This window comes from Coptis chinensis, chromosome 5, assembly GCF_015680905.1.
Source record: "Coptis chinensis isolate HL-2020 chromosome 5, ASM1568090v1, whole genome shotgun sequence".
Classification (NCBI taxonomy): domain Eukaryota; kingdom Viridiplantae; phylum Streptophyta; class Magnoliopsida; order Ranunculales; family Ranunculaceae; genus Coptis; species Coptis chinensis.
In genome coordinates, this window is record NC_141460.1 from 27,147,003 (window position 1) to 27,219,091 (window position 72,089).

General features: G+C 37.9%; 1 protein-coding gene and 1 non-coding gene across 2 annotated transcripts; one reads left to right on the forward strand and one right to left on the reverse strand.

Moving 5' to 3' along the window:
* Window positions 1-13,287: 13,287 nt before the first annotated feature.
* On the reverse strand, window positions 13,288-13,393 carry LOC147497220 (small nucleolar RNA R71). The gene has a single exon (XR_015197247.1). It is a non-coding gene; the product is annotated as a small nucleolar RNA R71 (small nucleolar RNA).
* Window positions 13,394-29,933: 16,540 nt separating this feature from the next.
* LOC147497221 (uncharacterized) lies at window positions 29,934-30,416 on the forward strand. The gene has a single exon (XM_086562808.1). It carries the CDS (start codon window positions 29,934-29,936, stop codon window positions 30,414-30,416), a length of 483 nt encoding a protein of 160 aa, XP_086418934.1.
* Window positions 30,417-72,089: the final 41,673 nt, after the last annotated feature.

The following is a 72,089-nucleotide window of genomic DNA, read 5'->3' on the forward strand; positions in this document are numbered from 1 at the left end:
TACTATTTCACACACATCACGACACAATGCCCGACGAAGAAGAGAGAGGCCTCTCTCCGACTTCTACAAAGCCTTGAGCGATAGCCCCAAATCTTGCATCGTTCTAGCAGACCAGTGAATGGGGGATTTCCAAATCCTCCAAATATTTTTAATTTGTTACCCGCTTTTCATGGATTAGACCATGAAAAACCTTATCGCATTACGCGTGGGATTGAACAAGTCCTAACAATATTCCACCATCCTACGGTTGGTACGGAACAAATTAAATTAAGGGTATTCCCTTTCACCTTGGCGATAAAGGCGTCTTGGTTAACGCCCAAAGCTTAATTCTCAGGACTCGTGGGCTAAACTTGTTCACCGTTTATGGAACATTTTTACCTACCCCTAAAGACGGATGAGATGCTTTCCAAGATTCATTTCTTTCGACAAAATCCTCATGAATCATTTTCAGAGGCTTGGAATCGTTTCACCGATCTCCATATAGAGTGTCCACATCATAATTTAGCGAAAGACACGTTAGTTCGTGCCTTTTTCAAAGGACTTCTACACCACCATAAAGAAGTCCTAGACATAATGAATGGGTGTAGTTTCTTAAGTAAAGGAGCCTCAGAGGCATATAAATTTTTGGAAGATTAGACTAAGCGTAATAATAATTGGGGGGGTAGTGACGATTACTCCCGCTCTGCTAGTTCTTCTTCAACAGTTAAGGCTACCAGTATGTTTGAGGTTAAATCAGATCCTGAGCTTAAAACTCTAATTGAATCCCTCACAAAAAAGGTAGAGGCCATTTCTATACAACAAAAGCCAATCCCCGTCATGAATGTAAATTCAAATCCATGTAGTTTATGTTGGAGCCCTGAGCATCCCGACTCACACTGTCCTATTGCCTATGAATAGGCTTGTTCCATTAATAGTGAACCTAACGCCCCTTGGAGACAAAATCCCAACTTCGGTTGGAGAAATAACCAAAACGTCACACCTCAAGGGGTACAATAACCAATATGTTAGGCCCTCGACAACTTTAACCAAGCCCCACTACGACAAGGATGTGGTCGGGGAATTTTAATAATTATAACAACCAAGTGCAACCTCGACAAGGTCAAGCACAAGGTCAAAGTAGTTATAATAATTATAATGCTAGTAGAGGTATCGTTAGGTAAATAATAACTACCAAAATCCACCCATAAATAATTCCGCGGAAATAGTTCCAAATCACCACCCGTGGACTACTACACCCACACAACCGGATCGCCTTTGACACCTTCATACAAGTGAGCCAAAAAAATTTCCAAACCATGGCTCAATCTAACCAACAGCTTCTACAATCAGTTAATAATTTAACCAAACAGTTGGCTCAAGATAAAGCCCAACCCAAAGGTGTGTTGCCAGGTCACGAAATACCTAATCCTAAAATAACAAATACAGCCTTTGAGGTAATCGATAATACTAGTAGTGAATATGAAAATGTAGGTGAGCTAAAGGCCATCACCACTCTCCGTTCTGGCAGAGTGGTTGATAACAAAATAACTATGTCTATAGTTACCCCACCAGTAGCCCCTACACCTGCTATATTACTAGATACCGAAATAGAAACTGAAGAGCCTACCACTGTAGAGGTACCAGTTATAACAAAACCTAAGAAACAGGAAGCCACGGTTAAACACCCAGGTAATACCATTGCTAAATATAGACAGAAACCACTGTTTCCACAAAAATTAGCCATGTTAACTAGGGATACAAATTACGAGGAGATTAGGGATGTTTTTAAGAATCTAACTATAAACCTTCCCTTCCTCGAAGCTATAAAAAGCTACCACACCATGCTAAGTTTCTTAAGTAATTGTGTACTACTAGGCGTAAGACCAATATACCAAAAGACGCTTTTAACGTAACAATTCCCAACTCTATCCCGAACATAATGGAATTGTTAAGTACAAGGACCCGGTCGCCCCATCAGATAATGCACCTTAGGAGATTCCTATACAACGACAGCGTTATTAGACTTGGGGGCTAGTGTAAACTTACTTCCGTTTTATTTGTATAGACAAATAGGTCTAGACGAGATGCAACCCACTAGAATGACGCTTGCAATTAGCTTATCGGTCTATTAAGTATCCTAAGGGTGTCGCCGAAAATGTTCCGTAAAAATTCAGGATTTTTACTATCCGGTTGATTTTGTCATCCTCGATCTGAGAAGTCGTTAATGACTCGTCCGATCATCTTAGGGCGACCTTTTCGCAACCGCCAATGCGCTCATTAATTGCCGCGATGGTTCAATGTCCATGTCTTTTGGCCATCTTGTTGTTGAAGTCAATGTTTTTAAAACAAAGACACAGTTACCCGATTTGTCTATGGATGGAGAGGTTAGCATGATCGAGAGCGTTGCTCGAGATTATTTCAACAACACGTTCCCTGATAATCATATGCCCAAATTTCTTTCCTTTGGAAGTTCAGACTCCAACATTTCCATCCCTACACTAGTCGATACACATATTACGGATGAGGATGAGATAGATGACTTTCTCAAAGATGTAGAGGACTATCATAGTAACGAGGATATGACCAATTTAGATGAGCAATTCGATGAGTTTCTTCGAGAAGGTGATGAATCACCCTATCAAGAACTACTTTGCACAACATCCACCTCGATTCCCCTCCTTCCACCCTTTCAAAGGAATCTCGAGTTTGCACTCGATCCTTTTGTTTATCCAGTGCTACATAATTTTTTAAATCCACCTAGTAAACAACTACTTCAGAAGGACAAACCATTTGACACCTTTATTTTCAGAATTGAGACAGTCCCTACACACACAATGAATGAGTTTTGTGCTAAAACCACATCCTCATTGTTTACAGGCTGTCTTTCTACAACTTATCCATATCCACCATATTCTCCACAACCATTCACTTTTCTACACTTATTTACTAGAACACCCACTCATTCAAAAATGAAAAATAAGGTGCATGATAGGTTACATAATAGGGTTATCCGACTTAAACTTTCATTTCACTAGGTTGAGTCATAGGAAATCTTGGTGCTTGATTGTGTTTGGATATGTTTTCTGTGATATTTATTTATGGAATGATCAACAATTATTTCGGTTGTTGATATATGATAAACCGTGATGTTCATACATACGCCTAGATAAAGTCTTGAGTATCTGACTATAAACGACTCAACTTTTATGGTTGGTGCATTTCCTTTCATTTCCATATATTGGTGAGTGCACCATTAAGGTAACCGGGCCCTCCCTATGGAGTGTGTGGCTATAAGTACCGGATCCTAAGTCCACGCTTTAAACATAATTCACGTTTTCCACTCTTGCATGTTTTCTCGGATTTTTGAGTCATGTTTCTCTATGGGGTGAATTATGTCTTTATTGTTTATTGTTTTTCCTTTTAAAATTAAATATATATATATATATATATTAAAGAATAAGCATAGTAACCTAGGAAGTCTCGAATCGACTTTAAAAGACCTATCATAAAACAAATTTTCTAAGCTTCGTTGTAAAAAATTTGTTTGGGGGGGGCGCGTTAGTGTTTCGCATTTCTAAATATTTATGTCCCATTAGAGTTGCTTAGGCCGTTTTATTGTATTACGATTTGGGTTGACATAATCCATGAATTTAGAGTTCAATTGTTCGCATAACGTAAGTCATGCACGCACTTTGAGGCATTTTCTACTATCTTATATGTCATCCACAGTCAGAATAGAGTGTTTTATGGATCATTGGATTGGAAATTCTCTCCTGATCATTTCCATATCTCATTCGCAAAAATCGGACCGGTAACGAAGCGGCAATTTTGATTTGAAGTTTCGCGAAAAATCTGAAAAAAAATCACAAATTTCGATTTTGGGCTTGGGCCCAACCCGCATATCGACGGTAGCGACCCCTTTACCCTTAATAGCAAACGCGATCTTCTTCCTCCATTCCGCCATTAACGCCCAAAAGCTTGAAACAAATAAAATAAAATAAAATAAAATTAAAAAGAAAAACAATTAACCCACGCCCACAATCCAACTCTAACTCCAAATCTTCTCTTAAACCATACCCACACCACCACCACCATCGTTTTTGATCAGTGAGTCGTTCCTCATTACTCCTACACCTTCTACAAACACCAAATCATATTCAAACTTCCAATGGCTCAACAACGCCGAATTTTATCGGAGCAAGCTTTTACTGCCGACCACTTCGCGCCGTTTTACGGTGACGAGATGATCAGTCGAGACTGGAGTAGCTTGTGGTACTCGACTGAAGCCTATTACCACGAGGACTTAGTCCGACAGTTCTACGATACGAGGGAGTTGGAAAGGACGAGCATTTTTGTAGTTGTGGGGACGAAGAGGCGGAAGGAAGTGACGACTGGGTTGTTGGCTGAGATTCTAGGCATTCCGCCTAGAATCCATCTGGATGTCACCCTGCAGGATTTTACTGAGCATGATTAGGGGAGTAGGGAGGTCTGTTGCCGCTCTCCCTGTGTTGATAACAAAGATCATGCTGAAGTTGAAAGCAGCTCAGGCGACTGATCGGACATACATCACCCTCCACCGTAACCCTCGCATCTATAAGGAGTGTGTCCAACGGGTTTGGAGATTGGCTGAGGATAGAGAAGAAGAAGAAGAGGATGGTGGAGCTGAGAATGAAGAGGAGGCTGGGTGAAATCAGGATGCCTCGTAGGATGAGGAGGACTTGACGTGTTTTGACGCGGATGCCTTGGAGAGGTGCTGGTCAGATACAGAACGCATGGCTGTGATCCATCGTGGCATCGCGCTAAGCCAACACTATCTGTGAAGACCTCCGGACTCGACGATGCAACGATGCATCATAACTTCGAGCTCCGTGCACCGAGAGAGGGCGAGAGGTGGGAACAGATGAGGCCGAGCTAAAGCTCGGCCAGCCTCTGGAAGAGATGCTGACACGATTCCCACCTCACGGGGACTCTCCTTCTGAGGATAAACCCTCGAGACACGAGTGCCGTCGCCGAAAGACAAATGGTAATGGTCCATCAGGAGCTCAGGAGCAGTCTCCGGACCATGTGCCCTCTGCTACCAGTTCCGGAGTAGCTAGGGATAGTATAGTTTGATGTTTTATGTTTTATTTGTAGTTTCATTACTGTCATTTATTTTTATGTAAGTTTCTTTCTGTAAGTTGAATTTTGTAGTGAAATGTACTCCGCATGAATTATTGTTAATATAATGGGTTATTTTCATTATGAGTGGTTGTTTAATATTGACCCCACCTTCCCAACTTGTTTGGGGGTGGTTTTATCTATTCCAAAGATGATTTTTATATAACCCTCGTGTTAGAATTTATTGGAGTCAAGGTGAAAATATGGCTGTTTAGGCATATATATGAATAAGTATCATGGTAGGATGAAATCTAGATTAAATAGGTACATTCTATCATAAAATCAACCTAAAAGATCTTTGGGTTTGAATTAGAATCAAGGAAATGAGTTGTTTCCGTTTTCGGTTTGGAAATTTTAGGATTTTTGAAACCGCCGAATTAGTTTTGGTAACTTCCCGATCCATTTTAGCAACTTTAAACCTATATAAACTTGATACAATCTATCCTCACAACTCACACTACACCTAAACTCCATCACTCACCTTTCACTCCCGCGATTCCCTCGTTTTCGCTCATTTTCCGAAGTTTCGCAACTCCGAAGATTCTTATGCTTCTACAGAGCGCACTTTCGGCCTCAGATATTTTTTCTGAGTTTTTGTCGAGCCGCCACAGCTCTATCCTATCGAAAGCTCTCGCCGACTTCCGGGACCAGAAATTTCCATTTTTCGTGCGTAGTATCCGGATCATTCGCAGCTATTTCAAAGCGTAATTTTGAGATGACATCTCCAACATTGATACCGGAACAGTCTTTCGAAGATTTGTTCCAAAGCACTACTTATGGTGCTTGGTTTTGCGAAACGCGATCACATTAGTTGGCTGGGAGCCGCTTATGGTAAGACCGGATGCACTTTATTCTCCAACACTAGCATCTTATTTTTACGATAACTGCATTTTCTTTGAAAGACCAGATGGAGAACAAGTGTTCTCCATCAACATTGATAATGAACCAATTAAAATTACCAGGTTCTTGCTAGCATTTGTTCTTGGACTTGCTATGCCCGCTGAAATACAAGACCCATGGTGCTATTGGGTCGATAATATGTATGTCTACACTTACGAGTTTTTGCATGAGTCGTATGGCGTGGGCATTTTCCGTATTGAGGACCAAGGGGAATATAACGTCGCCTTTGGTAGCCTGTCCATGAACATAGGAACTGTTATGTTTTGGATCATGCTAAACATTTTAGGGGAATGGCGTTTTTCTTCTGTGAATGATGCCACTTGTAGGGTCTTCCTTTCTTTAGCCACGGGACGTATGTGTCATGACCTTCCCCGAACCTTGATGTCTAGTTTAGCTCGATCCCATAGCATGAGGCATAAGTACCTTCTTATGCCCGTTCTAGTTTCTCGTATTATGCTATGTTTCTTTCCTGTTTTTTGTACACGCTTCACGGATTGGATTACGGTCGACACTGTACGACCCACCAAAAGTATTATTCGATCTTTTTGTGCAATGACTTGGCAAGGGTGGAGGATACAACCTCATCTGGTTGCACCCTACACCCCGTCAGACCAAGTGGCTCTTAATAGGTTAGCAATAATAGATGATAAATGGCGGGAAGCCTGACAAATTATCATGGCATGGCAGGACGCGAAGGAACCTCACTTCTTTATGGAAGAAGAGAATGAGGAAGATGACGAGTAATGCGGGGGATAAGGTAAGTTTCATTCTAGTTAATGTCTGCTTATGTCTCAAGCAATTTCATTCTTGTTAACCCCATAATGGGTAGAACTCGTATAGAGTTGTGTCAGTTTTTATTTCCTATATTAGTACGTTCTAACCTTATTTTACAGATGTTCCCGATTTCACGCTACCTTCAATGGTATTTTTCTCGCCCTCTTTATTTAAATGCTTTGAGGACAAAGCATGCTTCTTGTTTGGGGGCATAGAAACACGTGTAATTAAGGCATCTGTTAGGATATAGATAGAGTTAATATGCATTTGTTTTCTAGTTAAAATTTTAAAAATTCAAAAATATAAATAAATAAGTTCATGTTATACACTTAGGAATAGTGGTATTGTTTTCCTTCTCTATGCTCTTAACAATCAAGAAGTCTCAATGTAGCTTTTGCATTAGAATAATTGTTAGAAACTTAGGTTAATATGTAGGTAATAATATTTGCATCTATCTATAAATATATTACATGAGTATCTATGATTGTTAGCGATGTTTTTAAATCTAGGCTAGAGTACTTATTCTACAAATCCTGTGAGAATATAGCCTAAAAGCCTTATATGAAAGCTTAAACATTTGAGAAATGACACAAGGGAGAAGTAAAATCCGGATAGAGAAATCACACGTCCACTTGCTTGATCACTATGCCATATCCTAAGCGAGAATTTAGGCCCTTTTTGGATCGATATAGCTAAAAATTCAAACCTATGAATTATTTCCCGCTAGTCGCCCCTCTAAGCCTTTCTTTAGCCTTTCATAAACCACAATCCCTTTACCCTGTTACAAAAACAAAAAAAAAATAAAAAAAAATAAATCAACCTACCCAATTTAGAATAAGTCTGAGAATAGAATGAGGAAGAAAGAAGAAGAGAAAAACCTGTGTAAACAAAAGTTAGTTAATTGCTTCAGAAAATAAAGAAAAGAAGTTTCCATCCAAGGAAAGAAAAATAAAAATAGAAATAAAATAAAAACTCCAATAAAAGGGAGTCAAAAGCCAAAGAAAAAAAGAAAAAAAGAGAAAAGAAAAAGAAAAATATGGCTAAGGATGGAAACAAAGTGTAGAAGCAAAAGTAAATAACAAGGTTTTCTCTAGTTACATAATATGAAGACTCTATTATCTCAGACTTGTCCTTTTTGAATATCCATTTCCTTCCTTCTTAAACCATCTCCTAATCCCCGCAACACCTAATAAAGACCTCTAGCTCAATTAGGAATATGCTAGTGTAATAGTAATTGGCAGATGTGTTTGATCGACTCCGGCTTCCTTGTTGTCATTGAGATTGTAAGGTAAAGTGTGCCCATTTTGGCACTAGACTAGTAGTAGCTTAAACTTGAGTGGAAAAATCAGAGTGTTGTATCTTGACTATTATTGTGAGAACCTACTTAAGGACGCTATTCCGAGTTTCAGAAACGGACCTGCTAGATATTTCATAGTATTACTCATTGTATATATGTTTATTATAGATGATTGATTATTATGCATATATTAGTTTAGGTTTTTGACTTGGTTATTCTTGTTCATAGCTAGTGAGATGTATAGATAGTTTGGAGCATGAATAAGGAAACAATAGTTTTATTTCTTAGTCGTTGTAGTATAGATGAAGTTTGTGAGTACCTTCACTGAAAAACTCTCACGAGGCTATAACTCGGCCCACTAGGGAATTCCTAGTGGTTTAAGGCCTTGTTGCATATGGTCAATGCAATCGCACTTTCAGTAGCTTGAGAGTAGTTAGGACTCCATTTTTGGTCACTTATTCTAATTTCTCATCTTTGCTTGAGGACAAGCAAAATGCTGTTTGGGGTGGTTTGATAAGAGCCCAAAACTGTAGTTTTAACCCCTCAGAATGACATACCTTTAGACCAATTATGTGACTAATAATTAAGAGTTAACACTGATTACGTGTTTTTATGCATTTCAGGCTTCAAAGTCCATTATGTGTAGAAATGTGCCACTTTAGCGAGATAAAGAGGCAGAGTTTGGTTACTAAGGAGTTCCATGATTAAAGGCCAAGTTTCTAGAAGACAAAGCCTTTCCAAAAGCCTGGTCAAAAGCTGAAATGTCGACGCGGGCAGAAACAGCACACAAAGTCAGCAGAACTTCCGAAGGCCATATCTTTGGACTCAGACCTCAAAATGGGGCCTACCTCATGTCAAAATGACCGGCTCGGAAAGAGCTTTCCAATGGTCTAAGCCTTGATCCAATCAGAGGAGCAAAAGTGGACAAAAAGTCTGTTGAAGACAACTGCAGCTGAAGAGGCCTTTTTGGACTGAAAGAATTGGGTTTTGGGCCAAAACATGGCTCCAAGCCCATGCACGATTTTTGGATCTGAATGTATAAAAACAAAAGCTTAGCTCTTTGTTAATGGTAGATCTTTTAGTAAAGAATAGTAGATTTTTAGGTTAGAAAATAAAGGTAGCTTAGAATAGAAAGCAGCCATTAAAATAGCTTTTAGATCTAGTTTTTCATGTAGATTAATTAAGTTTAGTTCTATTTCAATTATTGTATTAGATTAAACCTTTGAATCTTGTTCTTCATTTTGATTAAGTCAATAAAGTAGTATTTCTATCAACTTCAATTTTTGTCATTTCCATTTTTAGATCCAATTTCAATTCCTGTCCTTATTGCATTTTAGTCATTAAATTAGATTTCATTATTGTTTAATTAAGTAAATTTCAATTCTTTATATCATGTTTAGTTTAAATTTATTCGGAAATGATTGCGTAATGATTCTCGGCTAAACCTCCATTAGAGGGGGTTGAGAAGCCTTGATGAAAGCTTGATTCCGATTAACATAGATTCGGCCGTAATTTCCTTTCCACTCTAGAAACGCGTTTAGTTCACCATGAGAATGGGTTTAATCGTTCACATGCTAGTTATTAATTGGTAGAAATGCCATGTGTAATTAAGGATTAGGAAGAACTAATTGTTCTGCGAAGCAGTTCAATTCGGATTACGACGATTTGTAGTTAATGGGATTAAGTCGAGTTAAGGTGGAATCAATTCCCCTCTAACTCCTTATCATCGAATCAACGTAGCATTCCCTTAGTTATTCCCATCGTCGACTAGTTGCATTTCGTGGGTAGTTGCATCGTAGTCTAGTTGCCTTTTTCGTAAATCTCTCATTAGACTTTAAGTTAGATTACTTATACGTGAGAACACAGCATGCGGAAGGACTAGGAGTGGAACGAATCACTCTACTCCACTATATCTCATAGACTTGAGAGTAGAATCTTTGATAAAACATAGACCCAAAAGTTTAAGTTTAGTTTTACTTGCGTTTAGAGTTCATCGCTTTATTTCGTAGGTAAGACTATTCATTTTTACTATTATCAGTCATTATAGTTTAAATGAAGTTTGTGACTACCTTCTCTGGAAAACTCTCATGAGGATATAACTTGTCCACTAGGGAATTCCTAGTAGTTTAAGGACTTATCGCATATGGTCAATGCAATCGCACTCCGCGAAACAAGAATAGTTAAGACCACATTTTTGGTCACTTATTTGTTTTTATTTCTCATCTTTGCTTGAAGACAAGCAAAATACTCTTTGGGGGTGGTGTGATAAGCACCTAAAGTGTACCCCTTAATAGTACTCTATTTAGGCCAATTATGTTTATAATAAATAAGAGTTAGTACTGTTTATGTGTTTTTGTGCATTTCAGGACTTGAAGTTGATTAGGTGACTAAAAGCACCACTTTTGCATGGAAAACGAGTCAAGATGATTGCCAAGGAAGTTCTACATTAAAAGCCCAAGAATCATAGAGAAAACCCTTTTTCAAGCCCAATCAAAGTTGGGAAATCAAAGTTAATCTGGGTAGAAAATGGACAGAAAAGTTAACAGAACTTTAATAGGCTGTATCATTAGACTCGGGCCTCGGAATTGGGCCTACTTTATGTTAAAACGACCGGCTCAGAATAATATTTCCAATGGAGTCTGCTTTGTCCCAATCAAAGCTATAAAAGTGGACAAAAAAGGTACGAAAGTAATATCTAGTAGTTGTGGCCCTTTTAGACTTAACCTAATGGACTTTGTGCTCACTTTAGAGGCCCAAAGTCCCCTTTTTTGGCCCATGCATGAAACTGTAACCTTAACCCTCTCATATATAAAATGGGTTAAGGCTAAACACTTTAACTCCTTCCTTCCCTTATCTATCAAACCCTTAGTTTAATTTAGGTTCATGTTTATTTAGTTTAAAATTAGGTTTAGCAATTGTAGCCACCATTAATTCCCAATCAATCAAAATCTTTAGTTTAATTTCAATTATTGTATTTTCATTTATGTGTCATTATTATTGCTTTAGTATAATGTTTCTTATGACACTAGGCTTAACCTCCATTAGAGAAGGTTTATGAAGCCATGTGAGGATGAGTAGCTAGTAGTTTTTATTGTTTTGCATAAAAGAACTTCAAGTTCTTCGTTATGAGTAATTAGAGATAGAGCTCATAATGGAGAACTAGAGTATAGAGCTGATAAGAGCCCAAAACTGTAGTTTTAACCCCTTAGCAGTCATACTTTTAGACCAATTATGTGAGTAATAAGTAAGAGTTAATACTGATTACGTGTTTTTATGTATTCCAGGCTTCAAAGTCAATTATGTGCAAGAATGTGCCACTTTGATGAGATAAAGGAGCAATGGTTGGTTACTAAGGTGTTCGGTGATTAAAGGCCAAGATTCAAGAAGACAAAGCCTTTGTAAAGCCTGGTCAAAAGATGAAAAGTCAAAGTCCACGCAAAATTGTAAATGATGACAAAGTCAACAGAACTTCCGAAGACCATATCTTTAGACTCAGACCTCGGAATTGGGCCTACCTTATGTCAAAACGACCGGCTCGGAAAGGGCTTTCCAATGGTCTAAGCCTTGACCCAATCAGAGGAGCAGAAATGGACGAAAAGTCTGTTGAAGCGAACTGCAGCTGAAGAGGCCTTTTTGGACTGAAAGAATTGGGTTTTGGGCCTGATTCTCTGGCCCAAAACATGGCTCCAAGCCCATGCACGATTTTTGGATCTGGTTGTATAAAAACAAAAGCTTAGCTCTTTGTTAATGGTAGCTAGTTAGACCTAAATTAATATATAGAATTCTAGATCTAGTTTTATTAATTAATTAAGTGTTAGTTCCATTTCAATTCCTGTTTTAGATTAAATCTTTGAATCATTGTTCTTGATTGATTAGATAAATAAAATAGTTAGTTTGTCAATTTTGAATTTGGTCATTTCCATTCTAGATCTAATTTCAATTCTTGTTCTTATTTCATTCCAGCCATTAAATTAGATTCATTATTGTTTAATTAAGTAAATCTCAATTTCTTACATTATGTTTAGTTTAGATTCAATGGGAAATGTTAGTTTGATGAATCAAGGCTAAAACCTCCATTAGAGGGGTTGAAGAAGCCTTGATGAAAACTTAGTGGTTAGTATAGAATTGGTTGTAGAATCTATTCCACTCTAGAAGGTCATGTTTCGCCATGAGAATGGGTGGACGACCTCACATGCTAGTTAGTATCCGATAGGAATGCCATGAACACTAGGGATTAGAACTCGAAATTCTCGCCATAAGAACGTGAGAATTGAGATACAACATTCTACGCTAGGTCGTTAAGTTGGATTCGAGGTGGATTCAATTCCCTCTAATTTCTTTATCTAGATTCAAACAATCGTATTTCCGTAGCTTTTCGTAGATTAACTTTAGTTTATATTTTATCTTGTTATTTATTATATCTCGTTATTTAAATTAACGCGTCTTGTTAGCATAACATTTCGTAAAGCTCTCATTAGACTTAAGACTGATTTCTTAGACTTAGAAAACAATCCATGCTAGGGAACTAGGAGTGGAACGAACTTCCTACTCCACTTAGTGCAATTCGCATCGAGAGTAGAAGCTTTGATAAACAAAGGATCAAAAGTCCAGTTTTAGTTTACTTACGGATTGAATTCATCGTTCATTTCGTAGGTAAACTATTCATTTTACAGTTATCAAGAGCCACCACCAAAGAGATTTGTGGTAGAGCTACACTCTCATGCTAGTGAAATATTGATCCGAGAAGACTTGGTCTTCACTAAGGACCAATACAAGCGATCCAATACTAATTAATAGTCAATCGAATCGCGTGGCAGATTAAACCCCTTCTAATACCTTTATTTATTCTCTAAATTCACTGTTTTGACTTCATATTTACTGTTTTGACTTTCATTAGTGAAGCATACTTCTAATCTAGACTCACATCCAAGTAGTGTACAATTAGAGTTTGGAGAACACGACTACTTCCCATTATCTCACATGATTTAGAGAGTATTTATCTACTATTTTTTCCACCATAATTTACTGTTCACAATCTCATATATATATGCACTATTCATCAATCCATTTTTAATTATTCATTATCAACTTCTTTCACAGAAGGCCGACTCTTTCGATACATGGGAAAATTTTGTGTTCTCCTTCACGAAGAAGTACTTTTTCGTCGAAGAAAATAGAAGAGATAAGAAGCAAGATACAGTTCTTCAGACAGAGACTGAGTGAGACATTTTCTGAAGCATGGGATAGATTCTCCGACCTACTCAATTCATGTCCTCACCATAAACTAGAAAAATCCACTCTTGTCCAATGTTTCTTCAAAGGACTTCTCCCATAACACAAAGTAACCCTCGACATCATGAGTAATGGTAATTTTTTGGATAAAGGTGCAACTGAAGCCTTAACCTTTCTTGAGAACCAAGCTGAAAAGAGTATCCATTTGGGCGACATAAACAATTCCATAATAGCCTAACCCAGTATATCGGTATTTTTTATGTGAAATCAGATCCAAAAATCAAAACTTTAATCGAAACCATCACAAGAAAGATAGATACCATTACAACCAGACAAAAATACCAAACCCTTTATCCTGTTATTAATGTAAATACCTCACCATACAATTTCAATCTAAGCTTGAATCATATAGATGCTAGTTGTCCCTTGATCACAAACCTATCATCACTTCAGCCAGAAGAAGTATGTGCTTTCAATGTACCAAATGCACCATGGAGACAACATCCAAACTTTGCATGGACCAACATTCTGTAATACTAAACACCACTAGGTTTCAACAAACTGACAAATACATTCAGACAAGGACAAGGACAAGGTACCTATAACAATTAGAGCATTAGTTCCATCCCTATTTAACCAGAACTATCAAAACCCACCTATCAACAACCAAAGAGACCTAGTTCCCATTACACCATAAACTAGTGTCCAAACAGATTAGCCTACCAAAATAATGCTATCTGTCATGCAATAGCAAACCCAAATCCTAGCATCCATGCAACAATCTTTAAACTTGTTAGCCCAAGATAAAACCAAGAAAGGTGTGTTCCCAGGTCAAGATATTCTTAATCCTAAACCAAGAAACACAGCCTTTGAAGCAACAAGTGACTTGAACGAAGCTAGAGCGCTAAAAACTCTTTCTTAATCATCCCATCTATGAGGATTGACTCCTCTTTTCTGATGTATTCCTTTCCCATTCCATTCCATCTTTTGCTTTTAAAGGGATACATCAGTAAGGTAACTAGACCTCTCTACTTGGAGGGTGTGGTTGTAAGTGTCGGAGCCTTAGTCCATAATATATCTCACATATTCTTTGTAAAACACTTTTTACTCATCGTTGGAGTAAGTGTGAACCTATGGAGCGAGTATACAATTTTCTTTTCTTTGTTTTACACTTCTTTTTCAAAAATGTTGTTTTCTTTGTGCTGTTAATGATAGATTCTCGATACATCAATAGTTAAGTGATTTTTCAAAAACGGACAATGGATTTTACATAGACCAACCCCTAGAACGACACAATCTAGGGGTGGTTTAATATCAGCTTTGCTTACTAAGGGTTGCTTATATCACCGAGCTATTCGCCCGGATTAGGACATTCCATGTCTTACACAGTAAATCCCCAAACTCGCTTAGCTGAAGCTATGTCTGTCTAGATTGGATTTGCCATAGAGCCGACACAAAAGTTGCCTAAGATTATCTGTTATGATTTATTTTCAAGTAGTAACATCCAGAATCATAGCTTTTGAGTACGAGTTTCTTAAAACCTCTCTCCATAGTTTTTAAAACCAGAGGATATAAAAATGAAAATTATACTCTCGAAATAAGAAAAATGATACTGGATTAACGTATAATTTTATCTTCTTGGCAAAACCTCTATATGGATAAAGATATATTTTGAATGAGAAAGCAACTAAAAACAAAAGATGAGGCATCTCCAAACAAGAATTAAATAAATAGAGTAACCCAAAGTGATACTATTCTCTGTTTAATTCTATCTTTTTGTCTCCACCTCTCTATTTTTTCTTGAGAATTTGACGTTAAAAGACTCAAAAATTTCCTTTCTAAAAAGTCTTTCCCCTCTCGTTTGAATCTTTTTCCCTTCTAAATCTTTCTCGTTTCTGAAAAACTTTTCAAAATTATCTTCTGTAGCAAAAAAAAACAGTCCACCTAGAAAGACTAGACGGATAAGTTTCAATGATCATGTGCAAGCACTTCCTAGAGAACTGCAGCTCAAGATATGGACACATCAAAAATAATTTCTGGTTTAGGTAATAGTTTATAAGCACGTAAGAGGCGAGCTATGAGAGAAATATGGTGTCAGCATCAAAAACTTTCAAGTCTTGGGGATCTTACTTAAAATGACCCACCTTTTTAAAATTTTTGTCAAAGTTATTCAAAACCCAAAAAAAATTAATTAAAAGTTTATTTCTGTTATCTGTACATATTTCTCTACAGTTCCTGTACAGTTCTTTCCATCATCTATTTTTCATCCACTGTTGGATATGAGTGTACCCTATTCCGTTATGTTACATTTTCGATGCTGATCATTTTGGTATCTCACAGGTCAAGATTGGACGGGTAACGAAGCACGGATCGGCTCTTGAAGTTAGCATGGCACTGAGGACAAGATCGGAATTTCCAGATTTTATTTGTGCTTGGGCCAAATTTAAAATTCATTAAATAGGCACGTGCCATCAAACTATTTAACCCACACGACCGCCCACATCCTTTCTTCTTCCTCATGAAAATCCCCAACCTTAGCCACCTACACCAGCTTGCGATAGCCCCTATCCAACTCGCGACCATGACCTCACCCATACACACCTCCACCATTTTTTTTACAACCTGCTCCATTTTCAACCCCCATTTCAACTTAAAACCCCAATTTTATAAATCTCTACTCTAAATGGCTTGAGTTCTTAAAATCATGCCGGAGCAAAATTGTCAAGACTTCTTCTATTCCGATCGGTTTGAAGTGCACTTCAGAGCGGAGATTAGAAGAAGAAGATGGGAACCCTTGGTTTTGTTGGAAGGTGCAGCTTATTCTCCCTCTCTTACTCTTTCATTTTATAACTGCATGCTTAGAGGGGAGGATGACCGCATCATGGTTGTCAAGGATGGCCGCTCACTGGAGCTTACCAAGGAGGTGGTGAGTGGAGTTCTGGGGATTCCTCTGAAGGCTTATGTTCAGATGGAACAGTCCCTAGATAGAAAGATCATCGATGTGATGATGGTAGAGACACTTTTTAAGGGGGTTAAAAACCCTAAGTCTCATCAAGGCTTTCAGATTTCGCTACGAAAAGAACCAAATTAGCAAGATATCAAAGATGGGACCTGCAACCTGCTAGGCTCGGCTAAGCCTTTGGATATAAGTAAGGTGATGCTTCATCTTTAATGGATTCTTCAAAAGCAGAAGAACAACTTTTGCATCGTCTCCTTTATCTTTGAGCAACTCTACAAATCGAAGAAGTCAACCGCCCCTACGCCAGTGCTGGTCACCAAGATCATGCAGCACTAGGGGTACGAAGCACAGACACCCTAGTAGAGGTCAAGGACATTACCATAGGTCCTATCTATGCCCACTGCGTCCAGAAGTTATGGCTTCCACCTAAAGCCAAAGTTGCTGAGCAAGCACGCCGACTGAGAAGTGGATTACTTTACTGAAGATGTCACTTGACAGTTCACTCAGCCTATGGATGGAATTCACTTCCTCCATGGAAGCCAGAGGATTCTGTATATGTATCTCCACCAGCTCAGGGAAACTCAAGGGAACATGATAGAGGACAATCAGAGAGGAGCAGCGGTCCTTCCAGCAGGAGCAGTGCTGTTTTCAACACAGTGTTACTAGAACACTGCAAAGCATCAGAGACGCGCTCCCACATAGTGATAGACATGCCAGGTCCCGATGTCAGCAAGGAGAAGGATCTTCTAGACATCGAGATGAGTCACCCATGGATTTTGACTAGGTTTCCTAGTGTCTGTATGGTTACATATATTTAATTTTCTCTTTTTCTTTCTTACGTGTATGATGTATTATAAGTTTAATTATAGGCTTAATATTATCTGCTTGTTTTATTTTGCTTTTCTTGTGGAATTTGGTATATGAGTAGAAGGTAAAACAGATACATCATGCCAAATTTTACCATTTTCTTTCATGAATTTCATATATGTTTTAAAAGATACAAAAACCTAAAAAGATTTTATAGTAGAATAAATATCCCTAGTATAATAAACCATGTATTTCTCATTCTATATCGAACAACCCACGCCCCAAACTTATTTGGGGGTGGAGTATTTTCATCATGAAGAACATAATACAAGTGTATCGCCGTTTTTGCTCATGTTTCCATGGTAATCTCTTTCCTTATCTCTTCAAACCTTGAGGACAAGCATAGTTCTATTTGGGGGTGCTATAGTAACATTTTGCAAAACTAGGCATTTTCTATATAGTATAAATAATAGCAATAGAGTAAGGACTTGTTCTTCATACAATAGTTTCTGCATCTTTTCATGACTGGCATGCATCAACATTTGTTTGTATATAACAGTGAGTTTCCAAAGCCAAGGTTAGAACAATTAAATTCCATATCTTATGACAATCTAGCCAAAAGTCTCATCTTAATGATTATTGAGTGATGACATAAAGGATGTCTGGATAGAAAGACCACACGTCCACTTGCTTGATCACCATGTCATATCCTATAAGAGAATTTAGGCCCTTTTTGGATCGATATAGCCAAATAAACGTTACAAACCCAAAAAGATAGTTTTCCTCTAGTTGCCCCTCTTGAGCCTTCACCCTTTCTAAAAAGCTTTTTATTTTTCACCAAAAATTCCTAACCCATTACAACACATAATAAAAAGCTTACCCAACTGACAAGTTGATAACTGGATGGATATCAGAAAAAGAGAAGAGAAGACCTTGTACAAAAACAGAACAATTATTTGGTCAAAAAGAAAGGAAAAAGAAGAAAAGAGAGACCCATCAAAAACTAAAACTCCAAAAAAATCAAAGGAGAAAAAAATATCGAATCTCCCAAAAGTTCAAAATCAAAAGGAGACAATATCAAAAACGAAAAGAAACAAAAGCAAAGTTAGAACTCCCAAAAGTCAAAATCATATGGAGTCACAAAGCAGAAGGGCTAAAAGAATGTATCACAATTCGGAAGCAAAAGAACAAAACAAGGTTCTTCTCTGGTTACAAGTATCTTAAAGACCCAGTTTCTCGACTTATTAGATTTTGTTTTTCCCTTCCTTTCTGTTTCTAAACCATCACCCTAGCTCTGTAACTCCTAATAAAATACGTCTAGCTCAATTAGGAATAGGATGGTGTGATAGTAAGTGGCAAGCATGATCAATCGACCCCGGTTTCTTTGGACGTCATTTGAGTATGCGAGGAATATAAGTGCCCGTTGCACTTGAGAGAACCCACCTTAAGGAAGCTCTCCAAAAGCCTCGGAAACAACTCTGCTTTTGAATTTCATTGCTCATATTTTGCGTATTTATCTTTAGATGATTAAATTACTGTATATATTTTACTCTAAGTTCAAAGGGGCTTATCTTCATTCACTGCTAATGAGATATACGAACTTCTGAGAATAAATAAGGAAACAAGAGCCTTTGTACTAAATAGAAGAAGTTTGTGAATACCTTCACTAGAAAACTCTCACAAGGATTAAAGCTTGTCCAATAGGGAATTCCTAGTGATTTAAGGCCTTATTGCATATGGTCAATGCAATTGCACTCTGCAAAACAAGATTAGTATAACTTATAATAAATCACTCATTTGTGATCTTACTTTTTTCTCTCATCCTTACTTGAGGTCATGCAAGATGCTATTTGGGGGTGGTGATCATCTCCCAAATGTGTGTTTTATTACCCGTATATTGCTGCATTATAGCCCTTCTTATGCTTAACGAAAAGACAACTCATAGCTTTTATTGCCTTTTTCAGGTTAAGGAGTATTTTAGACCACTTAACATAAAAGCTACGTCTTAGCACCAAAAAGAGCCTTAATCACACTTATTATGAAGACCAAAAGATGATATGGAAAAGTGCTGAAAAGTCAAAGATAATGGGCAAAGTCAATGGTCAAAGTCAAAGGTTAAGGTCAAAGTTCAAAGCCCTCAACTCATAAAACCAGAGATGGAGGCCCTTATCTCAAAATATGGCACTCTCCCAAAACCTACCTTGGTCAAGAAGAAACCAAAAAGCAAAAGCAAGAGTGAAGTGTGAGGTGTCTCATTTGTAATGGAGAAGGGCAAATATATAAAAGGGAAAAGTAGGGGTATATAAGCTAAAAGTTAGGGAGAGAGAAACCATCCATTATCTTAGGATCCAAACCATTTGGTTTGTTTAATTTCTTGTCTAGTTTTTCAATTCAAGTTTTTACTTTATTGTTTGTTTTATTTCCTTTCAATCAAAACTTGTTATTTTACTTGTTCTTATTTCAATCTTCAAACTTTTCTTGTTGTTCTTCTTTGAAGTTTTAATCAATCTTTCTTTCAATGTTTTCAAGTCATTTCAATACCAACAACTAAAGCTTTCAATGTTTTCATTAGCTTAAAACCAATCTAGTCTATACAAGTGTCTCCCTTTCTTTTTCACAACTCTCACACTCAAACTCTAAACAATTTAGGATGAACCTCACTTTTAAAACAAACTCTTTTGAAGTTACCACCACTATCTAAAACTTCAAATGCCCCGTGTGTGATGACAGTAGTAATAAAAAAAGGACCAAACCAATGTGTTTTTAATTTCCCTAGAAAAATATGCAAACGTTAGTTGCATAGCAAAACATTTTAACCAAATTCAAATGCCTTATGCAAAATTTGTTTATCATGAATACGTTTCATGTTAGCTTTAAAATCCTTCAAAGATCATAAGAATCACTCCGAAGTTTTTCAAGCTCATTCAACTGCAATTTGTGCTTGACACCAGCTTCATCGATATTGAAGTTTAAACTCTTTGTCGCCCATAGAGCACGGTACTACAACTCAATAGGAAAATGACAAGGTTTTTTGAACACAAGTCAGAAGGGTGACATTCCTATAGGTGTCTTAAAAGCTATCTGATATGCCCATAAGGCATCCATTAGGCGTCTAGACCAGTCTTTCCTATTAGTTTAATATAATTTAGGGTTCTTATTGTAGCCTCCAACCTCCATTAAACACTTTCAAGTTCAATTCAATTGAATTTATTCCTTTAATTATGTCTTATTATTATTGTCTTGATATATTAAATCCAATGAAACAATGCTAAAACCCCAAATAGAGGGAGTTTTATGAAGCCTATGTGAGGGTTATAATTATTTATTTAGTTATTGTGTTGTCCTTCAAGTTTGTTTCTTGTGATATCTATAACTAGAATCATAAGAAGCAAACTAGAGATTAGAACTCCATTCAAGAGATTAGTGGAGGTGTTAATCTCTCATGCTAGTTAATTCCTTGTTTAGAGATAACTAGGATTTAATTAAGGATTTTCAAGCTTGAGTCTTTATAATGAAATCTTCTGTTTTATTGTAAAGGCTTAACATTTTATTCAATATCTCAGATAAATAGTTGTATGATTCATATTGGTGGATTAGCTTCCTCTATACCTCCTTTATTCATCAAATTAATAATTATTCCGAGTTGTTTATTAGTTAATCATAATTTCTAGCACTATTCATATACTATAATCCACATCACATCATTACTCTCATGTTCTTCCCTTACTATTAGGTAGTTGAATTCTCATTGTTCTTGACTCATTAAGAGTGGAACGATTCCTTACTCCTTATATTGCATGATTATGTTTTGAGAGTAAGAAAAACTTGAATTAAACGTAAGAATTGGTAGCAGTACGTATTAGTGTTTTAGCATTGATATTTAGAATACTACTTTTTTGCATTTATCAAATGGTGTCGTTGTTGTCTTAATTGATTCTAGACGTGAATTCCGCTAGTGAATTCAAGCGAAAAAACCCAATTTCACCCAACCACCCTGCTATTTTCGCATATGTTTTTCTTATTTCCATTATATTTCCTATTGGATTCGATATTGAGTTTTTATTTTTTGTTACAGGTTCCTACATACGAGTTGAAAATTCATCTCCTGGGAACACTGTGACCCGTCTAGAAAAGTTTGGAGTACTGCCAAGTAATCTCAAGGGTGCACACCCCCTATTCTTTCTCAATACAGAGGGCACTCCCCATATTTACTCCTATTTTGAGGACGCACACCCCCTTACCCAAGTATTCAGTCTTTCAACTTTTTACGTTAGTTACCAGTTGGCCTAAAGAGTACTACCCAATACTCGTGTGAGCCCAACCACATTTCTAAAAAGCCCAGTACTGAATTAAACAAATCCTAATCAAGAAACCCAGTATGCGAAGCCCATAGGAAGCCAAGCCCATCCTAGGATGCCTAAATCAAGCTCCACCGTGCACCCCAAAGGCCCAGCCCATTCAAATCACCTGAAACCCACTAGAGAGAACATGTTTCTCTAGTCCATAGTTAAGGGGCACACACCCCCTATTTACACTACACCAAAGGGCGCACGCCCTCTGCGCGGTTATGATTTCTAAACCTTTTTCCAGGTCAGTTTTTGGACATAAAAACATGTTGGCATGGTGCTCCAAGCTTCTACAAGATGTTGTAACTCGTTCTTGAAGGCGCTAGTAAGCGTAGGAAGGAGGCATACAAGTTCTCCTACTTCTACTCCTCGTTTCTTCTGTCAGAGGAGTTCATTTCTAGTAATAATCGGGCTTGTTTGATTGCGTTGGTTGTTTCTTTAAACTTAGATTTGAATTTTCATGAGATAAAAGTTTGTTAATAAGAAACTCTCTAGTGTATTTTATCATAAACATCAATTCACACGCCTATCTAGAAGATCACACACTACATTTGCACCAATGGCTGAAGAAGCGGAGACTCCACTCTCTGAATTTTAGAAGGCCCTGAACGATGGACCCAAGTCATGCATTGTTACCGGTTTTCCATGGTTTAGACCACGAGAAACCTTATGAACACATGCCTATGATAAAATAGGTCTCACTAACTTCCATCATCCTAGCGTAATTCTGAAATAGGTTTACCTTAGGGTGTTTCCTTTCACCCTAGCCAACAAAGCGACATCATTGTTAACTGCTAAAATGACAAACTCTGTGGACACATAGGCTAAACTTGTTCAACTGTTCATGGAACAGTTCTACCCACCACTAAAGACAAATGAAATGCTTCAAAAGATTCATTTCCTTTACTAGAACCCTCATGAATCCTCTTCAAAGGCTTGGAATTTGTTCACTAATCTTCTCATTGAATTTCTGTACTATAACCTTGCAAAAGACACACTTGGTTGTGCTTTCTTCAAAGGACTTTCACATCATTATAAGGAGGTTCTTGATATCATAAATTTTTAGCAAGGGAACATTGGATGCTTATAAATTCTTAGAAGATCAATCTAAGAGGAACAACAATTGGGGGACGATGCCTCCCCGCTCCACTTCTTCTTCGATCATCAACAGTTAAAATTTACTAGTATGTTTAGGGTTAAACTTGATCCCTAGCTTAGAACTCTGGGATCAAATCCCTCACTAAAAGATAGATGCCCTCTGCTTCAAACGTAAGCCCACTCCAATCATGAACATCAACTCTACTCCATGTAATTTATGTTTTAGTCTTGAGCATACAAATTTCTATTGTCTTCTTGTTTATGAACAACCACCACCACAGGCTGAAGATGTTTGAACTTTTAATAACATCCTTATTGCACCTTAGAGACAACATCCCAACGTCAGTTGGCGAAATAATCCACAACAAGTCACACCTCCAAGTTTTGGTAATCAAAATGTTAGGCCTGCCAACAACTATAACCAATTTCAACCAAGACAAGGACAATGGCAAGGTAATTATAATAACAATATAGGTCTCCTCCCGGTAAATAACAACTATCACAACCCAATAGTTAATCATCAACGTGAGATAATACCTGTTACACAACTTGTGGCCGCTCAACCTTCCCAACCTGATCAATTCGATGCCTACATGCAAGCTTAACAACATATATTACAATCCAATCAGCAATCCATACAACAATTAGCCCAAGATAAGACCCAACTAAAAGGCGTATTTCCAAGTCAAGTTATACCTAATCCTAAATCATCAAACACAGCCCTTCATTTGGGTAAAGTAACTGATAATCCTAGTAACACTAATTTAAACCAGGGTGAGCTAAAGGCAGTCACTACCCTTCGTTTGGGTAAAGTGGTTGAAAACAAAGTGACTATGCCTGTTGATCAACCGCAAGTGGAAACTGAGAATGAAACCTTACAAGATTCTGTAATAGAAATTGAAGATCCTACACCTATAGAGGAACCAATTAAACCGTAACCAAAAAAGAAAATGGAAAAATATAACAACAAGGTTAATACTACTGTTGACCCTTATGCTAAGCATAGAGACAAACCACCATTTCCCCAGAGACTAGCCAAGTTAAAAAAGATGCAAATTTTGATGAAATTAGGGATGTTTTTGAAAATCTAACTATCAACCTACCTTTTCTAGATGCTATAAAAAAAGCTACCACAACATGCTAATTTTCTAAAAGAGTTGTGCACCACTAAGAGGTCAACAAACACACCAAAAGAAGCATTCTTAACTGAACAGTTTCCTTCTCTATTTTTTTGGAGAAGCAAATGTAAGAAAAGGAGTAATGGGGACCTTGAGGAGAAGAAAAAATGAGTAACTTAAGCTTACTCTAATTTAGCTCATTTTTGATCCAAGATCCTCCATATTATTGCCGCTTTTAGTTAAATATGTTTGGTAAGCTAGTATTATCCTCTCCATCCTTTTTTTTTCATTCCCTTTCAGGTAAAATCCACCATTGATTAACAGTGGGTGTTCTAAAAGGTAAGGGAAGTAAATCATTCTTAATTTATAGTGTTGGGTAAAGAAGCCGCTTACATCTTATTTTCCTTTCCTTCTTCATTTCTTGTTTCGGTAAAATCCTCTTAAGTGAGTTCAAAACAAGGAAATACGCTGGTCATCTTCTTTGTTTGTCCTCTGAAGGTTCTTCGCTAGTCTCCTTACCCCACAGCTTCTCCGTCCTTTGTTTCGGTAATATTCTCTTTAGTGAGTTCAAAACAAGGAATTTCTCTGGTTATCTCTTCAGTTCATTCCCTAAAGGTTCCGTCTCTGCTGGTTCCCTGATGTAGTGTCATTCAGTTCAGTTCAAAACAAGGGGTTGTCTCGCTAGTCTTCGTCCCCCTCACCTACTCTATTTTTTCTTTGGTTACGCGCTTGATTCGTTCGGTTCGGCTTAAAACAAGGTTCTCATTCTTGCTTCTTTTCTGCGGTATGGCTTCTACTCCTTTAGGTTTTGGGCTATGGCGTAAAAACCGTGTGTTCTTTTATGGAGATTCATTAACCCAAGGTGGTAGGAATAATGTGATAGCATCGTTGGCTACTCCTGTTGATGCTCCCTCTTACGCTGCAGTCACTTCAACAAGATTGGAACAAACTTTCGATCTATCAAAGATCCTCATCCCTTCTACAAAGGGGGATAAACTAGCCATCAAAATACCGTTGAAAGCTATTGAAAAAGGTATTGAAGCGTGTAAGCATGTGCTGGTGGGACGGTTGGATATGCAAGTATCAACACTGGAAGCTATTAAAGCTGAGGTATATGCAAAATGGGGACTTTCAGGTAAGGTAAAGCTTATACCGATGGGAAAAGGCTTTGTTTTGTTTAAGATGGACAATGAAGCTTATTTCAATCGAAAGTACGTTAGGTGGACCATGGAGTATTGCAGGTAAGCCCATTCGGTTTTAAGCTCGGGCGCTTAACTTTTGTACGAGACATACAAGCACACTTCTACTCCTGTATGGGTTAGATTCCTAGGTCTCCCTCTTGAGTATTGGGAAGTAGAAACGCTTATGGCAATGGGTAGAGGGTTGGGAGGACCCATTCGGGTGGACAAAAACTCTGTTGAAAGAGATAACTATTTTTGTGCGAGTGTGTTGGTGGACATAGATCTCTCTAAACCGGTTCCTGACAAAAATTTAGTTAGAAGTGGTTGAGACTGGTTATGAGTTTTGGCAAGAAATTCGATTGGGGAAGATGCCAAAATTCTGCAACCACTGCAAAATAATTGGTCATACGATTAATGAATGCAGAAAAGTGGCTGGCCATAATACAACTAGTGACAAAAGGTAAGGAAAAAGTAGTTGAACCTTAAACTTTCCAAGAGTCGAGAAGGAGGGTAAAAAAGGAGGGTAAGAAGGAGAGCTAGGGAAGCGAGAATATTCTCGAGATACTCCAACCGTAGAAGCGAGAACATGGAGATGATGTGCATACTATGGAAGTTATACCAAGGTACAAATCGAGGAAAATTGTCTAGGACATTCGGACCAATCTAGGGAACCTACTACCCAGTTTAGTAATGCAATAGTGCAGTTTGACCACGACGAAGTGGCCGCAAAGACAAGAGAGGGTGATGTTGGACTTGGTATTGGCCAATTCGTTCCCTAATGTTATGTTGGGTGGCGATGATTCTGATAGGGTTATATACTAAAAGTATTACTTTTGTATTAACTCTAATTCTTTATATTTTAAATGAGAATCATATGGGCAAATGTTATGCATATTATATATGTTATTAGTTATATGCATGTGTCTAATACTTTATGTTGTAGATGATATGGTGTGAACACACACAGTAAGATCATATCATCAGTACCTTATAAAGTATAAGTAATCGTTCACAACCTAGATGGATTTGGACAAACCATTAGTACGGTTATAGTATAATCTGGTATTAGTCTATCTTGACTATAGGATTACACTAGTACACTTTGTGTGTATTGAACAGGACCAAGTGAGGTTGTTTCTCCTTATACTAACTATATAAGAGAACAAACGCCTATGTTATTATGGATGCTTGTCCTCCTAATCTGGATATAATAACGGGCACTTACATGCATTGTACATTGATTTAAATCATCAATGAGTGAGATTCATTGGTGAATCAACAAACTCGATAGATTGGGTAATGACATTGTATGTAAGGTGTGCTGTTGATTATAGAAGGAATCTGTGTCCCGCAAGAAGTCGGGTTGATGATGTCCACTTGAGGAGCTAAAAAAGATTGTCATATAAACCCTGCAGGTGGATTTATTCCAACATGACAATGAGGTTGAGTGGTACTACTCAAGGACATAAGAAGTTGATTAATGTAGTTGTCAGTAACTTGACTTAATCAACGAACATTCGATATCTTAAACACGGGGATATCAACCAGTATATAATATGGAGCCCATAAATGCTGACACGTAATTTGGGATTAGGGTGGTAGTGCAACAATGGTCTTTAATGGAATAAGCCATTTATTGACGGACTTGGGTCGTGTGTTCTGGGCGAACATGGGAAGCCTAAGCCCGTCAGGAGGCCTAACCCTAATTTCTCCTCATGGTCCCTGTTGTAGCCTATAAATAGAATACTCTCTCTTTGGCCGAAATTCACTATTCATCTGAACAGAAACAGAGGCAAGGAAAGATAGATCTAAAATTGGATCTAGCTTTGTGAGAAAGAAGGGGATTGGTAGATCATTGTCCACACAATGTCTAATCTATTCTAAAGGAATACAATAGAAGATCAAGGGGTTGATTTCGGATTTGATAAAGCTTGGATTCTCAGAGTTATCTAAATTGGATTCAAAGGTATGTTTTCCAATCACAAATCGCGGACACCCATTAATTCCACTGCGCGTGGTGTTCGCGGTTTGTAGAAATAGTCATTCTGAAATAATGTTTCCTACAGATTCTTTCACTATTGGTGAAGAAATGCTCTATGTTTTGGACCATAACAGGTTTTCTGCTCTTGAAGAGGAGTTAGAAAATGTTCTTGACCCAAGTGAGATTTCTGAGGAGGAAACTGAGCACTTCCAAGATGAAGTTATTTTGAATGTGAATTCTTTGCTATCCCCTCCTCCGTCTGGTGTTGTAACAAGGGCAAGCACAAGGAGTAGGCAAGACAAGCCTCTTCAAACTGTGAATGCAAATTCTTTGATCTCCCCTCCGCCGTCTAGTGTTGTAACAAGGGCAAGTACAAGGAGTGGGCAAAGCGAGATGAGACAAAGTGCTATCCCCAATCAAAGGATATCAAGTGGTGCTATCCCCAATCAAAGGATAACATTACAACAGAAAGTGCAGCATGTAAGTTCATCTAAGCAACCAAGCAGTAGTAAAAGAAGGGGTAGGCCCAAAGGGGCAAAAAATAAACGTCATTAATGTCTACACCAATCTGTGTGTGGAATGTACGGGGCACTAATGAAGTTCAAAAAGCTAAAGAAATAAGTAAAATGAGAATATAGAAGAAGTTAAGTGCGTCCTGCTTGCTAGAAACTAAAGTAATGTAGGACAAGTGTGAACTCATGCGGAATATATGTTGTCCTCAGTGGGAACATATGAATAACTATAGCAGAGATCCTTCAGGCAGAATCTGGATATGTTGGGACCCAAGTATATTGCAATTTGTCAAGATTATGGAATCTGACCAATATATTCATTGTAAGGTAATGTATATACCTTACAATGAAGTGTTCTTTTTTACAGTGGTTTATGCTAGGAATGCTAAAGTTGAAAGATTAAAGCTATGGGAAGACATTAGAACTATCTAGAACTCTATTAATCTTCCTTGGAATGTTGTTGGTGAGTTTAATAATATTACCAAGGCAGAGGAGAGAATAGGTGGGCCACCTATGCACCCGAGAGAAGCTAGTGATTTTATTGATTGTCTAACAGCTTGTGGTCTTTCTGACTTAGCATTTAATAGGTTTTTTCTTTACCTGGAGCAACAAGGTGGATGGGCCTGGAAGGATTATGACCAAGATTGATAGGTGCATAGTTAATAGCCCATGGCTGGCACGATTTCCATCCTCTAAAGTGGAATTCCTGCCACATGGAATCTCTGACCATTCCTCTATTCTTATTGAGTGGAATGCACAGAGCAGAAACACATCATCGTTTAGATTCAAAAACTACTGGGTGGAGCAACCGGAGTTTCATATTATTCTTGGAGAGGTGTGGAAGACTGAAATTTTCACCAATCCCATGTATGTTCTCATGTAAAAACTAAAGTTTCTGAAGGAAAGATTAAAGCCTTGGGCCAGGAAGAATTTCTCTGATCTTCATGAAAGAGTTATAAAAGCTAGAGAGGACCTAGATGACATCCAGAAGCAGTTGCAGGACAACCCTTTCAATCCATATCTAGGACAAAATGAAAAAGCTGCTCTTAACAAGTACTAAATGCTTGCTAGAGCGGAAGCCTTTGCAATTCATACTAAGGAAGATAGTGAATGGATGACGAAGGAGATAAATGCACCACCTTTTTTCTTTAATGTTAAAGGAAAAGAGAGCCGTATGGTATTTGAACTCTTCAAGATGCACAAGGTGACAATATCCAAAGGGCAAGAGGTTTCCAATATGATTGTGGAGTTCTACAAAGGATTCTTGGCACCAAGGGGGCGGAGATCTCTTGTCTTACCTTCTTTCAAAATTTATCAGTCAAAGCCACTGTCAGCAATACCATTTCTTTGGACTCTAAAGTGGCGGATGAAGAAATCAAACTAGCTTTTTTTTATATGGAGGACAATAAGGCTCCTGGCCCAGATGGATATACTTCAATTTTCTTTAAGAAATGTTGGACTATTGTTCGACCAGATTTTGTCTTTGCTATTAAAAATGCTTTTAGATGTTGTAAACTCCCTAGATGAGTCAATGCAACATTTCTCTGCCTTGTGCCTAAAGTTAATAACCCTACTAGGGTAGAAGATTTTAGACCTATTGCCTTATGCAACACCATATACAAGTGCATGTCTAAAGTTACCACTAATAGATTGAAATTGGTGATTAATGATCTGGTTTACTCTAACCAATTAGCTTTCATCCCTGGCAGGTCCATACAGGATAACATCTTATTGTCTCATGAGCTTTTGCGAGGATATGAGCGAAAGCATGGAACTCCGATATGTTCTATTAAAGTTGATATAAGGAAAGCCTATGATGTTAGCTGGGACACTGTACAAATCATGTTGAATACTTTCAAGTTCCCCCCTGTTATATGTAATTGGATCCAGATATGTGTATCCTCTCCCTCCTATTCAGTTATGATCAATGGCTTTGCAGAAGGTTTCTTTCCTGGTGCCTGAGGCTTGAGACAAAGAGACCCTATGTCTCCATATTTATTTGTTTTGGTCATGGAAATCCTCAGTTGTATCCTTCTAAGGAGCATCAATGAGAAGAGAATCTAATTTCATCCGAGATGTAGAAGAGTGAGGCTCTCACATTTGGCCTTCACTGACGATGTCCTTCTCTTTTGTAAGGGGGATAGTAACTCTATCTTAGCAGTTAAAGAGGGTCTAGCAGAATTTGGAAGGGCTACAGGCCTTAGTATTAATACTCACAAAACTACCATTCTGACCGGCACTCTAAATCATCAAGATGCTTTATCTCTTGCTTCTCTTTTAGGAGTCGAGTTCGTAAAACCCCCGGTTAGGTACTTGGGACTCCCTCTAATCTCAGGGAGGTTGGGTATAAGAGAATGTCAACCACTTATTGAAAGAGTTACTCAAAAGGTCACTAACTGGAAAGCTCGACAACTCTCTCATGCCGTTAAAGCAATGTTGATCAAGTCAGTACTCTTATCTTTCCACGTTTTCTAGGCGAGAACGTTTATCCTGCCTAAAACGGTTCTGGAACAAGTGGAGAGAATCTGTGCTCGGTTCTTATGGTCTACTAATGGTTCACAGAAAGCTTTTCACCATGTGAGTTGGTGTACTATGAGTAAACCAAAAAAGGAAGGAGGTATTGGGTTCTCAAGGCTGCATAGATGGAATCGAGGAGCCTACTATGGCTTAGTCTACAAGGTGGTTGTTAAGGAAGACACTGTATGGGTAGATTGGACTTGGCGGCAACACATAAAACAACAAATCTTCTGGACTATGAATACCCCAAAGGAGTGCTCTTGGACTTGGCGGAACATTCTAAATGCAAGAAAGGATGCTATGAAGCTTATCAAGTATACAATTACTGATGGGGACAACACCCTTCTTCCGCACGATATTTGGTGTGGCACTTCACCTCTCTTGTTTAATGCTGAAGCTGTGTCAGCATGGCAATTCCCTCTAAATGCCAAGGTTAGCTGCTTGTTAGATAATGGGCAATGGAACAACCTAGTGCTACAGATGCCAAATTCAGCTTTGAAGAAAGAAAAACTCTCTACCTGTGTCCAAAGGCATCTCCCCAAGGACAAAATTGTGTGAACTCCCCACCGAGAGTGAAACCTACACCTCTTGTAGTGCCTATCTTTGCTCTTAGTCCAGAAAGGAATGAAGTGTGATGGTGTAGTTTTGTGTGGGGGAAGTGGGTACTGTCTAGGCATTCCTTCACATGCTGGCAACTGTTTTCCAACAGCATACCTACCCAAGATCATTTGGTGCATAAGATAGTGTTAACTTATTCAGTTTGTTGTCTCTATAACAATAGTAGAGAACACTCTAAGCATCTGTTCTTTGAGTGTGCTTACTCCCAGCAGGTCATCTCCAAAATCAAACAACTTCTTGGCATCGGGACTAATTCAAGATCTGCTAATCGAGAATGGTCCTCTATTTTCAGGCTTTGTAAAGGACATGAAATTGGGGAAGTCTATAAATTCTACATATGTGCTACAGTAGATGCGATATGGAAAGAGAGAAATGGCTGGAGGTTTCAAGGTTCATCCAAGACAGCTTCAGTCCTTTTTAACAAACTGGTAAGGGACCTCAAAAACTATCTTGTTGTTCTGAAGCCTACTCTAAAAGAAACGTCTGTGTCAAGAGACATGAATGACAGACTTGCACTTAACATGCAGTTCCAACCCAAAGGCCTTAACAGATGTTCTTAGGACCCTCCCTTAGAGAATCGAGTTAAACTTAATGCTGATGGTAGCTTGAGTAGTTGGGGTATAGGATATGGTGGAATGATCAGAGACATATTTGGTCGTTGTTGCAAATACATTACGTGAAGTGGAGGAATGCTATCGGTGCTTTTCCAAGAACTTTTGGCAATCAAAGGCGGGTTAAAAAGATGTCTGGATGAGGGGTTGTTGAAAGTAGAAGTTGACTCAGACTCATTAAGAGCAGTTAACGTGATTAATAGAAAGGAAAAGCCTCCTTGGTACTGCCTGGACATAGTCATGGCTATCCAACTTTTGTGCCCTCTTTTTGAGCTCATTTCCTTTCGACATGCAGTTAGAGAAACTAACCAGGTAGCAGACTTTTTAGCTTCTATTAGTCAGGCCTTTTATGTAAATTTTGCTTCCTTTATACCACCCCTTGATAAGACCCTCAACAACATTGTTGAAGAGGATGCACAAGGGAGAGTTTATGTAAGAATTTCTTAAGTAATACAACAGGTGAGGGCCTGCCAAACCCTAGCTTAACTTTAAAAAAAAAGTTTCCCCCTCTATTTGAACGTAATGGAATCGTTAAGTACTAGGACTTTGATCGTCCTACTGTACAATCCACCTTGGGTAATACTTTCATAACAACTGCTCTATTAGACCTAGGGGCGAGTGTTAACTTACTCTTTTTTTACCTATATAAACAAATCGGTCTACATGAAATCCTACCAACTAAAATGACTTTGCAGTTAGCAGATCATTCCATTAAGTATCCCAAAGGCATTGTGAACAATGTTCTTGTAAAAGTTCAAGATTTTTACTACCCAGTTGACTTCGTTATTCTTGACATAAAACTCCTTAATGACTCTATTCCTATCATCTTAGGGCGTCCTTTCTTGGCCACCGCTAACACCCTAATTAACTATCATGATGGTTCGATGTCTATTTCCTTTCGAAAATTTTATGTTGAGGTGAATGTTTTTAAGATGATGCAACAATTACCAGACACGACTATTGATGGAGAAGTTAGCATGATCGAGAGCTTTGCTCAGGACTATTTTAACAATATGTTTCCAAAAAATCAAATGCACCAATTCCTTTCCTTCGGAAGTTCTGACTTCGATGATGATTACAACATAGAGGAAGTCAATGCCCTTTTAGAGTGTACTCAAATCTTTGATCCCTTAGGAGATCCATCTTCCGAGTTTGAAGACCTCTTACCTAAACCAATTTTGCTGCTCAGGAAGATGAACCCCCTAATTCTTTTTTACCCACTCCCACCCTGTGCTTAAACCTCTTCCTACTGAGTTCAAGTATATTCATCTTGATCCTGATGGTAGTCATCCAGTGATCATCTCTTCTCAGTTGACTGCTGATGAAGAAGCACGTTTGATTCAGGTGATTCATGAACATTGTTCTGGGATTTGTTGGTCCCTAGACATTAAAGGGATTGACCCTAGCATATGCATGCATCGCATTCATTTGGAGGACAATGCCAGGACTTCACACGAGCCACATCATCATTTGAACCCTACTATGAAAGAAGTGGTCAGGGAAGAAGTCTTGATGTTACTCGATTCAGGTATTATATATCCAATCTCCGATAGCGAATGGGTAAGCCCCACCATGTAGTTCCTAAGAAATTGGGTGTTACCGCTTATCGTAATGCAGATGGTGAGTTTGTTCCCACACGAAGTTTCGATGAAGTGGAAGATCTGTATTGATTATAGAAGGCTAAATACCATGACATGTAAGGATCATTTTCCTTTACCCTTTATAGATCAGATACTTGAATGTCTAGCTGGCCATGCATACGTACTACTGTTTTCTAGATGGCTACTCTGGCTATTTTTAGATTGTTATTGATCTTGATGACCAAGAGAAGACTACCTTCACCTACCCTTTTGGAACGTATGCATATAAATGAATGCCATTTAGCCTTTGTAACGCACTTGGTACTTTTCAGCGATGTATGCTTCATATTGTTAGTGACATGGTGGAGAGATTTATTGAAGTTTTCATGGATGATTTTTCCATTTATGGAAACTCTTTTGGTGACTATCTATATAATCTTTCTAAGGTTTTGAAATGGTGTCAAGAAAAGAATCTAGTTTTGAACTGGGAAAAGTGTCATTTTATGGTTAAAAGAGGGATAGTTCTAGGTCATATATTGTCTAGTGATGGCATAGAAGTAGATGACTTGCTGAGAAAGTGGTGTTGGGTTTTGTTGTTGTTCATCTTAAATCCTTTGGTTGGAGGAATGGATTGATGATTGGAAAAATCTCTCTCTACTATTTTCTAGTCTCTCTTACTCTTGTTCTTAAGTTTTAATGGTGGAAACACTAGTTCTTTATCTAGAATAGTTGAAATCATAAGTACACTATAGATATCTTCACAAAGTTATACTCATTTTAATTCAATTGTTAGAAGATAAAGAGTAGATAGATTCGCAAAGTTTTGAGTTTTCAAAACTAAAAACTCAATTAAAAAAGCAATTTAAAAATTAAAAAAAAAAATTATTAATTAAAATGAATTAGTAATCCATCAGTAAAGTTAAACCTAAAAATTAGTTTAGTAGCATGTTTAGGTTTTATTTTCTATTAATTGTTGTGTATGCATGATTAGATTAAGATAATATCATATAGTTAAGTCAAAATACAAAAAAAAAAATTAATTAGGATAAATAAAAAATAGTTTAAGGTTTGGATGTTTAGTCTTTTGGTTTAAGTTTACTTACCAAGAGTTGGGGATTCAACCAACTTGGACCGGTTGGATGTGCAAGGCAAATAGTGTAACATCACGCTCATGCATCTCAACCCAACTTGGGGGTTGAAGTTCCAATCTTTGATGAACACTTTCCAAGCTTTTACGTATTTTTTCAATTAATCATTAGTCAATAGTTAATTAGCTAAATATAGTTAAATTTTCGTGTTTACCGCTTTCATAGTTTTAAGCCCACAAAGGCAACTAATTGTATCTTATTGGCTTTGCCAGATTTCGACCCAACTGTTGTCAACCGTATAGTGTATGCTAACAGTGACATAACCTTTCTTTCGATGCTGCTTATAGGTTTTCAAAATGCTTTTAACATGATTGATCGGACTATCATGTTGAGAGAGGTTCGTATCCGTTTCCCATCTATTGCCCCTTGGGTAGAGTAGTTGTATTGTCCGCCTGCGAGGTTATATTTGGGGGATAGCTACATATAGTTTGCTACTTGGATCTAGTAAGACGACCCTTTAGGTCCCCTTCTCTTTGCACTGGTGTTGCATCCCCTGATTCTATGGATCCAGTCCAATTGTCAGTTATTGTTACAGGCTTGGTACCTAGATGATGGGACTTTGATCAGAAATATAAAATAGGTGGCAACAACATTGGGTATGATTCAGGAAGAAGGTCTTTCTTATGGGCTGGTTCTTAATGTGGCTAAAATTGAGATATTTTGGCCATCACTGGATCCACGTCGCTCCAATCTGGGTCTTTTTCTTTCAGATTTGTCCCGGCCCTCGGTCGGTCGTTGATTAGCGGTCGCGGTCGAAGACTGATTCATACTTTGTCATAGGCCTTGCTCGTAAGCGTGTTGAAAAGGTTATGACTTTGATGGACCATTTAGCTACATTAGAAGATCCACAGTGTGAGTTAGTGCTTTTAAGTGCTTGTGTTAGGCTCTCTAAGTTGGTCTTTCCGATTCGTACTTGTCAACCATCCCTTTTTAGAGAGGCAGCTATAACTTTTGATCGACATCTCCGCAGTGTTCTCCAACGTATTGTTGTTTCTGATGGTCATCCCATTACATCTTGATAGCATTTATCGACATTCCCATTACGTCTTGGTGGGTTAGGTATTTATTATGCCACTGATGTCTCTACTTTTTCTTTTGAGGCATCCCATTGTCAGACTTCTAAGCTTCAGAATCACATTTTTAGGAGTTGTGGCCTAGTGCCTTTGGATGAGATTCTTGATGTTGCTAGCAATGCATTGAGGCTCTGTCTACCCGATTTTTACCATAGTTCTATGGTTGTGAATGTTACCGTCCCCTCAAAACCACAAAAGGTTTTAGCGTAAGCTCTATGGTAAGATTGTTGTTGGTCTTAAGAGGGAGTTTGTGATATCTACTTTCGTTAGAAAGCAGTCATTGGATGCTTGCAATCGTAATATGCAAAGGATTTTCTACTTGATATTCTAATAGAGGGACTTGGACAATGTATGTCGCCAGTTGAGTATCGTTCTATTCTCCTATACCATCTCATGATTCCTTTGTACTCTGATGGTGGTCTATGCCCTGTTTGCAAAATAGTAGACTAGATGCTTTTGGGGGGCCATGCAGCACATTGTAGACATTTTCCAAATTTCAAATACCGACATGATCATGTCAGAGATATTTTATGTGATGCATTTTGGAGGGCTAGAGTACAAGTGAAGAAGGAGGCTCTTGTGAATTTTCTCACTGATCCGAATGAGGAAAGATCTACACTTCGCCCTGCGAATGTATTGATCTACAGTTGGTTTGAGGGGAGGCATGCGTGTGTTGATGTAACTGGAGCCTCTCCATTGGTTGGGCTGGGGAATGGAGTCTTTGAGGTACGAGAAGTAGCTAATAGAGCAACGACAGGGAAAATTGAGAAACACGAGGAGGCTTGTAGGGCTAGCCAACATTATTTCATTCCGTTCAGTTTTGACACTTTTGGTTTCTCGGCATAACAATCTGTTGAGCTCCCTAAGAGATTGCAGAAAATTATGGACTGCAACGTAATGACAGCTGGTTCTAACGAGTTTGTATTTAGGAGGATAGGATTTACCATTCAGAAAGGACTTGTGGCGCAGCTTGTTGCACACTTGTCCTAATTATTTGTAAAACTTTTTATCATTATCAATAAAATTTCCACGTGGAAAAAAATAAATAAAAAATAAATCCAAAAATTTCATGGTAGAATAATTACGTTGCTTACTATTTAGATAAACCATGTATTTCTTGTTTTACATCTATCAAACCACGCTCCAAACTTGTTTGGGGTGGTATATTCTCATCACGAAGAACAGAGTACAGGTTACTGCCGTTTTTGCTCATGTTCCTATGATAATCTCTTTCCTTTCCTTCATACTTTGAGGATAAAGAATATTTATGTTTGGGGGTGGTATAGTAACATTCTGCAAAAACTAGGCATTTATTATATAGTATTCTTATATTAGATAGATTTAGTATATTTCTATATTTCTTTCTTTCTTCAAATATTTCGAAAAGACCAAAAATATTTTTTCTTTTTAGTACTAAACATCTTGTTTTCCTTTTTCTATGATGAATAAATGGTTTAAAAGTCTCATTATAGCAATAGAGTAAAGATTCGTTCTTCAAACTCAGACTAATATACATACAATAGTTTGTGAATCTTTTCATAAATGGCATGCATCAGCATTTAATTGTATATAGCAGTAAGTTTCTGAGACCAAGGTTAGAACATTTAAGTTCCATATCGTGTGAGAATCCAGCCAAAAGCCTCATCTGAAGGATTATTGAGTGATGACACAAAGGATTTCCGGATATAAAGATAACACGTCCACTTGCTTGATCGCTACGCCATATCCTAAGAGAGAATTTAGGCCCTTTTTGGATCGATATAGCCAAATAAATGTTAAAAACCTAAAAAGATTGTTTTTCTCTAGTTACTACACCAATTTCTAAAAGCCTTTTTATTTCTTCGCCATCAATCCCTAAATCATTACTACACACAAAATAAAAACCGTACTCAACTGACGAGTTGAAAATTGGATGAACTATAAAAAGAGAAGAGAAGGCCTTGTACGAAAATAGAATAGTTTAGAAGCTTCAAAAAGAAAATAGTGAAAAGATTCAAAGATCGAAATCTCACAAAAGTTCAAAATCGAAAGGAGTCGATTTCAAAAGAAACAAAAGCAAAGTTAGAACTCCAAAAAATCAAAATCATATGGATCCACAAAGCCAAAGGGCTAAAAAATGAATCACAAATTCGGAAGCAAAAAAACAAAACGAGGTTCTTCTCTAGTTACAAATATTCTGAATACCCAATTTCTCAACTTATCAGAGTTTTTTCTCCCTTCCCTTTATTTCTAAACCACTACCTTAGCCCCATAATTAATAATGAAAGACCTCTAGCCAAACTAGGAATAGGATGGTGGATATTGTGATCAATTGACCCCAGTTTCTTTGGATGTCATTTGTGTATGTGAGGAATATAAGTGTCCTCTGCACTTGAGAAAATAAAAATGGAGTGAATCTATTAGAGAGTTGTGATTTCCCCACACCCTGTGAGAACCCAACTTAAGGACACTCTCAAAAAGTTTCGAAAACAACTCTGCTTTTGTATTTCACCGCTTATGTTTGGTACATTTATCTTTAGAATATTAAATTACTGTGTATATATTATTCTGAGTTCAAAGGAGCTTTTCTTTATTCCCCCGCTAATGAGATGTATAGACCTCTGAAAATAAGCAAGGAAACAAGACCCTTTGTACTAGATAGAGGAAGTTTGTGAGTACCTTCTCTGGAAAACTCTCACGAGGCTTAAGCTCATCCACTAGGGAATTCCTAGTGGTTTAAAGCCTTGTTGCATATGATCAATGCAATCGCACTCTGCGAAACGAGACTAGTATAATAAATCACACATTTGTGATCTTAGTTTTTCTCTCTCATCTTTTGCTTGAGGACAAGCAAAATGCTGTTTGGGGGTAGTTGATCAGTCTCCAAATGTGCATTTTATTACCTTTACAATATTTCAATTATGCCATTCTTATGCTTAATGAACAGACAACTTATATATGTTGCTACCATTTGCAGGATTCAGGCCATTTAAGACGTATATTCATAATACATACATTTTAGTGCAAAAAGGATTGTTATTGACACTGCTTGGAAAGATTCTAGCTTAGGAACAAAAGTGCCGAGAAAGTCAAAGTCAACTCTCAAGGACTGGGACTAAAAGCTAAAGACTTAGGGACTCAAAGCTAAAAGCTATGGACTCGGAACTTAAAGCCAAAATCAAGAATTAAATTGTATGGGCTTCAGGTCAAAAGCCCACAAAGCTTAAAGGTTGTTTCTAGAAGAAAAGGCAAATATGTAATTGGTGTCCTTTTATAAACCCGAAGTTGTAGAGAAAGAACATTACCACAGAGCTAATCTTTAGTCATTAGAAGTAGATAATATGTTTTAATTTAATAGTGTAATTTGTTATTTCCTTGTTTTCCATTTTTATGTTCTTCAAGCTTTATTGATTAAACCAAGTTCTTATTATTTTCAATAGAAGTTTTTATTTCTTCTTTCATCTTTTATTCAATCCCAAAACACTAGTCATACTCATTTGACAAGTTCAAATGAGTATAACTTTGTGAGCAAGATATCTATAGTGTACTTATGATTTCAACTATTCTAGATAAAGACCTAGTGTTTCCACCATTAAAACTTAAGAACAAGAGTAAGAGAGACTAGAAAATAGTAGAGAGAGATTTTTCCAACCATCAATCCATTCCTCCAACCAAAGGATTTAAGATGAACAATAACAAAACCCAACACCACTTTCTCAGCAAGTCATCTACTTCTATGCCATCACTAGACAATATATGACCTAGAACTATCCCTCTTTTAACCATAAAATGACATTTTCCCCAGTTCAAAACCCGATTCTTTTCTTGACACCATTTCAAAACCTTAAAAAGATTAGACAGATAGTCACCAAAAGAGTTTCCATAAATGGAAAAATCATCCATGAAAACTTCCATAAATCTCTCCATCATGTCACTAAAAATATGAAGCATACATCACTGAAAAGTACGAGATGCATTACAAAGGCCGAATAACATTCATATATATGTATATGTTCCAAAAAGGTAGGTGAAGGTAGTCTTCTCTTGGTCATCAGGATCAATAACAATCTGAAAATAGTCAGAGTAGCCATCTAGAAACCAATAGTAAGCATGGCCTGCTAGACGTTTAAGCATCTGATCTATAAAGGGTAAAAGGAAAATGATCCTTATGTGTCATGGTATTTAGCCTTCTGTAATCAATATAGATCCTCCACTTCAAAGGAACTCGTGTGGGAACATGCTCACCATATACATTACGTATAACAATAACACCCGATTTCTTAGGAACTACATGAAATGGGCTTACCCATTCGCTATCGTAGATGGGATATATAATACATGCATCGAGTAACCTCAAGACTTCTACCCTGACCACTTCTTTCATGGAAAGGTTCAAACGACGCTGTGGTTCGCATGAAGTCTTCACATTATCTTCTAAATGTATGCGATACACTTGGGTCAATTCCTTTAATGTTGTCTAGAGACGAACCAATCATAGAACAATATTAACGAATCACCCAAATCAAACGTGCCTTTTCATCAACAGTCAACTGAGAAAAGATGATAACAGAATGACTACCATCCGGGTCAAGATGAATACATTTTAACTCAATAGGAAGAGGCTTAAGCACGGGGAGTAAGAGGAGTCGATAAAAAATCTCGTGGAGGTTTGAGCGGTCCCCAAATGTGTGTTTTATTAACTTTGCAATGCTTCAATTATGCCCTTCTTATGCTTAATGAAAAGACAACTTATAGTTTTTGCTACCTTTTGCAGGATACAAGCCATTTAGGACGTATATTCCTAAAACGTGCATTTTAGCACTAAAATGATTGCTATTGATCTTTTGCTTTAGAGCATTCCCAATGCAGGTGAAAAAGAAGGGAATGTGAAAATTTTCACCTCCTTTTTGTTCAAATCCAGTGCCCAATGTAGAGGTGAAAACGAGGGTGACTATTTTCCCAAGTCATTACCAGGGTGAAACCTTCAACCGAGATAGTGGCTAACTTGTGAACTACGGACGGGATGTTGGATTCTATCTCGTGTGTTTGTTTTTAAAAAATAGGTTGTTTTTTCGGACGGAATGTTTCATTCCATCTCGCATGATTTTTTGACTTTTTTTGGTTTTTTTTTTTAAATTTCAGACGGGATGTTTCATTTCGTCTCGAGCGTTTTTTCAATTTTTATGTCCAGACAGAATCTAACATCCCGTCCGAGATTATTTTTCACCTTTGCATTGGGCAGCTTCACCTTGCTTTTCACCAAAACGGTGATAAGAGGGGGGGAATACTGCCTATGTGGAGGTGATAAGAGGGGAAAAATATTGACTTGCATTGGGAATGCTTTTAGGAAGATTCCAACTTAGGAGAAAAAATGTCGAAAAGTCAACGGTCTAAATCACCTGTCAAAGTCAACTCTCAAGGACTCATAGCTAAAAGTTGAAGACTCAAGGACTTAAAGCCAAATGAAAAGAGCCCAAAATAGTAGTTTTAACCCTTTAACAATAATACTTTTAGACCAATTATGTGAGTAATAAATAAAAGTTAATGCTAATTACGTGCTTTTATATATTTTAGGCATTGGAGTTGATTATGTGCAAGAAATGTGTCACTTTTGCAAGATAAAGGAGCAAGGGTTGATTGCTAAGGAGTTCTGTGATTAAAGGACAAGATTCAAGGAGAAATAGCCTTTAAAAAGCCGGTCAAACTTGAAAAGTCAAAGTCAACGCGGGCAGAAACAATGCACAAAAGTCAACAAAACTTCCGAAGACCATATCTTTGGACTCAGACCTTAGAATTGGGCCTAATTTATGTAAAAACGACTAGCTCGGAAAGAGCTTTCCAATGGTCTAAGCCTTGACCCAATTAGTGGAGCAGATGTGGACAAAAAGTCTGTTGAAGCAAAATCCAGCTGAAAAAGGCTTTGTGGACTGAAAAGATTGGGTTTTGGGCTCGATTTTCCGGCCCAAAACTTGGTTCCTCTGCCCATGCACGAAAATGTGGATCTGGTCTCCTCCATTTCAACACACAAGACTTAACTCTTAAGCAAGTAGAAAATTAGGTAGCCATTGGAGAATAGTTTTAGATCTAGATTTAGACTCCATTAATTAATTAGTTTTACTATCTTGTTTTAAATTCAGCTATTAAATTATTGTTATTGCTAATCATTAGATCAATAAAGTTAATTAGTTCTTCATAATCTAGTTTCATTTTCATTAAATCATTGTGGTTTCAATTCATAGATTTAGTTATTTATCATTATTAGTTTTAATTAAATCTTGCATAAGTAGATTTCCATTTAATTCAAATAAGCAAATTTAGAATCTTTATATCATGTCTTGCTTCAATTCATATGGAAATGATAATTTGATGAATCAAGGCTAAAACACCATTAGAGGGATTTGATGAAGCCTTGATGAAAACTTGATTGTGTAGTGTAGAACTAGTTGTAAGAGTCTATTCCACCCTAAAAGGTAGTTGATTCGCCATGAGAATGGGTTGAACTTCCTCACATGATAGTCATTATTTGGTAGAGATTGTCATGATTGATTAGGGATTAGAACGACCAATTCTTATCGTAAGAACATAAGAATTGGATTACAACAATCTATACTAGTTTATTTAGTTGGATTCAAGGTGGAATCAAATTCCCCTAATTCTTTATCTAGATTCAAACCTTAGTATTATTTGTTAAATTATCGTATCTTGTTAGCATAATTTGCATCGTAGTATAATTCCCATCATACTCTCATTAACTTTGGATAGGACCGATAATAATAAAAACGATAATACTAAAGAACTAGGAGTGGAACAAATCTTTTATTCCAACTCTATTAGATAGCATTGAGAGTAGAAAAACTTTGATAAAACACTCGTAGAAATTAGTCTTAGTTTTACTTGCGTTGAGTCTCGTTACTTATTCGTCGGTAAAACTACATTTTAACTTTTATCACCAAATCAAGAATTCAAATATATGGGCTTAAGTCAAAAGCCCATAAAGCTAATCTTATCCTCAAGGTGTTTCTAGAAGAAGGGGCAAATATGTAATTGGTGTCCTATATAAACCAAAGAGATATAGAGAATTAACCATCCAATGTTTTTAGGATCCGAACAATTTGGTTTGTAGCTTTATTTTTCATACCCTAGAATTAATCTTTGGTCATTAGGAGTTGATAATATGTTTTAAATTAATAGTGTAATTTGTTATTTACTTGTTTTCCATTTTTATGTTATTAGAGCTTTGGTGGTTAAATCAAGTTCTTATTATCCTCAATACTAGTTTTCAATTTTGTCTTCAATACAAAGTTTTCATTACTTTCCTAATGTTTGATTCAATCCGAAAAACACTAGTCATACTCATTTGACAAGTTCAAATGAGTATAACTTTGTGAGCAAGATATCCATCTAAACCCTTTTCATACATGTTCTCTATCAAATCAATAGTTTAATTAAGATTTCAAACATTCTAGATAAAGAACTAGCGTTTCCACTATTAAAACATGAAGAACAAAAGTAAAGAAAGACTAGAAAATTTAGAAGAGATTTTTCAACCATCAAACCATTCCTCCAAACAAAGGATTTAAGATTAACAACATAACCCAAATCACCATTATTCTCAAAGCTTCAAATGGCTAGTCATGGATCCAAATGGAAAGAGGAAGATGGAGAAAAAAATCACTCTTTGAACTCTTCTTCTCAATCTTATTTTCAAAATTTTCAAGTTTATTTCTTTTATTTCGTTACTGATGTTTCTTTTTCGCATATTTCCAGTACACTTTTGAGCAAATGGAGCCTGAGAAATAGCACGAGATGGATCACCGAAGACTGTTGGAGAAAAACAAGCGCAAACGGAGCAAATTAACCCACACAGCGCTTGTAACCAACGCGCCCGCGTGTGACACTTTTTCACACCTGTCAGACACGCGCTCGTGTGTGACATGCACCCGCACGTCGTTCACCTGCACCCACGTGTGACACGTGCCCGCACTTTGTTAACCTGCGCTTCACCATGGTTTTTTCCAGTGAAGATTCTGTTGGCTCAGAATCTTCATATGTAAGCGATCTATACTTTCCCTTAGTTATTTTAATTCAACCATTAGTAGATAGATTTGCAAAGTTTTGAGTACAAAAAAAAATAATAATAATAATAAAATAAAAATTAGGATAAATAGAAAATAGTTTAAGTTTGAAAGTTTAGTCTTTTGGTTTAAGTTTATTTACCAAGAGTTAGCGATTCAACCAACTTGGACCAATTGGATGTGGGAGGTGAGTAGTGTAACATCACACTCGCGCATCTCAACCCAACTTGGTAGTTGAAGTTCAAATTTGTGATGAACACTTTCTAAGCTTTTACATATTTCGGTTAATTAATCATTAATGAATTGTTAATTAACTAAAACGTAGTTATTTTTCGTGTTTACCACTTTCATGGTTTTAAGCCCACGAAGGCAACTTTGTTTCAGGCCCACGAAGGCAACCAATTGTATCTTATTAGCTTTGCCACATTTTGACCCGACTTGTGGGTCAATAGATTAAACTTGTAACCGCAAGGAAACGCTCGAAAGGTGGGTTGACACGCAAGACACCAAACTCTTCGTCAACCCCACCACATCGCCTTTCACCCGTGGTCGTGGTAATGCACACCTTGGGCGGTACTTTCTAAACCTCCTTGCTACAAATTGTAAGAGGATACTTGTATCTTACTAAGCATCGTGCATGATTGTGTGATTTACACTTCAGTCTCATCTTTACATTAATGCTAAGGCTAATCCCGAGCCCTAAAAGAACAAAAAGTGGGATTAAGCCCCACTTTAGAGCGGACGTTACGTGAACTGTCTGTTACATAGATGATAAATGTAAAAACATGTTGTTTGCTCCTACTTAACTAATTAAACTTAAACAGAAGTAAACGCTATAGTAATTTACTCTAACGTATCAAAGTTATCTACTCTCTTGAATTATGCAATAAATGGAGTAGAGAATTCATTCCACTCCTAGTCCTTTAAACATAAGTTTCTACTAGTTTAATCGATACTAACAAAACGAATGAGAGTAATGAATTGAATTATACTAATATGGCAATTTAACTTAAATAAGATGTATTAACTTATACTATGATAATAGAATATTGAAATGTGAATATGGAGAAGGGATTAGGGAGATTTCAATCCACTTGATGTATCCCTAATATGCTAGTGTAGGTTATGTCTATCCTAATCAACTAAGATTAAGTGTTGATTAATCATTAATGAATTGTTAATTAACTAAAACGTAGTTATTTTTCGTGTTTACCACTTTCATAGTTTTAAGCCCACGAAGGCAACTTTGTTTCAGGCCCACGAAGGCAACCAATTGTATCTTATTAGCTTTGCCACATTTTGACCCGACTTGTGGGTCAATAGATTAAACTTGTAACCGCAAGGAAACGCTCGAAAGGTGGGTTGACACGCAAGACACCAAACTCTTCGTCAACCCCACCACATCGCCTTCACCCCGAGGGTCGTGTACGCACACCTTGGGCGGTACTTTCTAAACCTCCTTGCTACAAATTGTAAGAGGATACTTGTATCTTACTAAGCATGCGTGCATGATTGTGTGATTTACACTTCAGTCTCATCTTTACATTAATGCTAAGGCTAATCCCGAGCCCTAAAAGAACAAAAAGTGGGATTAAGCCCCACTTTAGAGCGGACATTACGTGAACTGTCTGTTACATAGATGATAAATGTAAAAACATGTTGTTTGCTCCTACTTAACTAATTAAACTTAAACAGAAGTAAACGCTATAGTAATTTACTCTAACGTATCAAAGTTATCTACTCTCTTGAATTATGCAATAAATGGAGTAGAGAATTCATTCCACTCCTAGTCCTTTAAACATAAGTTTCTACTAGTTTAATCGATACTAACAAAACGAATGAGAGTAATGAATTGAATTATACTAATATGGCAATTTAACTTAAATAAGATGTATTAACTTATACTATGATAATAGAATATTGAAATGTGAATATGGAGAAGGGATTAGGGAGATTTCAATCCACTTGATGTATCCCTAATATGCTAGTGTAGGTTATGTCTATCCTAATCAACTAAGATTAAGTGTTGAGCCCTAATTATTCATGGCAATCTCTGCCAACTAATAATTAGCATGTGAGGAAGTCCAACCCATTCTCATGGGGAATCAACTATCCTACTAAAGTGAAACTCTTAAGCGCAATAATCCTAACTAACACATCAAGTCTTCATCAAGTTTCATCAAACCCCTCTAATGGAGGTTTAGCTAGAAGTCATTAGACTATCATAAACATTTAAATAAGAATAAAATATAATGAAGAACAAACTTTCTTTTATTAATCAAATGAATAATGAAGAACAATAAATTAAATTTAATCTAATAACTAAGTCTAAATCCTAACTATCTATCTCTAATTAATTATATCTATTTAAGTCTAAGTATATGGAGAGTTATGCCTTAGTCCGCTTTACATAAGAGAGGCTAGGTATACATTTTCGTGCATGGGATTTGGAGCTATGTTTTGGGCCCTTAAATCAAGCCCAAAACCTAATTACGTAAGTCTAAAAAGGGTTTCTCTACTATAAATTATTACAACAATCTTATCATCTACGTTTGCTCCTCCAATTGGGTCAAGACCTAGACTGTAAGAAAGCTCTTTCCGAGTCGGTCGTTTTGACATATAATAGGCCCAATTCCGAGGTCTGAGTCAAAAGATACAGCCTATGACAGTTATGTTGACTTTTCTCCTCTATTTCTGCCTGCGTTGACTTTGACTTTTCATCTTTGATCGGGCTTTAAAAAGGCTTTTTCTCCTTGAATCTTGACCTTTAATCATATAACTTCTTAGCAACCAACCTTTTCTCCTTTATCTCACAAAAATGACATGTTTCTTCACATATTTGACTCCAATGCCTGAAATACATAAATGCACGTAAACAGTACTAACTCATATTTAGTATACACATAATTGGTCTAAATATAATGATATTAAGGGGTTAAAACTACAGTTTTGGGCTCTTATCAAACCACCCCCAAACAGCATTTTGCTTGTCCTCAAGAAAATATGAGAAATTAATATAAGTGACCAAAAATAGAGTTCTAACTAATCTCTTTTCGCCGAGTGCGATTACATTGACCATATGCAACAAGGCCTTAAACCACTAGGAAATCCCTAGTGGACGAGTTATAACCTCATGAGAGTTTTCCAAAGAAGGTATTCACAAACTTCATCTATACTACAACGACTAAAAAATAAAATTAATGTTTCCTACTTCATTCTCAGATATCTATACATTTCACTAGCAATGAATACAGAATAATCAAGTCGAAATCTAAGCTAATACGTGCATAATAATCAATCATCTATGAATAAACATATATATAATGAACTATGCTATGAAATGTAATAACAGGTCCATTTCTGAAACTTTGGAATAGCGTCCTTAAGTAGGTCCTCACATATATGTCAAGACAAAAACCACTCTGATTTTTTCACTCAAGTTTCGTTCACTCCAGTGCGCAGTGGGCACACTTTACCTTATAATCTCAATGACACACAAGGAAGCCGAAGTTGATCAAACACATCTGCTACCATCATACTAATATATTTCTAATTGAGTTAGAGGTCTTTATTAGGTGTTGCGGGGATTAGGTGATGGTTTAAGAATGAAGAAAATTGATATTCATAAAGAACAAGTCTGAGATAATAGTCTTCATATTATGTAACTAGAGAAAACCTTGTTCTTACTTTGCTTCTACACTTTGTTTCCATCCTTAGCCATTTTTTTCTTTTTATTTTGGCTTTTGACTCCTTTGATTCTGTTTTTGGAGTTCTAACTTTTTATTTTATTTATTTATTTATTTTTCTTTTCTTTGGATGTAAACTTTCTTTTCTTATTTGAAGCAACTAACAATTCTTGATTTCACAGGTCTTTTTCTTTCTTTTTCTCCATTTCATCTCTATTTTCAGACTCATTCAAAGATGGATAGCTGATTTTTATTTTTATTTTTTTTTGTAAAAGGGTAAAGGATTTGCGGTTTATGAAAAGCTAAAGAAAGGCTCAGAGGAGCGACTAGCGGAAATAATTTCATATAGGTTTGAATTTCTGGCTATATCAATCCAAAGAGAGCCTAAATTCTCGCTTAGGATATGGTATAGTGATCAAACAAGTGGATGTGTGATATATCTATTTGGAATTTACTTCTCCCTTGTGTCATTTCTCAAATATTTCACTCATATAAGGTTTTAGGCTATTTTCTCACAGGATTTGTAGAATAAGTACTCTAGCCTAGATTTCAGAAACTTACTGCTAAACAATCATAGATACTTATGCAATATATTTATAGAAAAATGCAATGATTATTACCTACATATTAACCTAAATTTTTAAAAACTATTCTAATATAAGAGCTAACGTGAAATATCTAGACTATTATCATCATAGAGAAAGAAACAATACCAATATTTCTAAGTGTATAGCATAAGCTTTTTATTTATATTTTTGAATTGTTTTACTATAAAACAAGTGCATATTATACATGTATTATCATAATAGGTGTCTTAATTTACGCATGTTTCTACCCAAACAAGAACATGCTTTTTCCTCAAAGTATTAAAATAAGAAGGGTAGGAAATACCATGGAAACACGTGAAAATTGAAGAACACCTCCAAAACAAATTTAAAACATACTAATATAGAAAAATAAATACAGGCGCAACTCTATATGAGTTCCACCCGTTATGGGGTTAACAAGAAGTAAATTGCTTATGACATAAGCAAACAATAACAAAAATAAAAACTTATCTCATATCTCGGATTTACTCATTGTCATCCTCCCCAATAAAGAAGCGAGGCTCTTTTGCATCTTGCCACGCCATGAAAACTTGCCAAGCCTTTCTCCTTGTATCATCAATCCGTGCTAATATATCAAGCGTTACTCAGTCTGATGGGGTGTAAGGAGCTACCCAATGAGGGTGTATCCTCCATCCCGTCCAAGTCATAACACGAAACGAACGAACAATACAATTGGTGGGTCTCATAATTTTAACCCCAACCAAATCCGTAAAACGAGTACAAAAATCAGGGAAAAAGAAACGCATGATGGTGCAAAATAAAACGGGCATAAGAAGGTACTTATGCCTCATACTATGAGCTATTGCTAGACTAGCTAGAAAAACCTGGGGAATGTCATATAAGAAACGTCCTTCAGCTAAAGGCAAGGAAAACATCACCAGCAGCATGATTCGCACAAGAAAACCGCCACTCCCCTAAAATATTCATCATGATAAAGAACATGGTAGTGCCAATGTTTAGGGACAGGCTACCAAGGGCTATGTTATATTGCCCTTGGTTCTTTACACGAAAAATTCCTGCTCCATAAGTCTCATGAAAGTACTCATAGTTATAAAGGTATACATTATTAGTCAGACAACCCCATGAGTTTTTAAGAACATGCATAGGCATTTTCACAGTAAAGGCAACCAAAAACTTGCTGAACTCCATTGTCGTATCATTAACTATGACAGAGAACACTTGTTCTTCATCTAGTCGATAAAAGAACTTAGAATTATTATAGAAATATTTAGTAAGTTTAGGTGAGTACAAGTCATCAGGACTTACCAGTAGATTCTGCCATCTTGACTACACGATCCTTTTGCAGAACCATCATCCATAGGTGTAGCTCCCAAGTAAATCTTCGAAGGACTGCTCCAGTATGACTTGAGGAGACTTCATATCATACAACACACTCTAGAACTGTTGGAAGCAACCTAGGAAGAACCTACAAAAATTCAGAACTGGAAGTGGCTGCAGAGGTGAAGGATGAAGCCGCGCTCAACTTTGTCTGTGGGAGGGCACGGGCGCGCTCTTAACTTGCTCGAAGTCTAGTGAATTTGGGGCATGCGCGCTCCGAGTATGCTGAGTCCTATGAAGTGAAAATTCAAAGGCAAAGTGAGAGGTGTGATATGAAGTTGAGAGTGCACCAAGGATTTATAGATGACTAGTTTCTAGGTTCCATAAGCTTCCCAACTAGTTAAGGCAACATGATGGAAAAAGATATTTCTAAAACCAAAATAGAACTAAACAAGAGGCATGCTCCAAAACCAAACCAATAGCTTTTTGGCTGGAATTAAAATAGCAATCATCTAGTTATGACTCTTTGAGTTTGCAACAAATAACACTTGCTAATTCTAGCAACACCAATTTAGCAACATTTTCACATAATTCAATCATTATCAAGCAGACGATAATAATTTGACAAAAAATACGTGGATATGATTATAGGCATTTCTAAATAAATAATTCCACCCCCAAACAAGTTGAAAGGGTGGGATTCACGATATAACATATAACATATGCTGGAAACTAAATCACTTCAAATTAAAATAAAATAAAATAACAATTACAGAATTCAAATATTAACTACTTAACTAACAATTCAGAAACAAAATCTACGAAAAACAAGAAAACAAATCTTAACACAACATCAGGTGGCAAGCATCGTAGAACTTCTACTTGGAATCGGCGTTGTTGGTCCATAAATGCATTCATGGTTCCCTAACGCTCATCCTCATGTTGGACGAAAGTCTCCATGTTAGCCCAGATATCTCTTTGACTATCGCTGATCTTCTCAAAGTTCTCATGAATTTTAACTTGCCTAGTCCGAAGATCCTCACAGATGGTATTCAGAGAATGCAAGCCATGATGAAGCAATGCCATGCGTTCTACATCAGAAGTAGCCTTTTCCAAAGCATTGGCCTCAAAACATGTCGCGCCTTCCTCATTACCATCATCCTCCGACTCAGTCTCAACACCCCTATCCTCAGGCAACCGCCACGTCTTCTGAATACAGTCTTTATAAATCTTTACATTTGCATACAACTTTAACATAATCCGCTGAGTTTTCGGAATAGCTCCAAAATGCAGCATGATCTTAGTAATCAAAACAGGGAAGGGTGTAGTATATATTCCAACGACTATAAGCGCAGCAATCACAAAGTCAAGGATGCAAAACTCATACCTCTTCTCCTGAAGGACCCAAAGAACGTGCAGACAAGACGAGCTGATGTCACTAACTTTTGAGGTGCCAATGATGTTCTTACTAAGCCACTGAGCTACACCCAGCTGGTTGGTTCTCAAAGATGATTGTCGAACACAATACGATTTTGCATTGTACTGTCCTTCTAATACAGTCTCTTTCATCAATGCCTCGATACCACCCCACTGCGATTCCTGCATTGTGATTACGAGGTTGTGTCTTGCCTCAACACCCAAAATCCTAGACAACATAGTTGTACACACTTCTCTCCTCGTACCATTCACCTTCACAAAAATCTTCCTACCCTCAATCTCCCTCTTCTTATAAAAACTCAACACCAAATCGGTGTGATAAAAATCATTCACCGAATACCACAACTTCCGTCACGTCCTACTAATCATTTCATCATTGTAAAAGGATGTAAAATGATCTGAAGTGAAAGCTTGTTCCGGAAGAATTTTTCAGTTTTGAGAAGCCATTGGGGTTTGGAATTCGAATTTGGGTGGAATCCAAGGTGGGGAACGAGTTTGAATTGAAGTCTTTCGAAAAATTGGAGTGGGTCGTGTGGCTTTTTTTTTTTTTTTTTTTTTATGGTTCGAACGGTTTTTGGAGGCGTGCAGAAGATGAAGAACACAAAGGGGTTTAAATGCATGGGGTTTAACCTGTTTGGCCCAAGCCCAGAACAAATTTGGAAATACCAATTCCGTCCTATGCCTGGAAAATTAAAACTAAAATTCCCAATTCATTAATAGTCCGATTTTTGCGAATGAGCTATGAAAACGATCATCAAAGAGAGTACAATCCAATGATCTATAAAAAAAACTTGAATCCAACTATGTTTGACATGTAAGAAAATGGAAAATGCCTCAAAGTGCATGCATAACATAAGTTATGTGAGCAAAAAGAATCTAATTTCATAGATAGTGTTAACCCGAATCAAAATATGACTAAACGACATAAATAACAAGAATATAAAGTTGAGCGAACAAGAATGGAAAGACCAACACCCCACCCCCAAACAAATTTTGAAAACAGGGTTTAGAAAATTTGTTTAAACATGTGGGTCTTTTAAAGTCAGATTCTCGAGATTCCCTAGATTACAATTTTTATGGTTTTCTTTATATTTTTTTTTTTACTTTTTTATGAATACGGATTTATATAAGGGATAACAATAAAGCAATAAAGACATAATTCACACCATAGAGAAACATGACTGAAAAACCAAGAAAACATGTAAGAGTGGAAACCGTGAATTATATTACACGTGGACTTATGATCCGGTACTTACAACCACACACTCTAAAGGGAGGGCCCAGTTACTTTAATGGTGCACTACAAAAATATAAGAGTTGAATGGAGTACACCGAAGAAAAAAATGAGTCTTTTATAGTCAGATTCTCGAGACTTTATCAAATAAATATATATATAAATAGCCTGCAGTTGACCATATATCAACAACCAAAATAGTTGTGGATCTTGCCATAAATAATTATCACAGAAAACACATCCAAACATAATCAAGCACCATAATCTCCCATGACATGGCCTAACGGAATGAGAGTGAATACAGATGTTTCTAGAACCTAACCTAACATGCAAAGTCTTCTTTTTCCTCCAACGAAAAGGTGGCCTAGTGAATGATTGTGAGAAAATGGATGGTAGTGGAAGAAATGGTGGATATGGATGAATTTTAGAACTAAGGAATGGAGGAAATGAGAGTGTGGGTTTATCACAAAACTCATTGTTGGCGTTGGTTGGTATAATCACACAACTGAAAATGAAAGTATCATGTGCCTATTTAGGTAGTATTTTCTTACTAGGAGAGTTTAGAAAATCATAAAGCACAGGAGGAACAAGAGGGTTAAGTGCAAACTCAAGGTTCTTTTGAAAAGGTGGAGGGCGGGAAACATTAATGGAAGGTGAATGATGTGAGGTGGGTGAATGATGCTAAGCTAAAGCTCCCAGGTCTAGATCATCAAAAGCTTTCAGATATGCAAGGCATTCCTCAATAGGTGAGTTAGAAGAATCATGATAAACGATAAAAATGGTTAGTCTACCTACGAAATGAGTGATGAATTCACAACGTAAGTAAACTTACAACTAGACTTGTGAGCCTTTGTTTATCAAAGATATTTTCTACTCTCAATCCTATGAGATATAGTGGAGTAGAGTGATTCGTTCCACTCTTAGTCCTTCCGTATGCTTGTTTTCTAGTCTCAATACTCTACTTAAAGTCAATGAGAGTTTTACCGAAGGAATTATACTACGATGCAACTACCCACCTAAAATGCACTAGTCGGTTATCGTAATACTAAGGGAATGCTACGTTGATTCGATGATAAGGAGTTAGAGGGGATTGATTCCACCTTAACTCAACTTAATCCACTAGCGGCATTTAAAAGTCGTCAGAATCCGAATTGAACTGCTGCTACACGAACAATCGGTTCTTCCTAATCCCTAATTACACATGGCATTTCTACCAATTTATAACTAGCATGTGAACAATTAAACCCATTCTCATGGTGAACTAATTATTTCTCGCGGAATAGAAATTACGATGACTTTCTACGTTAAACGGAATCAAGCTTTCATCAAGGCTTCTCAACCCCCTCTAATGGAGGTTTAGCCTTGAATCATTCCGCAATCATTTCCATTTAAATTTAAACTAAACATAATATAAAGCATTGAAATTTACTTAATTAAACAATAATGGAATCTGATTAATAACTAAGAATTGAATGGTAACAAGAATTGAATTTAGATCTAATAAATTGTAAATGACAAAAACGAAATTGATAAAGGACACTACTTTATTGATCTAATCAAATGAAGAACAAGATCCAAAGGTTTAATCTAATAAAGGATTTGAAACTAATTAAATAAAACAATTAAATCTAGATCTAGAAGCTATTTTAATGGCTACTTTCTATTCTAAGCTATCTACCTAACCTAACTGCCATTAACACTGAGTTAAGCTTTTGTTCTTATACATTCAGATCCAAAAATCGTGCATGGGCTTGGAGCCATGTTTTGGGCCAGAGAATCATGCCCAAAACCCAATTCTTTCAAATTCAAAAGGCCTCTTCAGCTGCAGTTGGCTTCCACAGACTTTTCGTCCACTTCTGCTCCTCTGATTGGATCAAAGCTTGGACCATTGCAAAGCTCTTTCCGAGCCGGTCGTTTTGACATAAGGTAGGCCTCATTCCGAGGTCTGAGTCCAAAGATATGGCATTCGAAGTTCTCACGACTTTTGCTCCTTTATCTCGCTAAAGTGGCACATTTCTGCACATAATGGACTTTGAAGCCCGAAATGCATAAAAACGCGTGAATCAGTATTAACTCTTACTTATTATTCACATAATTGGTCTAACAAGATGATTATTAAGGGGTTAAAACTACAGTTTTGGGCTCTTATCAAACCACCCCCAAACAAAGATTTTGCTTGTCCTCAAGCAAAGATGAGAAATTAGAATAAGTGACCAAAAATGGAGTTCTAACTACTCGCTTTTATTTGAGTGCGATTGCATTGACCATATGCAACAAGGCCTTAAACCACTAGGAATTCCCTAGTGGACGAAGTTATAGCCCTCGTGAGAGTTTTCCAGTGAAGGTACTCACAAACTTCATCTATACTACAAATCCACTAAGAAAATAAAACTATTGTTTCCTTATTCATGCTCAACTATCTATACATCTCTCTAGCAATTACATAAGAATAACCAGTCAAAACCCTAAGTTAATATATACATAATAATCAATCATCTACAATAAACATATATACAATGAGTAGTACTATCAAATGTTTAGCAGGTTTGTTTCTGAGAACTCGGAATAACGTCCTTAAGTAGGTTCTCACAATAATAGTCAAGAAACAACACTCTGATTTTTCCACTCAAGTTTCGCTACTCCAGTGTATAGTGGGCACACTTTACCTTACAATCTCAATGACAACAAGGAAGCCGGGGTCGATCAAACACATCTGCCACTTACTATCACACTAACATATTCCTAATTGAGCTAGAGGTCCTTATTAGGTGTTACGGGGATTAGGAGATGGTTTAAGAAGGAAGGAAATGGATATTCAAAAGGAAAAGTCTGAGATAATAGAGTCTTCATATTATGTAACTAGAGAAAACCTTGTTATTTACTTTTGCTTCTTTTTTGTTCTACACTTTGTTTCCATCCTTTTTTTTTTTTTTTTTTTTTTTTTTTTTCTTTTGACTTTGGCCCTTTTTATTCTATTTTTGGAGTTTTTATTTATTTCTATTTTTTTTCTTTTTCCTTGGATGGAAACTTCTTTTTTTTTTTGAAGCAACTAACTAATTTTTGTTTACACAGTGTTTTTCTTCTTCTTTCTTCACTCATTCTATTCTCGGACTTATCTTCATTGGGTAGGTTGATTTATTATATATATATATATATATATATATATATATATATATATATATATATTTTTTTTTTTTTTTTTTTTTTTTTGTTTTTGTAACAGGTAAAGGAATTGTGGTTTATGGAAGGGCTAATGAAAGGCTCAGAGTGGCGACTAGCGGAAAATAAGTCATAGGTTTGAATTTCTGGCTATATCGATCCAAAGAGCGCCTAAATTCTCACTTAGGATATGGTTTAGTGATCAAGCAAGTGGACGTGTGATTTCTCTATCCGGATTTTACTTCTCCCTTTGTGTCATTTCTCAAATGTTTCGCTCATATAAGGCTTTAGGCTATATTCTCACAGGATTTGTAGAATAAGTACTCTAGCCTAGATTTCAAAACTTCATCTGCTAACAATCATAGATACTCATGTAATATATTTATAGATAGATGCAAAGATTATTACCTACGATTAACCTAAGTTTCTAACAATTATTCGATGCAAAAGCTATGTGAGACTTCTAGATTGTTAAGAGCATGGAGAAAGAAACAATACCAATATTCCTAAGTGTATAGCATGACTTATTTATTTATATTTTTAAATTTTTGAAATTTTAACTAGAAAACGAATGCATATTATATATTTATATCCTAGCAGATGTCTTAATTACACGTGTTTCTATGCCCCAAACAAAAAGCATGCTTTGTCCTCAAAGCATTGTAAATAAAGAGGGTAGGAAAAATACCATTGAAGCGCGTGAAATTCAGAAACATCTACAAAACAAGGTTAGAACGTACTAATATAGGAAATAAAACTCCACACAACTCTATAATGAAGTTCTACCCATTATGTGGTTAATGTAATTAAATTGCTTGGGACATAAGCGCACACTAACCAACGTAAACTAAAACTTACCTCCACTCCGCGCTTGTTATTCGTCATCTTCGCCATCCTCTACTTCTATAAAGAAGTGAGGTTCCTTCACGCCGCCATGCTATGATAATTTGCCGGGCTTCACGCCATTTATCATCTATGGTTGCTAACCTATTAAGTGCCACTTGGTCCGATGGGGTGTAGGGTGCAACCTGGTGAGGTTGTATCCGCCACCCATGCCAAGTCATTGCACGGAAAGATCGAATAATACTATTGGTGGGTCGCGACCGCGTCTACCTTAATCCAATCCGTGAAACGTGTACAAAAAACAGGAAAGAAACATAGCATAATACGTGAATTAGAACAGGCATAAGAAGGTACTTATGCCTCATGTTATGGGCTCATGCTAAACTAGACATCAAAGTTCTGAAGGTCATAGAACCGGGCCCATTGGCTAAAGCAAGGAAAAACGCAAGTGGCGCCATTCAATCAAGAAAAAAATGCCATTCCCCTAAAATGTTTAGCATAATCCAAAACATAACCGCCTCCTATGTTCATGGACAGGCTACCAAGGGCAACGTTATAGTCCCCTTGGTCCTCAATACGGAAAATGCCTGCCCCATAAGCCTCGTGCAAAGACTCATAAGTGAAGACATGCATATTATCGACCCAATAGCACCATGGGTCTTGTATCTCAGCGGGCATAGCAAGTCCAAGAACAAATGCTAGCAAGAACCTGGTAATTTCCATTGGTTCATCGTCAATGGTGATGGAGAACACTTGTTCTCCATCCGGTCTCTCAAAGAAAATGCAGTTATTATAAAAATAAGATGCAAGTGCTGGAGAATAAAGTTCAGCCGGTCTTACCATAAGAGGTTCCCACCAACGATGTGATCACCTCACAAAACCAAGCACCGTAGTAGTGCTTTGGAACAAATCTTTGAAAGACTGTTCCGGTATTATTATGGGAGATGTCATCTCAAAACTACGTTCTGGAATAGTTGCAAAACGACCGGGCACAACGCACGAAAAACTAGAATTTTTCTGGTCCAAAGAAGTCGCGAGCGCGCTGGCGCTTTTGTATTTTAGAATTCCAAGAACTTAGCGCTGGTCGCTTTGACTTGCGCTGGCCGCCTCGAAAGCAAATTTTTCTCGACAGAGTGTAGTAGCGCGCGAAAGGCCCGAAAGCGTTTGTGAAAATGGAGACGAAACGTGGGAATCGCCGGTGTGAAGGGTGAGTGATGGGGTTTAGGCGTAGTGTGAGTTGTGAGGGTAGATTGTATCAAGTTTATATAGGTTTAAAGTTGCTAGAATGGATCGGAAAGTTGCCAAAACTAATTACGGCAGTTTCCGGAAATCCTAAAATTTCCAAACTCGAAAACGGAAACAACTCATATCCTGGATTCTGATTCAAACCCAGTATCTCTTATTTGGATTTTATGATTGAATGTACCTATTTAATCTAGATTTCATCCTACAATGATTCTCAATCATAGATAGGCCTAAACTCCATATTTTCACCTTACTCCGCAGTAAATTCTAACACTAGGGTTTTATAAAAATACAGCTTGAAATGATAAAACCACCCCCAAACAAGTTGGGAAGGTGGGATCAATATGAAACAAGCACACATACTGAAAATAACCCCTTATATTATAATTTTCATTCGGAGGTCCTTTCACTTACAAAATTCAAATTACGAGAATAAAAATTACATTACAATAAAAACAACAAAAATAAATAAAACAACAACTTATAAAACAAAAATAACTACGACTATCACTCCTCATCCTCTCTAAACACCTCGCCACTGGTGGCGGAGGGCACGCTCTCTAGTGGTGGCTCCTGGGCTCCAGAAGGTCCAGCAGCAGTCGTCCTTCGTCGACAACGCTCATGTCTCGTAGCTGTGTCCTCAGAGGCAGAGTCTGTATGAGGTGGGAAGCGTGCTAGCATATCCACTCTAAACTGGCGCTGGGCTTCCATCTCACCCCCTCCCCATCTCTCATCCTCCCTCTCGGGTGCGGATCTCGGTTGTGATGAATAGTCGCCGTCGAGTCCGGAGGTCTCAGGCAGATAGTGTTTAGTGAACGATGCCCCTATGAAGCATAGCCATGCGCTCGCATCGAACCAACACCTCCTCGAAGGCATCCGCATCAAAGCAGTCACGCCCTCCTCATCCCCTGAGGCATCCTCATCCTCCTCCTCTTCATTCCCAGCCCCACCATCCTCTTCTTCTTCCTCTCTATCCTCCTCCCTCCTCCAAACTTGTTGGACACACTCCCTATAGATACGCTGTGTTCCGTGCGGGTAATGTAAATCCTCTCGACGCTAGAGTCGCTTTCATCTTCAAGATGATCTTGGTGATTAACACAGAAAGAGGTGCCAAAGACCTTCCGACCGCCTCTAATCATGCTCATCAAAAACTCCGTGATACGTAAATCGCATTTCTGCTCCCTCGGAGTATCCATAGACGGAGGCAGGTCGACCGATGTCGCCGACCTTGTCCTTCCCTTAGGACATTCCGACCAATCCATTGGGTCAGTAGCCACCGGGTTGGTCCCGAGGGATGCCCGGCGAACACAATGGGAGTTTGTATTGTAGCTCCCATTGATGACGAACGCGCATATCAATGGCTCTACCCCGCCAACCGGGGTTCCCGTAGAGTGACATCGGATGGATTCTAGGCGAATGCCTAGAATCTCACCAACAACCCATCGATCAACTCAACTCCGCTTCTCTTCTCTCCTTACCATCACAAAATCCTACTCCCCTCCAACTCCCCGGTGTTGTAGAAACGCCGGACCAAGTTTTCGTGGTAGAAGGCTTCGGTCGAAAGTACCGTAGACTATTCCAGCTCTACTAGCCATTTCGTCACCGTAAAACGGCCAAATGGTCCGGCAGCGAAAAACTTGCTCCGGTATAATTCGGCGTTGAGCCATCTAGTGTTTGGAATGGAGTGAGGGTTTAAATATGATGTGGTGGTGGTGGTTTAGCTTGACCGACTGAAAGAACAGTGGTGGTGGTGGCGTGGTGGCGGCGCAGCACCAAATTTTTGAATTTTTGGTGGTTTTTGTTGGGTTAAATTGGTGGAGGTGGTTTGGTTTTAGTTTTAGAAGAGATTTAGCTTGGAAATTTGATGGTTGGCGTGAGTTTATGGTATTTCTTTTTAATTTTTATTTTTGTTAGGGTTTTGAGCTTTGTTAATGGCGGAATGGAGTGGAAAAAACGATGAACTGTTCGTGAGAATGTAAGAGCCTTGAAGCCGCCTCCATGGGCTGGTGGGGCTGGTTGGCTGGTTGGGCCCAAACCCAAAATCGAAATTTTGATTTTTTTCGATTTTTTCGCGAATTTCAAATCAAAATTCCCGCTTCGTTACCGGTCCGATTTATGCGAATGAGATATGGAAATGATCAGGAGAGAATTTCCTATCCAATGATCCATAAAACACTCTATTCCGACTTCAGATGACATACGAGATAGTGGAAAACGCCTCGAAGTGCGTGCATGACGTAAGCTATGCGAACGAATGAACTCTAAATTAATAGATTATGTCAATCCAAATCGTAATACAATAAAACGGCCTAAGCAACTCTAATGGGACATAAAACATTTATTACGGAAATACGATTTAACACCCCACCCCAAACAAATTTTTTACAACGGCTTAGAAAATTTGTTTTTAGCAGTGGGTCTTTTAAAGTCAGATTCCCGAGACTTCCTAGATTACTATGTTTATTTTTATTTTTAATTTTTTATTTATTTTTAGAAGGAAAAACAGTAAGCAATAAAGACATAATTCACACCATAGAGAAACATGACTCAAAAAATCTGAGAAAAACATGCAAAAGTGGAAAACGTGAACTATGTGAACCGTGCACTTAGATCCTGTATCCGTACTTACAGCCACACACTCCATAGGGAGGGCCCGATACCTTAATGGTGCACTCACCAATATATTAAAGTGTAAGGAAGTGCACCAAACACAGGAATTGAGTCGCTTATAGTCGATACCGAGACTTTATCTAAAACATATGTATGAACATGCAATTGATCATATATCAACAACCTAAATAGTTGTGGATCATTCCATAAATAAATATCACGAAAAACATATCCAAACACAATCAAACACCAATTTTCCCTATGACTCAACCTAGTGATATGAAAGGGAAGTCGGATTACCCTATTGTGTAACCTATCATGCACCTTCTTTTTAATTTTTGAATGAGTGGGTGTTCTAGTAAATAAGTGTGGAAAAGTGAATGGGTGTGGAGAATATGGTGGATATGGATAAATTGTAGAAAGACAGCTTGTACACAATGAGGATGTGGTTTTAGCACCGAACTCATTCATTGTGTGTGTAGGGACTGTCTCCATTCTGAAAATGAAGGTGTCAAATAGGTTGTCAATCTGAAGTATCTGTTTGCTAGGAGGATTTAAAAAATTATGAAGCACAGGAGAAACAAAAGGATCGAGTGCAAACTCGAGATTCCTTTGAAAGGGTGGAAGGAGGGGAGTCGAGGTGGATGTTGTGCAAGTTAGTTTTTGATAGGGTGAATTGTCACCTACTCGAAGAAACTCATCCAATTCCTCATCTAGATTGGTCATATCCACATTACTATGGTAGTCCTTTACATCTTTGAGAAAATCCTCTATCCCTTCCTCATCAATAATACGTGTATCGACTAGTGTAGGGATGAAAATGTTGAGTCCTTGTTTTCCAAAGGAAAGAATTTTGGGCATATGACTATCAGGGAACGTGTTGTTGAAATAATCTCGAGCAAAGCTCTCGATCATGCTAACCTCTCCATCCATAGACGAATCGGGTAACTATGTCCTTGTTTTAAAAACATTGACTTCAACAGCAAGATGGCCAAAAGACATGGACATTGAACCATCACGGCAATTAATGAGCGCATTGGCAGTTGCCAAGAAAGGACGCCCTAGAATGATCGGACAGAGTCGTCGTTAATTTTCAGATCGAGGACTACAAAATCAGCCGGATAGTAAAAATCCTGAACTTTTACCAACACATTTTCGACTACACTGATAAGAGCCCAAAACTGTAGTTTTAACCCCTTAATAATCATACTGTTAGACCAATTATGTGAATAATAAGTAAGAGTTAATACTGATTACGTGTTTCTATGCATTTCAGGCTTCAAAGTCCATTATGTGCGTAAATGTGCCACTTTAGCGAGATAAAGGAGCAAATAAATGAACTTCCGAATGCCATATCTTTGGACTCAGACATCGGATTGAGGCCTACCTTATGTCAAAACGACCGGCTCGGGAGAGCTTTCCAATGGTCTAAGCCTTGACCCAATCAGAGGAGCAGAAGTGGACGAAAAGTCTGTGGAAGCCAACTGCAGCTGAAGAGGCCTTTTTGGATCGAAAGAATTGGGTTTTGGGGCCCGATTCTCTGCCCAAACCATGGCTCCAAGCCCATGCACGAAATTTTAGATCTGATGTATAAAACAAAAGCTTAGCTCTTTGTTAATGGTAGCTAGTTAGACCTAAATTAAAATATAGAATTATAGATCTAGTTTTATTAATGAAATTAAGTTTTAGTTCCATTTAAATTTTGTTTTAGATTAAATCTCTCAATCATTGTTCTTGATTGATTAGATAAATAAAATAGATAGTTTGTCAATTTCGAATTTGTCATTTCCATTCTAGATCTAATTTCAATTCTTGTTCCTATTTCATTCCAGCCATTAAGTTAGATTCATTATTGTTCAAATTAAGTAAATCTAAATTTCTTACATTATGTTTAGTTTAGATTCAATGGGAAATGTTAGATTGATGATTCAAGGCTAAACCTCCATTAGAGGGGTTGATGAAGCCTTGATGAAAACTTAGTTGTTTAGTATAGAAACGTTGTAGCATCTATTCCACTCTAGAAGGTCGTGGTTTAGCCATGAGAATGGGTGGGCTTACCTCACATGCTAGTTAGTACTTGGTAGAAATGCCATGAACACTAGGGATTAGACTCGAATTCTTGCCGTGAAAACGTAAGAATCGAGATACCACAATCTGTACTAGGTCATTAAGTTGGATTCGAGGTGGATTCGATTCCCCTAATTCCTTTATCTAGAGTCAAACAATAGTATTTCCATAGCATTTGTAGTTAATTTCTAGTAATCATCTTAATTAAGTATCGTGAGTATAATATTTCGTAAAGCTCTCATTGACTTAAGAGCTTACTAGTTAGACTTAGAAAACAATCCATGCTAGGGAACTAGGAGTGGAACGAACTTCGCATCCATTTAGTGCAATTCGTGATTGAGAGTAGAAAAATTGATAATTGAGCATAAAAGAATAGTTTTAGTTTACTTACGCTTTGAATTCATAGTTCATTTCGAGGGTAAACTACGCTTTTACAATTATCTATCAAATGGCCACGCCATCTTAGTTGCACTTTAGCATTGTTTTCTTTGTAGAAGTAGTTATTTTTTAGTCCCATTAAACCCACCCACCCTTGTTTGATTCATACCGTGGTTGCCGCTTCAGTTTTGGAAAAATTCGAGAAAATACACCGAAGGCCACGCTTCAAAGAGAGCGACCAGCTATCTTCTTGAATTTCGACATAACCGAAGCGCCGGACCAGAAAGCTTATCTTTACCGGAGGTCGACTTTTTATTTAGATGCTAATACCGAAGGCCCGCCTTTCAATCGAAATTTCAGGATTTCCACAGCTTTGATTCGAACTTCGAAGTTGTCAAGCTTTTCGCTGTTTTAATCTCTTATATACACCAACACGCCACATACAAAGACGCTATTCATAAGCCGGCAAGGACGCTATCGCATTCCTTTCTTCCATACCTCGCATTTTCCAGCTTAGAGGTTTTCTACTAGTATATCGTAATTGTTTGGAGTGTTGCATGTTTAGTTAAGCTTTAACTTAGTCTTGCATGAGATTAAGGTCCGGTCGAACAAAAACAACAAACGAATTACACGGCAACAAACAAGTCTATCTAGTACACCACCCACGACACCTCTAGCTAATATCACACACACCATACCGACATAATGGGTGAAGAAAGAGAGACTCCTCTCTCCGACTTCTACAAAGCTTTGAGCGATAGCCCTAAGTCTTGCATCGCTCTAGCAGACTAACGGGGATTTTCAATCCCCCAAATATATTTAATTGTTACCCGCTTTTCATGGGTTAGACCATGAAAACCCTATCGCCACACGCGTAGGATTGAACAAGTCCTTATAACATTCCACCACCCTACGGTTGGTACCTGAACAGATTAAACTAAGGGTATTTCCTTTCACATTAGCCGATAAGGCGCGCTTTGTTAACTCCGCCCAAGCCTAATTCGTGGACTCGTGGGCTAAACTTGTTCACCGCTTTTATGGAACATTTTACCCACCCCTAAAGACGGATGAAATGCTTTCCAAGATTCATTTCTTCCCACGTAACCCTCATGAATCATTTTTCGAGGCATGGAATCGCTTTCACCGATCTCCTTATAGAGTGTCCACACCATAACCTAGCAAAAGACACGCTTAGTTCGTGCCTTTTTCAAAGGACTTCAACATCACCATAAAGAAGTCCTTGACATAATGAATGGGGTAGTTTCCTAAGTAAAGGAGCCTCTGAGGCTTACAAATTTTAGAAGACCAAACTAAACGGAATAATAATTGGGGAGTGATGATATCCCCCGCCGGCTAGTTCTTCTTCAACAAATAAGGTCACGGTATGTTTGAGAATAAAACCGATCCGTAACTTAAAAATCTAATCGAATCTCTAACTAAAAAGTAGAGGCTATTTCGCTCAACAAAAGCCTATCCCCGGCATGAATGTAAACTCCAACCCATGTAATTTCTGTTTGAGTCCAGAGCACCCCGACAATTATTGTCCTCTAGCTTATGAACAACAACCACCGAACAAGATAATGTTTACTCTATTAATAACTATCCTATTCCTAACGCCCTTTGAGACAACATCCCAACTTCAGTTGGAGAAATAATCAACAAGTAACACCTCCTTGGTACAATAATCAAAACGCGTTAGGCAAGCAAACAATTATAACCAAGCTCCACTTAGGCAAGGACAAGGACAAAGTCAAGGGAATTATAATAATTATAACAACCAAGCTTAACCTAGGCAAGGTCAAGCACAAGGTCGAATAATTATAATAATTATAATACCAATAGAGGTATCGCTCCTTAATAATACTAACTATCACAACCCACCCATAAATAATCAACGAGATAGTTCCAAATGCACCACCCGTGACTACTACACCTACACAACCGGATCGTGATCGACGCCTTTATACAAGTTACCCAACAACTTTTCCGCATAATGACTCAATCAAACCAACAGATTTTTACAATCCATAAATCGGGGCATACAACAAGCTTAGCCCAAGAGAAAGCCCAACCAAAAAGGTGTGTTTCCAAGTCAAGCGATACCAAACCCTAAAACAAAAAACACAGCCTTTGAGGTAAACGGTAATTCTAGTAACGGAAACTACAATCGTAGGTGACCTAAATGCCATCACCACTCTCCGCTCGGAAGAGTGGTTGATAACAAAGTAACAAATACTTATAGTTACCCCATCAAGATCCCTACACCGATATCTAACTAGATACCGAAATAGAAACCGAGGAGCCTACCACGGTAGAGGTACCGCTTAAATCACAACCAAAGAAACCGAAAAGCCAAGGTTACACAGCCAGTAGAGCCATATGCTAAATATAGAGCGAAAACCACCGCTCCTCAAAAATTAGCCATGCTAACTGGGATACAAACTTTGAGGAAATTAGGAACGTTTTCAAGAATCTAACGATAAACCTTCCTTTTCTCGGCTATTAAAAAGCTTCCTAACCACGCTTAAGTTTCTTAAAGAGTTGTGCACTACTAGGCGAAGACTAACATACCCAAAGACGCCTTTTAACTGAACAGCTCCCAACTTTATCCGAAAATAATGGAATTGTTAAGTACAAGGACCCCGGTCGCCCCATCAGAAATGCACCTTAGAGATTCCCACACGACGATCGCTTTATTAGACTGGGGCGAAGTGTTAACTTACTCCCCGTGACTTGTATAAACAAATAGGTCTACAGAAATGCAACCTACAAAAATAACGCTGCAATTAGCGGACAGTCAATTAAGTATCCTAAAGGTGTAGTGGAAAACGTGCTTGTTAAGGTTCGTGGATTTCTACTATCCTCGCTGATTTTGTTATCCTCGATATAGAAGTCGCTAATGACTCCGCATCGATCATCTTAGGATTTCCTTCTTGGCAACCGCCAACGCTTTTATAAATTGTCGCTGATGGAAAGATGTCCTTATCTTTTGGCCATCTTTCTCGCCGAGGTAAATGTTTTAAAATGATGAAACAGCTTACCGATTCGCCTATAGATGGGGAGGTTAGCATGATCGAGAGTTTAGCTCAAGATTATTTTAACAACACGCTTCCCGAAAACAATATGTACAAATTCCTTTCTTTTGAACTTCTGATTTTGTGAATGACTCCTACTTAGAGGAGGTCAACACCATCCCGAATCCACACCAATTGTAGACCCGCCGGTTGCTCCATATATCGAGTATGAAGACTTGCTACCTAAGCAAGTATTCATTACGCAAGATAAGGACACTTATGAAACATCAACGGACAAATCATTCCACACCGTCGCTTTAAACCTCTTCCCCGAGTTAAAATATATTCAACTTGATCCGATGGTAGTCACCCGATAATTATATCTTCTCTCAAGTTAACTAAAGATGAAGAGACATCGTTAATAAGGGGTGATTAGGGAACATCGGTCTGCGATTGGTTGGTCCTTAGCCGACATTAAGGGCATTGACCCTAATGTCCGCACTCATCGTGATACATTTGGAGGATAACGCCAAAGACTTCTCGCTAACCTCAGCCACGCTTGAACCCCCGCCATGAAAGAGGTGGTTAGGGAAGAAGTTTTATGACATCGATGCGGGTATTATATACCCAATCTCCGATAGCGAATGGGTAAGTCCCATTCATGTAGTTCCTAAGAAATCGGAATTACCATGGTACGTGAACGGAAGGGTGACTATGTTGTCACTCAAGGTCCCATGAAATGGAGAATCAGATTGATTACAGACGCTTAAATGCTATGACACGAAAAGGATCACTTTCCTTACCATTTATAGATCGATGCTAGAACGCCTAGCTGGTCATGCCTTTTATTGTTTCCCTGGATGGCTACTCCGCTATTTTCAGATTATTATTGATATTGATGACCAAGAAAAGATAACATTCACATGTCCCTTCGAACATATGCCTATAAACGAATGCCTTTTGGCCTTTGTAATGCTCCCGGTACCTTCCAAATGTGTGTGCTTCATATATTTAGTGACATGGTAGAGCTTTTATGGAAGTTTTCATGGATGATTTTTCTATCTATGGAGACTCCTTCACGCATCGCTTGTCTAACCCGCCTAAGGTTTTGACACGGTGTGAAGAAAAGAGCCTCGCTTTTAAATTGGGAAAAGTGTCATTTCATGGTCAAAAGGGCATAGTATTAGGTCATATTGTATCTAGTGATGGCATCGAAGTAGATAAAGCCAAACTAGATAAGATAGCGACCCTACCTAAAACCACACGGACTGTCCATGAGATTAGAGCCTTTCTAGGCCATGCGGGGGTTTTATAGGCGGTTCATTAAAGATTTTTCAAAATAGCTAGGCCTTTAACTAACTTGCTTTTGAAGGATGCAATCTTTGATTTTAATTTTAACTATAAACAGGCTTTTGAAACCTTAAAAGTCACTCCTAACCATCGCACCTATTATACAGCCTCCTCGATTGGTCTAAACCTTTCAACTCATGTGTGATGCTAGTGACTATGCAGTTGGTGCCGCCTTTGGGACAAAAAAATAGATAATAAGTCCACTGTTATTTATTATGCTAGTAAAACATTAAACGACGCCAACGGAATTACACAACTACTGAAAAGAATTCTTAGCTGTCATTTATGCTTTAGATAAGTTTCGGCCCTTATTTGGTTGGTTCTAAAACTTTAGTTTACACGACCATGCAGCCTTTAGGTACCTTCTTGCAAAGAAGGATGCTAAGCGAGATTAATCCGATGGATTCTTCTCCCCGCAAGAGTTCACATTAGAAATAAAAAAGACAAAAAGAGGGGTCGAAAACGAGTTGCCGACCACTTATCTAGACTTACAAATGACGATAGTAGTGATTCCGAGTCCATACCGACTCTTTTCCCGATGAGCATCTGTATGCTATTTTTCATCACCATGGTATGCGACATCGAAATTATTTAGCGGCTGATGTTATGCCTTATAATTGGTCAAGAAATGAACGTAAGAAGTTCTTGGCCGAGTCAAGTTATACTATTGGGATGAGCCCTACCTTTTAAGTATTGTGCGGATCGATTATTCGTCCGCTGCATTCCCCCGCTGGGAATATAATGAAGTTCTATCGCTCTGCCATGACAAAGAGTGTGGTGGCCACTTTAGTGGAATGAAAACAGCCGCTAAGGTTCTTCAATGTGGATTTTATTGGCCTACCCTTTTAAGGATGCCCAAGTGCATTGCAAGACGGTATTCGCTGCCAACAACTTGGGAGAATCACGGCGTAATATGATGCCATTAAATCCAATCTTAATAGTAGAAATTTTTGATGTTTGGGGTATTGATTTCATGGGCCCTTTCCCTGCTTCCCACGGTTATATTTATATTCTAGTTGCCGTGGACTATGTGTCTAAATGGATAGAGGCCCTAGCTTGCCGTAGCAATGACCATAAGACCGTTGTATTTTTATTAAAGAATATATTTTCTGTCGGGTTTGGCATTCCTAAAGCCATCATTAGTGATGGTGGAACACATTTTGCAACAGAGTTGTTGCATCCCTAGTTAAAAAGTACGGAGTTACACACAAAATAGCAACTCCTTATCATCCACAAACTAGCGGACAAGTAGAAGTTTCTAATAGGGAAATCAAAAAGATTTTAGAAACAACAAGAAACCCCGATAGGAAAGACCGGGTCGGCGCCTATCGGATGCCTTATGGGCATATAGAACTGCTTTCAAAACTCCTATAGGTATGTCTCCCTTTAGACTTGTATTTGGGAAACCATGTCATTTGCCCGCCAATTAGAGCACCGCGGCTCGTGGGCTATAAAAAGCCTTAACTTCAATATTGATGAGGCGGGCGCCAAACGCGAAGTTACAATTAAATGAGCTTGAAGAAATCCGTGAGCGATTCTTACGATCTCGCCAAGGATTATAAAGCCAACATGAAACGTGTTCATGATAAGCATATCTTGCGTAAAAGAGTTTGTGGTCGGACAAAAGGTTTTGCTTTACAACTCCCGCCTACATATTTTCCCAGTGGAAACTAAAACCCGCTGGTCCGGCCCTTTTCTCGTTATCAAGTCACCCCTTACGGGCAATTACCTTGGTAAATCCCAAGGACAACAACCTTTCAAGTTAATGGTCAACGGTTAAAACATTTTCACAAACTTTTGTCCCCTCGATGTGGAGGAAGTCCTTTTACAGACCCCCGCCTATGAGGATCGACCCTTGTCATGTGGTGTACTTACTTTCATTTCCATATACCGATAAGTACACCATTCAGGTAACCGGCCCTCCCTATGGAGTGTGTGGTCAGTAAGTACCGGATCCTAAGTCCACAGTTCACATAATTCACGCTTTCACTTTTCGCGATGTTTTCGCTTTTTGAGTCATGTTCCTCTATGAAGTGAATTATGTATTTATTGTTTTTCGCCTTCCTTATAATAAACAAATAAAATAAATTAAGATTCTTAAAAATCATAGACATAGCAATCCAACAAGTCCGGGGAATCGACTTTAAACGACCTCCGACGTTGTAAACAAATTTTGTGTTTAAAAATTTGTTTGGGGTGGGAAGTCAGTCTTTCCATCCGATTGTTCGAACCTTCTAGTTGGGTTGTTTAGGTCCATTAGTATAGTTCATTGGGGTTGACGCCATCTAATTTAGTGTTCATTAGTTCGCATAACTTACGCCATGCACGCACTACGAGGCGTTTTTCCACTATCTTATTCGTCACCCCGGTTGGAATCGAGTGTTTTAGGGATCATTGATTGGAAATTCTCTCCTGATCATTTCCATATCTCATTCGAAAGAATCGGACCGATAACGGCGGAAATCTAGTTTGAAATTGCGCTAAAATCGACAAAAGTCGAAAAATACGACCGGGCTTGGGCCGACTCGCACAATGCTACCTACCTATACTTTTTCCAAAACCAAATCGCGATCTTCTTCTTCTCCAGCCGCTTGACACAAATTTTAATCCAAACCCTATCAACCAAAATAAAAAATATATAATAAAAATAATAATACATCACAATAATCAGACACCCACGCCCATTGTGAAACACCAATCTTCCACACAATCCAACCGTTTCCACCATTAAACCATCCACCAATTCAAGTTTTCATACCCACCGTCGTACCTACCATAACCACCACTGTTGGTTTAGTTAGAGTTCATCAAACTCGATCCACCACCATCTACAAACCCCAAAACAGTTCAAACTTCAATGGCGCTTACGACGTAGAATTCTCACCGAAAACGCGCTTTGTTCTCGATAGCCATTTTTTTTATGACGCCGGAGATGTTTAAGAGACATTGGAACGGACTGTGGTATTCGACAGAGGATTTCTATCACTATGATTTGGTAGAACAGTTTTATAAGAAACGAGAAGTGGAGGGAAATAGGATTTTCATTAGGATAGCAGGAACGCGGAGGGAAGTTACGACAGTTGTTGATCGAGCTATTAGGAATCACCCCCAGAACCAACCTAGATACGACCAAACAGAATCCCAAGATACCGCAGTTCTGTTTTGATGAAAGATACGGTCATAGAGGGTGAATACAATACGATATCTCATTGCGTTAAGCGGCCACCACGAGAACCAATCAACCGGGTCAGAATTTCGCTGGATTGGTAAGAACGCCCGGAAAGACAAAGTCACGACATCGACTTCGATTAATGACGCGTTCTCGAATTTGCAAACGAAGGAGTATAATTTCTGCATCCTTGATTTAATTTTGAATGTGATTAGAGGAGTGGGAAAGAGCCCGGCGCCTCTTCCCATATTGATCACTAAGATTATGCTCTCATTTAGAGCCGCCGCTAGATCTCGCTCCTATTATTAAGATCAAATTGCCTTCTAATCCAAGTATTTATAAGGAATGCATTCAAAAGACTTGGCCATTGTCCGCAGAGAAGGAAGTTGAGTCGGATAATGTAGGGAAGATATGACATGGTTGGTTGAGGATAATTTTGATAGTCATACTTCTAATTTAGAACGATTGATAATGCCGCAAACCGGGTTATGATGCAGTTATCATATCCGTGAAGATATTAGACATAGACAAATTGTACTTGAAATAAGCAAACGAACCTTCGTGACGATAGTTGAAATGCTCGTAAAAGGGTCGGGGCGACATCTTGTCTAACATGGAGGTTATCCACAATAATCACCAAGCCCAAGATGCAAGACTCAAGACCGAGATGGAAGCACGCTTGTTCAGATAGAGATGCTACGACGCATGCCACTCGTGGATGAGTCCGTCTCACCGATTCGAGAGGCATGAGCGCCGTCGCCAAGAGCCGATGGCTCAAGCCATTCGTCACCACAGAGCCAGTCTCCATCTCAGGGACCATCTTCTTCACACGCCTAGGTGTTCACCATCAGTTGTGTCCTTTAATTACATTGTTTTTATTGTTTTGTTAGTGGAATTTTATTTCAGTAGTTAGATTTGAGTATTAAGTTGTTTGTTTTAGATTGCTTGGATTTCATATTATTTTAATATAATTTATTTTTATCATCTTTCGTATAGTTGTCTTGGAAGTAAAAGTTGAAAATTAGGCCGATACCGGCATACCTATGATTTTTTGTAGTGGTAGCATGATATGTAGGAGAGTTTAGAAATTACTGTTCTAAACCAAGTAAAAGATACCAGGGTTGTTAGGAAATCAAAACAATGGTTAGTTTCCGGTTTCGGTTTGGCGCTTTTTCTATTTCCGAAATTGCCTTAAAAACAATTTGGCAATTTGCCGATTCGTTTTGGAAACCCAGAACCTATTTAAACTTCCATCATACTACACTCACAACCCACACTACACACCACAATCATCTTTCACTTTTCACTCCAACCTTTTTTCTTGTTTTTCTTAGAAACTCACTTTCGCACCCACACTGGCCAGCCAGCTTTCAAGCAGAGCGACTACTTCTATTATAATCAGAATCGAAAAATCCCAAAAGCCCCCGAAAACAGCATTCAAGTAGAGCGCCGACCAGCCATACACCGAAATCGAAAAATCACCGAAGAAGCCCAGCCTCAAGTAGAGCGCCACCAGCTAAAACACTTGTAATTTCAAAACCAAAGAGCGACCGCGCTTTATACGAAGCAGCCCAGCCTCCTCTCCAAAGAATCACGTAAATTTTCGATTTTCTCGAGGTTCTTCCGTGTTTTCGCAGCTTTTCTACAAGTAGTGTTGAGATGACACCACCTATAGTGATTCCTGAACAGTCTTTTGAAGACTTGATGGGAACCTATACCTATGGAGCATCGTTCCTCGAGCGGATCGTGCAATTAGGATGGCGGCATCTTCTGGTGAGTGATGACGATTCTTTTTCACCTAAGCTAACTGAATTCTTCTATAATAATATTACTTTTTTTGTACCCAAGAAGGAGAACAAAAATTTTCCCTTACTATTGATGGTACGACTATGGAATTCAATAAACACTTGATAGCTTTGGTTTCGGATTGCCATTACCCCGACCCTATGCACACGGGGATATATGACGATAACTCATACCTATATGAATATGCCTATTTCCATGAGTATTATGGGGAGGGTATTTCAGATCATGGACCAAGACCAATATAACATCGCCTCGAGTAGCCTATCACCGAATGTAGGCACAACCATGTTGTTCATCATGATGAACATTCTAGGAACGGCAGGTTTACTTCGCCAATAATACCGCCGACGTTTTCCTTGCTTTAGCCGAGGGGACGCCGAGGTATGACATTCCCCGAAGTTTTAGTTGCTACCTGCTGGCGAGCCCATACCTTGAGGCATAAGTACCTTCTTATGCCTGTCTTGGTTTGTCGCCTTTACGCTTTTTACCCGTGATTCTCAGACGCGATACGATTGGGAAAGGGTCGAAATCATGAGACCCACCAATCGTGGTGGTAAGATCATTCCGAGCCATGACTTGGTCGGATGGCAGGTGCAACCACATTTGGTTGCTCCTTACACCCCATCGCACCAAATAACACTAGAGAGGTTAGCACTAGTTGATGATACACCACGTAAAGGCGTGGCAAGTTGTTATGGCATGGCAGATGCGAAAGAACCTCATATAGAAGAGGAGGATGACGAGTAGATGTTGGGGTGCAGGTAAGTTTTAGTTAAGTTAGTGTCCGCTATGTCCCAAGCAATTTAATTCTGTTAACCCCATAATGGGTGGAACTCTTATAGTGTTGGCCGGTTTTATTTCCTATATTAGTACGTTCTACCATTGTTTTGAAGATGTTTCTGAATTTCCCGCGTTTCAATGGTATTTTTCCTACCCTCTTTATTTAAACGCTTTGAGGACAAAGCATGCTTTTTGTTTGGGGGCATAGAAACACGTGTAATTAAGACATCTGTTAGGATAGAGATATGTATAATGTGCACTTGTTTTCTAGTTAAAATTTCGAAAATTCAAAAATATAAATAAAAAAAAAAAAATATGCTATACACTTAGGAATATTGGTATTGTTTTCTTCCTCCATGCTCTTAACAATCTAGAAGTCTCAATGAGGCATTTGCATCGTAATAATTGTTAGAAACTTAGGTTAATATGTATGTAATAATCTTTGCATCTATCTATAAATTTATTACATGAGTATCTATGATT

Excerpts from the sequence above, each read along its gene's own strand:
- LOC147497221 (XM_086562808.1), top strand. The coding sequence starts at position 29,934 with ATGAGTAAACCAAAAAAGGAAGGAGGTATTGGGTTCTCAAGGCTGCAT.